The sequence below is a fragment of the Coregonus clupeaformis genome, chromosome 37, assembly GCF_020615455.1.
Source record: "Coregonus clupeaformis isolate EN_2021a chromosome 37, ASM2061545v1, whole genome shotgun sequence".
Lineage (NCBI taxonomy): Eukaryota > Metazoa > Chordata > Actinopteri > Salmoniformes > Salmonidae > Coregonus > Coregonus clupeaformis.
The window spans coordinates 10,613,040-10,685,128 of record NC_059228.1 but is presented as its reverse complement, the minus strand read 5'-3'; the positions used below and the strand labels follow the sequence as shown (position 1 = coordinate 10,685,128).

General features: G+C 44.5%; 1 protein-coding gene, 2 long non-coding RNA genes and 1 other non-coding gene across 4 annotated transcripts in view; 2 read left to right on the top strand and 2 right to left on the bottom strand.

Moving 5' to 3' along the window:
* Window positions 1–3,106, top strand: part of LOC121553320 (transmembrane protein 229B) — a 4,305-nt gene extending 1,199 nt beyond the window's left edge. Inside the window, exon 2 of the mRNA XM_041866347.2 lies at window positions 2,495–3,106. Within this exon, the coding sequence (XP_041722281.1) occupies window positions 2,495–2,970 (476 nt within the window). The 3' untranslated portion in view covers window positions 2,971–3,106. The remainder of the gene's footprint in view (window positions 1–2,494) is intronic.
* Window positions 3,107–12,973: 9,867 nt separating this feature from the next.
* trnai-uau lies at window positions 12,974–13,067 on the top strand. The gene is made up of 2 exons: window positions 12,974–13,011; window positions 13,032–13,067. It is a non-coding gene; the product is annotated as a tRNA-Ile (tRNA).
* Window positions 13,068–33,090: 20,023 nt separating this feature from the next.
* On the bottom strand, window positions 33,091–34,674 carry LOC121553390. Its single transcript, XR_005997527.2, has 4 exons — window positions 34,534–34,674; window positions 34,342–34,431; window positions 33,644–33,775; window positions 33,091–33,535 (listed from the first exon to the last, which is right to left on the bottom strand). It is a non-coding gene; the product is annotated as an uncharacterized LOC121553390 (long non-coding RNA).
* A 35-nt stretch (window positions 34,675–34,709) lies between these two features.
* Window positions 34,710–39,787, bottom strand: LOC121553391. Its single transcript, XR_005997528.1, has 3 exons — window positions 39,514–39,787; window positions 37,637–37,705; window positions 34,710–34,751 (listed from the first exon to the last, which is right to left on the bottom strand). It is a non-coding gene; the product is annotated as an uncharacterized LOC121553391 (long non-coding RNA).
* Between the last annotated feature and the right edge of the window lie 32,302 nt (window positions 39,788–72,089).

The window sequence follows — 72,089 nt, the reverse complement described above, 5'->3', positions numbered from 1 at the left end:
AATTAGCCTAATCAGATTAAAACATTGTGACTGTTTGTGTTTATGCCACACATAAAAGGTAATACATTAAAAAAGTTAAATGACAAATATAGGCTATATTGAAGCGTAAGTTTGTAGGTGCGCGAGGAATAGCCGCTCGGATCGGAGAGGAGGCAGAGCGCGTTAAGTTTTCCTGAATAACTGGGCCTGCTGGGAGCACGTGGCCACATTATTATAGGACGACTTGGGAGAATGATGATCTGCAACAGACAGCGCATTCAGTATCAGAAGTACAAATACAGCCAGACTGGCCTGCTACTCTGCCTTTCTAGACCTTATAAGCTGTCAAGAGTAGACCCACAACTGATCTAAATGGAATGCAATATTCAAATCACAGGGCTTTTGCGCCATTATTCAAATTATATCTTCACTTCTGTTTACAGCCTTGGTGCAGCTTTGAATGATGTTACATGTGGTATGGTTCGAATCCATATGGTCTCCTGGTTCGAATCCAGGCTCTGTCGTAGCCGGACGCGACCGGGAGACCCATGGGGCGGCGCACAATTGGCCCAGCATCGTCCAGGGTAGGGGAGGGAATGGCCGGCAGGGATGTAGCTCAGTTGGTAGAGCATGGCATTTGCAACGCCAGGGTTGTGGGTTCGATTCCCACGGAAAGGTATGAAAAAAATAAAATAATAATAATGTATGCACTCACTAACTGTAAGTCGCTCTGGATAAGAGCGTCTGCTAAATGACTAAAAATGTAAAAAATGTAAATGTATGATGCTAGTTAGCCTATTGGACAAACGATCCACCTACCACTATTGTCACTATGAATGGTGGATAGAGGGCAGGATAGGTAGACTATATTGACCTGTGGTATAGTTAGCGCCCGGAATAGCGTAGTGCATAAGGGAAGTACCAAAACATCTTGATATAGGGGAGGCGCATGCAAGCAGATGAGGAAATTTGCCTAAGATGGAATAAATGATATAGGAAAACCTGCAAATGGGCAAATGCAAACCAGGGAAAAAACATTCTATTCAACATTCACACTCATCATCTTCAGAGGTGGTTTTCTTCCTCTTTAGCTGATGGTACAATGAGGAAGTCTACCAAGTGAGAAAGATATTTAAAATAACTTCCCTTATCTCAGTAGCCCGCCACATGGCTGGGTTTGCAGGGTCATGGATGGGGCTACAAATACAGTAGTAAGCATATAACTATTATGTATAACTATGGTGCCTTTGGAAAGTATTCAGACCACTTGACTTTACACATTTTGTTACGTTACAGCCTTATTCTAAAATTGACTCAATTGTATTTTTTTTTTTTCTGACAAAGACCCTTCTCCCCCAATTGCTCAGTTTGGCCGGACGGCCAGCTCTAGGAAGAGTCTTGGTGGTTCCAAACTTCTTCCATTTAAGAATGATGGAGGCACTGTGTTCTTGGGGACCTTCAATGCTACAGACATTTTTTGGTACTCTTCCCCAGAGCTCTACGGACAGTTCCTTCGACCTCATGGCTTGGTTTTTGCTCTGACAGTCACTGTCAATTGTGGGACCTTATATGGACAGGTGTGTGCCTTTCCAAATCATGTCCAATCAATTGAATTTACCACAGGTGGACTCCAATCAAGTTATAGAAACATTTCAAGGATGATCAATGGAAACAGGATGCACCTGAGCTCAATTTCGAGTCTTATAGCAAAGGGTCTGAATACTTATGTAAATAAGGTATTTCTGTTTTTTATTTTTAATACATTTGCAAAAATTCTAAAAACCTGTTTTCACTTTGTCATTATGGGGTATTGTGTGTAGATTGAGGAGTATTATTATTTTTTTGAATACGGCTGTAACGTAACAAAATGTAGAAAAAGTCAAGGGGTCTGAATACTTTCCGAAGGCACTGTATATAATTTTACTCGTAGAATATTTATTGAGTGTATTCTTACAAGCATTTAGTAAAGAGCAAACTTTACTGGGTGTAAGGGTCACACTGGGTGTAAGGGTTAAACACAAGTTGATGCTGTAACTAGTGGAAATGATTGTCCTTCTCGATCTGACAACTGAGTTTTTTTGCCTTGTGAACCTGCTCTCAAAATGAAATTTGTAGTATTGCATAACTAAATAGTTATCATACTTTAGGTATCACAGAGCTGCAACTGAAAATGAAGACAATCATAGTGAACCATCTCAAACCATCCCATTTGGACATGATAATAAATCATGAAGACAACAGAGGATAAAGAAACATAAATGTGACAGAGATTAATAGAGTTGTCTCCTGATATGCACTGGCATGGGTCTATGACTATGCACATTAAGCCAGAGCATGCAGATATACAGTATGGAGCAAGTATTTTGTGAGACTGATTAACTGCTCTGTGTTGCATAATACTGTAACTGTATGTGTGACGCTGTGCACTCATCACTCATCATCGACTGTACTGTCTGGACAGTTGAGAAATACTTTATGGCATGCGACAAGTGTTGATCTTCTCTTTCTGTGACAGAGGCTGGTGATGACGAGGAGGCCTCACCAGAGCGGGTGACCCATCGTCCCCTGTCCCCTCTGGCCCGCCTCTATGTCTACGCCCTGCACGGCTGCCTGTGTGAGGTGGGCTTCACTGCTATATGGGACTGGTGGGAGACCAAGGACAGGAGGCTGGCAGGACACACCAGCCTTTGGGCCCTCCCGATGTACGCCTTGGCCATCTTCCTCATAGAGGGCCTGCGTGGCAGGCTGTTGGCCCAGCACTGCCCCCTGATGCTGCGGATGCTGGTCTACACCCTGTTCATCTACATGTGGGAGTTTAGCTGGGGCGTGGTGCTGAGGTTGCTAGGAGCCTGTCCATGGGACTACTCTGGGTTTAGCTATAACCTGGCAGGGCTGGTGACTCTGGAGTACGCCCTGCCCTGGGCCTTGGCCTCACTTATAGCAGAGCAACATGTCATCAGAAATACTCTGAGAGTACGACTGACTAACTGACGCTCTGTAGAGGATGACCAAGTCATACAGTCTCACATACATCCTATTATATACACAGCATACTTAAGCAATAAGGACTGCCTGGACACAGCCCTTAGCCGTGGTATATTGGCCATATACCACAAACCCCCAAGGTGCCTTATTGCTATTATAAACTGGTTACCGACGTAATTAGAGCAGTAAAAATAAATGTTTTGTCATACCGGTGGTATACGGTCTGATATACCACGGCTGTCAGTTAATCAGCATTCAGGACAAGAACCACCTAGTTTATAAATAGAAACACACCATGTCACATTGACAGTGTCCTCACATACCCTTAATATACTGTCAACATGGTAATACCGGCAAGCATTTTTACTGAGGGCAACATCTGTGGGGGTTTTAGCAGTCTTGGTGTTGAAACAATTTTGAAAACAATTTCACATGTCCCAAAATTGCACAACATTGGGGTTTCTTTGAAATGTACTCTAGGATACTTAAGAGTGCGGTTAGTCCATTGCCATGGCAGCAAATAACAATTGCACTATCAAGCGTTAAATGAGGCAAGCTGGAACATTTACGTCATTTAGCAGACGCTCTTATCCAGAGCGACTTACAGTTAGTGAGTGCATAAATTTTTTCATACTGGCCCCCCGTGGGAAACGAACCCACAACCCTGGCGTTGCAAGCGCCATGCTCTACCAACTGAGCTACAGGGGACTTAATGTATCACTCATCTGCTCTGTGGGCAGTACACTATTCTGGGAAGAGAACCTACCGTAGGGCCACTGTTATGTCACAAACCTACACATAGCATTCAGTTGAACAACCTAAGTACTGTTCAAACATCCTAAGGATCAAAGGCCTCATTATAAAAAATATAATAAAATTGTAGGTCCATCAAATATCTAGACTAACGTTTAGTGACTTGCTGATTTCTATTTTATTCTGCTATCTTACATACATCAGGTTTGGACTACAGATAAATAATAGGAGTTCTTCTGAACTCTGGGGTTAACTTGGTGTTGTTAAATTAATCTAATGCAGTGTTGCATCAATGGAAGATAAAAGTCATGCTCCAGTGTGTAGTTTACATGAAGGGAAGTATTACAGTCCCCTGTAGCTCAGTTGGTAGAGCATGGCGCTTGCAACGCCAGGGTTGTGGGTTCGTTTCCCACGGGGGGCCAGTATGAAAATGTATGCTCTCACTAACTGTAAGTCGCTCTGGATAAGAGCGTCTGCTAAATGATATAAATGTATTACAGGAAGTATGTGTGAACTTCCTCAAAACCGCCCTGACTGCTGGGAAGTGCTAACTAGACCATTTCAAATTAAATGTATTGGAAACATGCAGATGTTATTGCGAAGTGCTTCTAGTTCTGACAGTGCAGCAATATCTAGCAAGTCATATCTAACAGTTCCACAACAAAAACCTAATACACACAAATTTAAGTAAAGGAATGGAATAAGAATATATAAATATATGGATGAGCAATGTCATTATCAAAGTGGCATAGGCTGAGATGCAATAGATAGTATAGAATACAGTATATACATATGAGACGGGTAATGCAAGATATGTAAACATTATTAAGATAGAATAGAATACAGTTAATACATATGAGATGGGTAATGCAAGATATGTAAACATTATTAAAGTGGCATTATTAAAGTGACTAGTGTTCCCTTTATTAAAGTGGCCAGTGATTTTCAATTCTGTATGTAGGCAGCATCCTCTCTGTGCTAGTGATGGCTGTTTAACAGTCTGATGGCCTTGAGATAGAAGCTGTTTTTCAGTTTCTCGGTCCCAGCTTTGATGCACCTGTACTGTCCTCGCACGCTTACACTCTGGGTTTTGAGTGACAAACAGGGAAATGCTACCCTGCACTGGTACCTTCAGCATAGGAATTAGACAAACACAAAGTTAAACCGATTCCTCTACCAAACCACAAAATAATAGCATCTACTGCAGGGTTCTTCAATTCCGGTCCTGGAGGGCCGAAACACTTCTGTTTTTTATTTCTACCTGGTAGTTACTTGCACTCACCTGGTGTCCCAGGTCTGAATTAGCCCCTGATTAGAAGGAGAGGATGAAAAACATAGGTGTTTAGGCCCTCCAGGACCGGAATTGAAGAACCCTGATCTACTGACAGACAGTCTAACCTCTTTCTTCTTGTGTTACTTGAATTCAACATTCTTTCTCTAAAGCCATTTTGTATTGGGGCCATTCACAAACATGCACATATCCCCTCTATCTTCTGTTTCCTTTTCTTATTACCACACTCATAATCCCACTCACTAGCTATGTCCAGGAATGAGTAGACTGTCTCCTGTGGACAGAGGGAACTCTTGGCCATCCAGAGTCACATGGGGGGGGGATCCCTCCTGAGAGAGGAAGAGAGGTTGAGAGAGAAAGTGCAAATAGACAGAAGGAAGCAGAGAGAGGGAAAGGAAAAGAGAGAAATACCACAAATGTAAATAAATACTGAAGGCATGATGACGTGACAGAAATGCAAATTCTCTAATAGATTAGTAATAGGAGACATACTGTACCTGCTGCCATATCCAGACATCAGTTTCTCGTTTACAAACCTCTGATTGCCTGGGTCCATACAGCATGGTCTGTCACAGAGTAGTAGGAGTAACATCATCATCACCACCATCACCACAATCATCATCATCACTATCACCACCACCATCATCATCCTCATCATCTATACACTCACTAGTCTGATAAACAGACCTATAGCTCACTTCCCTCCTACTACACTAATGAGCAACATAATCCAGAGCAATTTACTGTATATTAAACTTTCAATATTAGCAAGTCATGAGTTTGAATCAGGGGGAGCTCAGTCTAGACTGGTCGTTGATCGCTTGAAAGGTTTCAATCAACGTAAAAGGTCAACAAATAGCTAAGTCATCATTGGGATATTCCAGGGTCACCTCTGTCTCAAACTGGGCCCTGAACATGTCGATGGGGTGTCCGCTGGCCAGGGAGGGCCGCTGTTTTTCCACTCAGTCTCTGAAGTGGAAGGGGGTCATCACATGCAAGGTGTTTATGTGGAAGGGAGGCTGTCTGAAGACCTCATCTAGACAGTCAGAGACAGGAATAGCACACAGTGTGATACGATAGCACATAAAAGATAGCACATAGGCCAACAGGGCTCTTGTGTAGTGGGATACACTCACACAGATAAATATCCACAAACCCGATTTAAAACCACACAAAAATAAAAGGTGGGCAGATCCGGACATATGATACATAATGCATTTTCATTCAGTAGAGTGCAAAACCTATTGAAGCCCACCTTTTCCATTGTCACTTTGTGAGAGGGGGAGTCGCCTGGGTTTGGCTTGCCTGTTTCGTGCTTCTCCGACGCAATAAACCTGAGAACCACAGCATCAGCTGAGTATTCACTGCTGAGCACTAATGTTCACTAAAGAAAGTATTCTGTTTAATGCCAGACTAAAATCAATGATATACGTCTCACTCTTGAATCACTGGCACCAGCTGGGTCCTCAGGTTTTCACAGTAAGACCGTCTCTCAAAAAGGATGTCTGTAGTGTCATCCATATAGTACCCGAAACCACGAAGAGCCATGATTTACTACACACTCTCTCTTTCTCTCTCTCCACTCTCTCCCTCCTTGCTATCTCTTGTAAGGGTGTCAATGAGAAGGGGCTGTGAGATGTGAAGATGGATGAGTTGTGTGTAAGAGGAGTGAGATATAGGTAAAGGAGAAGAAGAAATGGTGGATGGTGGTACCTTAAAACAGTCTGTCTCTGAATGAAGCCTCCTTCTCTCCACCACCAGCCCCACAGTGTTATCCAGTCTCTGGGGGGAGAGGGGGATCTGAGCTGGTAGCAGAAACATCTGAGGACCAGAGATGGACACAGGTGGACATGGGGTGTGTGTGACACAAACACAAACCTAAGAAATCTGCATAGTTTGTTATGGTACTAATACTTATGTTAAACAGTCGGCTTGGCAAGATAAGCTTGGAATAAATGTAGTTTCTCTCACCAGTGCCTCGTGGATATGCACATCCTTATGTTTACCATTCTCTACCACCTTCAGACACATGTCCCCTTTCACCTAGTAGAGCTGCACAAAACAAGACAGGGAGAGGACATGACAGTGAAAAGCAATGACTACGGACTAGAGAAAACAGATACATCATATGGAGGATATCTTCAGCTTCACATCACATTCAAGTGCTCACTAAGATATGAATGTGCTTATGCTGACCTCCAGTGGCTAGATTATGTTATTGAAAATGCAAGTACAATCCTCTGTTTTGTAAATACACTGAGTGCACAAAACATTTTCCATGACATAGACTGACCAGGTGAATCCTGATCCCTTATTGATATTACCTGTTAAATCCACTTCAATCAGTGTAGATGAAGGGGAGGAGACAGGTTAAAGAAGGATTTTTAAGCCTTGAGACAGTTGAGACATGGATTGTGTATGTGTGCCATACAGAGGGTGAATGGACAAGACAAAATATTTTAAGTGCCTTTGTTGAACGGGGTATGGTAGTAGCTGCCAGGCGCACCAGTTTGAGTGTGTCAAGTACAGCAACGCTGCTGGGTTTTTCAAACTCAACAGTTTCCCGTGTGTATCAAGAATGGTTCACCACCCAAAGGACATCCAGCCAACTTCAACTTGACACAACTATGGGAAGCATTGGGGTCAACAGCCAGCATCCTTGTGGAACACTTTCGACACCCCTACGAATTGAGGCTATGCTAAGAGCAAAAGGGGGTGCAACTCAATATTAGGAAGGTGTTCCTAATGTTTAGTACACTCAGTGTATAGTCTTTAAATAGCCTAAATAAGTCTTATAAGTCTTATATCGCATACATAATATCTCTTAGTCATTTGAATACCCATTTTCTGCAAGTGCTTGCGATATCATTCCTATGCAATATCCCTATCTGAAAGTAAGCAACTGATGCAAGGACACTACCATGCTAGTTAGTTAGCAATCAGTCAGCCACAATATAATCTTTCCTGACCCATGTGCCTAACCTTCCCACATAAACTCAGTCAGTAGCTTAGCCAATGGTCACACAACAATCAAGAACATCATTCAATCATTTGCCACAGTATTTGGCCAATGTCATAGGTGAATGGTGGCATTTTATCTTAACTCCTCCCCTTCCTCTATGTTGTAGTCATTTCTGGAGTAGGGACCTCCAACAAACATGATGTTCAGCTGATGAAAATGCCTAGCGGAGAAAGAAAATATGAAAGCATGCACTTTGCTCACATTCATTACCTTTGTCAATCTTTGCCAACATAGTGTGAATCATTACTATTTGACTACTAAAGATAGTCAGGGGGTAAACAGTACTTTTTTACAGCTCAACATGATAATAACATGGTCCCATTTTAAAATAACAACAAATGCTTCATAGAAGCTTATAGAAGATTTGTGAAGCATCTATGCTGTGCTTGTGAATACTTTATATTAAGCCTTTATAAGTTAGTTCGTTTAGTGAATAACACAGTTATTACAAATCTAACGACACCAGAGTGTGCAACTAAAACTGAAACTGTCTATAAATGAAATTAGCCCAGACTGCTACTCACTGGTGGTAGAAAGGCCTTTTCATTCTCTGCAATCCATTTGTCCACGTTCACAAGAAGTGGTTTCTCACTCATTATTGCAAAGTGATGTGAAAATTGTAACTGAAAAAAATTACACTTTGTGTATTGAATCACATAGTTCTGTGTGTTTTTTCGGTTTCAGAGAGCCTGAAAGTCCAAAATACAGAAGTGGGATAACTCGGAGAGGAGTCCAGTGTGATCGGTGAAAGGTTGCTTACATTCCCACAATAAGTAAATTAGTGTGGGCGGTCATATAAAACCAAACAAACTTGTCAGTAAAGTGATGGAGAGAAGTAATGAGGGGACGAGGGGTGCACATGTTAATGAGTAGGAGGGAAGCAGGAATCATGTTAAAATTAGCACTGCAGTTTCTGCATTATAAAAGGTACAATTAAATTAGTTGTATGTTGTTTTTTTATGTTTTAAAAAACATTTTTTCTTGACTGTACATGTACTGTATGTTCGAACCAATAGCCTACTGTTTTATTGGCTGAGGTCATCACCTTAAAAAAACCTTATTTTACCACTTACCACTTATCACAACATCAGCAGGACAAAGGAGCTGATCGTGGACTACAGGAAACAGAGGGCCGAGCAAGCCCCCATCCACATCGACTGGGCTGTAGTGGAGTGGGTCGAGAGCTTCAAGTTCCTCGGTGTCCACATCACTAAGGAATTAACATGGTCCACACACACCAAAACAGTCAGATCCTCAAAAAGTTATACAGCTGCACAGTTGAGAGCATCTTGACTGGCTGCATCACCGCCTGGTATGGCAACTGCTTGGCATCCGAGCGTAAGGCGCTACAGAGGGTAGTGCATACAGCCCAGTACATCACTGGGGCCCAGCTTCCTGCCATCCAGGACCTCTATACCAGGCGGTGTCAGAGGAAGGCCCTAATAATTGTCAAAGACTCCAGCCACCCATAGACTGTTCTCTCTGCTACTGCACGACAAGCGGTACTGATGCACCAAGTCTGGAACCAACAGGACCCTGAACAGCTTCTACCGCCAAGCCATAAGACTGCAAAATAGTTAAGCAGATAGGGCACCCGGACTATCTGCATTGACCCCCTTTTGTACTAACTCGTCTGACTCATCACATACGCTGCTGCTACTCCTCATTATCTATCCTGTTGCCTAGTCGCTTTACCCTTACCCATATGTACATATCTACCTCAATTACCTTGTACCCCTGCACATGGACTAGGTACTGGTACGCTGTGTATATAGCCAAGTTATAGTTACTCATTGTGTATTTATTCCTCAAGTTATTATTTATCTTTTTTTCTCTCTGCATTGTAAGCATTTCACTGTTACTCTACACCTGTTGTTTTTGAAGCATGTGACAAATAAAATTGTATTTGATTTTGATTAGATCTAAAAGGTGCATAAGGACATACTTTCCTACTATCAGCTCTTACTGTCTGGGTCCAGAGTGATGACACACAACCATGGTGATGACATCAGAGGCCAGGGCTCTGTAAGATGAATAGGGCAACCCCCTCAGCCCACCTCCACTGGTAACTAAGAAATAAACAATATACTTTATGATTTCTCTTTTACTTTCTCATACACTAGCTAATTCCTGTATTCTATAGCAAACTCACTCACTGGCTGTGACCAGGAATGATCAAACTATCCTGTAGACAGAGGGACTCTTGAGTTATAGGAAGACCTCTCCTGAGGGAGGAGGAAAGGGTGAGAGGTAGAAAGAGAGAGAGAGAAATGTGAGAAAAGTAGGCATAACAGCCCTAGTAGTTGAGAAATGTTGATAGGGTCATACATGCGTGGGGAAGACACATACCAGCTGCATATCCACATATCAGTTTCTCTTCTCATCCCCTCAGTCTCTCGTGGCCCATAGAGAAGGGTCTGTCATAGGAAGAGCAGGGCAATATGGCATCATCATCTTCACACTCTCTTCAATAATAAACGTCCTGTTTCTCACAGATTTTACGGTAGAGTAGTGTACAGTATCTAATCAAGCCCCAGGTGGACTAAAGAGCAGTTTCTCACAGTTTCCTTTCCCATCAATTTGTTAATGAGCTCCATCTCTCCAGACTACATTCCCTCTCTGTCGATATCCTGGAGCTTGGCAGGAGCCACAGTCTGCTGGGAGCTCAGTCGAGACATGTATTTGTGAAATCAGGTTAGTTCTTACTAATCTGCCTCCTTGGAGAGGAAGGTCATGTGACAGATTTATCTCCTAAGCATATGTTAAAGATGGCTGCTACCTATGTTAAAGATCCATCCCTCCCTCCCTCTCTCCCTGCATCTATCCATCCATGATTCATCCATCCATTCAATCCATCCAGATACAAGACAGATGATTGATAAAGTTAGTGGATAGATGATAATGATCTCAATTCATGTTGTCAAGTATGGTTGTTGACATGTTGAATTGTGATCCTCCAATAAACTAGCCCTATCATACATGTCTAGACTAGCAGTGTTTTTCATTCAGTTTACAATGTTAACATAACCATACTACAATAAAACAATGGGTTCTTTTTCGATAATAGATTATTATACACAGGCAAAAATGCATCATGTTAAAGAGGGTAGACAGAATAAAAGGTACATGGTTGGTCAACATAGAGGGGGGAAGTAGTTTGGGGGTGGTGGTGCTGCAGGACTAATATAGGACTAGTAAAGGCCCAGTGCACTAAACTACATGTATTTGTATTTGAGTGTTTACCAGCATTTGTAACTTGAGTCTGATAATTATCTGTACAAAACAGTTAATCTGATAATACTTATGGAATATAAAAACACTTGATATATGTTTTCCAGTTTCTTGAAATACTTTGCAAATGCAACGTATTACTATGTGAAGACTATTCATTTGTTTTAGTAGACAGTCTTATCCAAAGCAACTTACAGTAGTGAGTGCTTACATTTCATACTTCTCTGTATTGGTCCTACTGGGAATTGAACACACAACCCTAGTGTTGGAACCATCATGCTCTACCAACTGAGCCACATCATCACATCACAGCATCACAAACCACATGATGTCTCAATGTACTCAATCAATTACTGTATTGTGTATTGTTTTTCTTTATGGTACAAATCTAAATAACCAGCCTATGTACAATACAGTAATATACATTTACATTAAGTGGTTTGTAAGGACGGTAAATTAATACTGCACAAAAAGTGGTTGTTTTCCATGTTATTTGATCAAGAAAAACATTTAATTTGATGTGGATGTTTTGGGTCTTTGTCCATAACTTTGCACCTTTTTATGTAAATGTTTGAGGACAGGGTTTGGTTCTTTCTGGATTCCATTAGAATGACGATCACAGAGAAAGTGACAGGGCAACAACTCTTAAAATTCCAACTATTGAATCCTGCAAGATACTGTTCTTAATTATACAACTACCTTTTTTGCCAAAGCAGCTATGCTAACATTTTTTTGTTGTTGGCTCAGCTACAGATTTCTATATCGGTCCGTTAATACAGGACTAGTAAAGGCCCAGTGCACTACCTTTGTGGAAAAAATATTATTTTCGAAAATACATATTTGTATTAATATATATTTTTTAATTCTGCTTTTTCAGGGAGTGCTGCAGCACCCTCGGCAACCTTACTTCCCGCTGCTATGTTATTCAATTAAGAATGTGATGGTTTATACAAGGAGGATATTGGTTTAATATTGGTTTATGCAGAGACTTCAAAACCATCTGCAAAAGTTAATTGTTAACAACGTCGAGGCTCGGGTTGTTACTAGTTACCACAGCCACAACGTCAAAATGAAAATACAAATTCATGAAAACAAAAATAATATTTTTGGTCTTGATTTAAGGTTAGGGTTAGGCTTAATGTTTGCAGTGTTGTTAAGGTTAGGGTGACGGTTAGGTTTAAAATCAGATTTTAAGAACAGAAATTGTAGAACTAGGCGGGGTTTAGCCATAACATTGTGGCTGTGGTAACTAGTGACGACCCTGTAGCAGCCAGGATTTCACAGATAGCATTAGCAACTTGTTATGAAATGAATACTCATACTACAAGCACACAGTATAATATCACTTTCCAGATTAGCTGTCAAATACACACGGCCAATGTGGGAAAATACAATTTAGACACAATAGACTCGACAACAGACAGCTCTCTATCCATCCTCAGTGAGCAGTTCAGGCGAGCTAACGTTAGCAAGCTAGCTAGCTATGTTCAAACAACGCAAACGACTGATTCGGCAAATCAGTTATTTATTAGAGCTTAGTCAGGTCTTGGTCAGTTTCTATGAATGCTGCTTTATGGTTTTGATTGTGTTGTAACACATAACAGACAATATAATTACCGCTAAGTAAATCATGAGAAGAAGATAAAAAAAAAGAGGCGCTAGCATCAGGTTCAGAGTGTTCATAAGCTCTATTGCTGAGCCGGAGGAATGGAGCTCCAGTGGCGCAATCGGTTAGCGCGCGGTACTTATATGACAGTACATTGTTGAGCGATGCCGAGGTTGTGAGTTCGAGCCTCACCTGGAGCATAATTTTTACTGCTGTTAGAGAGTGATAGGTATTAGCCGTTGAACTTGTGATAACATGGAATACATTAAGTAGCTACCTAAACTGACAATTCAGCAATGTAGGCAAAGAAGATATCAGGTAGGGACTTTCTTCTCTAACATATTTTTTGCCTAAACCTAGTACAGATATTACAATTTAGATAGAGTAGCCTATATCAAGATTTGTCATCTCATACTATTTCTTAGCTACATGGTATCATTAAACATATATTCCTGCTGTTTTATGTTGTGCTGATCCATGCACGTGCACAGGGGTCTTTGGGTACCTGATGATCACATTCACATCCATGCGTGCTTCGAAATGAAGTCATACAACAAAATAGCTATTATCCACACTCCCATTACCAGTTATTTTGCAGCACACCTCAATGTGTAGGCCTACTTACCTTGCCCTTTACCTCATATCAATACGCTAACTTCTATCTAATCATATCTCGATCTTTTCGGGGTAGCAATTTTCTAGTTATTCTCTTTTTGTGACATGATTTGGTGGGAGGACTTTGCTAAGGCCTATATAAAGTGCAAGTATATTATTCGTTTTTAGCTGTAAATGTAAGAAGTGTATGTTTCTTTCCAACTCGCACAGTATTTCATCAACTGAGCTGAAGTAGTTCCATCTTATTATCTATAGGAGGCAGCATGACTGCATTTCTACACAAATCCATTGGGCTGTAATAAGACTTGCAGTTTAACTTCACTAGAGGGGATAGTCTGATAATTAACTGCATTTGTTCTTGACAAGGTGAGAGTGACTGTAGTTGAGGTAATTTACCAGTATTACATTAGAATGGTGTACTTAGTATACTTCTCTGGCCAGCCTGTAATGTCCTGTACAAGTTCCACTGGGGGGCGCTGTTGTCGATGCTATGAGTTGGGTGTACCATCTCTAGTTACGTACATCAATTAGGCTTGGCGGCTGGTAGTGAGTGGCTACGCCTTTAGACACATTTGATTGATACAGTTTCTTTTAAATGTTAGAATGTTCTCCTATACTGATTAAATGTTGAATACATCCTATACATTACACTATAGAGAACATGGTGAAATGTAAATGTTGCTGGGAAGAACGTGTAGAATAAATAAACATTAGGGGAATGTAAAAAAGCTGATAAGAAAACTCTCTAGGAATAGGCTTTAAGCTGTTATGTAGGTAGCACCTAATTAATTTAGACAAGTGTGTGTGAGTTGGTGGATCCATTTTGAAGATGAGCAACACATGATAGAGGAGAGAGATTTTACTGTAGAGAAAACTGAGCAGAGAGAGCTTTGGCAGCTGGCTTCCCCTCCACTCCCCTCAACTCCCCTCCCCTCTCCCCTCCTCCTCTTCCCGACCCCAATAAACACACTCAGGATTTGACATCATCCCAAATTAAATGACTCTAAGTTTCATATAATTGACTCTTACACAGAAAGAACACAGCTGATTTAAAAAAAAACATTCAGTGTCCAGGGATTTAACCTTCGTCCATTTAGTGCCCTCCCTGGAACTCTTGAACACTAGATGCAACTATATAATTGACTGCCAATGTCTCACATAAACCCCTCTAGCTCAGCCCCGGTTTATCACACAGACTAATGGTTGGTACCCACGGGTGCAGAAGAAATTGACAAATTCAATGGTACAACCCAAAAGTAGGTAGCTCAAATGTTTAAAAGGGGTTAGAAGTCCAAAATGCGCCAGCGATACAGTGGGACTCAAGGAGTTTAATATATTAGCCTATACAATATATGCTGACAATAGCACACATCACACATGGTGGAGGGACCTACAATTTTTGGGGGGCGAATGACTGTGAGATGGTCAGTTCTGGTGACATGTGGGAGAAGTCAGAGCTCAGGGATGATAGACGAGTTTCCTAATTACCAGTTGGCGGGTGTTGAAGTGGATTTCTCCAAGTCATATGTAGTAAATACTACTTTCCCACTTGGTTATGAATGCAGGGTAACCCCATTAAGACATGTTCTTGTACTGCACTCTGGGAGTCGTAGGCCTATCTGCTGCTCTCTGCCCATGTAGGCCTTCTCCTAAGACACACGCACGCACACACACACACACACACGCACGCACGCACACACACACACACACACACACACACACACACACACACACACACACACACACACACACACACACACACACAGTGCAATGTAGTCCCTCATCACCATATCCTGTCTACATTTGTGGAGGCAGTGTATTGTATGAAAGCTTGTCGGTTCAGCATAGACAACTTTTCACCACAATGCACTTGTCTGTCTATCCAAACATTTCCAGGAATGTTTTTTTTTCTTTTCTCAGACGTTTCTTTTTTCTCTCCTCACGCCACATTTATCTTCTCACTCAACTCAAAATGTGCCCTTGGGTAAATTAGGCCTGGTTTCTTCTTTCACATATTTTGTGTGGATTGTGTAGTCCTCTGTAGCTCAATTGGTAGAGCATGGCGCTTGTAACGCCAGGGTAGTGGATTCGATCCCTGGGACCACCCATTTGTAAAAATGTATGCACGCATGACTGTAAGTTGCTTTGGATAAAAGCGTTTGCTAAATAGCTTATTATAAATGATGAACATGTAACGATCCCGGCAGTCTGAGTCGGGTCCTGTCTGTGGACTAGTTTTTCTGCTCGTGATCTCCAGTTTCCCGAGGGTTCTGGAACGCTCCGGGGAGCTCTCTTGATTTCCGCACCTGCATCCCATCAGCAATCTGCACACCTGGTCCTGATCATCACCCTTCTTAGGCTCTGGCCTAACATCCATTCCCTGCCGGATCGTTAGCCATGAACAGTAGGTTTACCAGAGTATCAGTCTTAGAGCGTCTAGCGTTAGTTTTGTTGTTTTGCACCTTGTTGGTTTGTTGTTTACTTACCTCCGTTTTGTTCCATCTGCAGTCACTCGTCCGGAACCTTCATCCAACCTCTGCCTGGTGGTCGGCGGCTGCCGAGCCATGATTGGATCAACCACTGCACCCCCAACAACTAATCAACGCCGCCCGCTCTGTTCCCTGGATTATTCAGCATCACTCTTGACTTTGTAAATAAACACTCACCTTCGTTTCAACTTACCTTGTCCTGGTCTGCTTCTGGGTTCTGGCTTTGTAACTCGTGACAGAACGATCCGGCCAGTAATGAACCCAGCGGACCTGGACTCTGTTCGCCATGCCATTTCCCATCAGGAGAAGATGTTGGGACAACATAGCACGGCACTACAGGAGATAGCGTTGTCAGTTCGGAACCTTTCTACCGGTCTGACGGAGGTCCAGAACCAGCGCCAGTTTCCGGTGGAGGATCCACTACCGGTTTCACCCATCTCGCCTGCCGCGTCTGGAGCTGTGTCCTTCCGTGAGCCCAAGGTTCCGACGCCGGATAAATATGAGGGGGAGCTGGGAAGATGCCGTTCTTTCCTTATGCAGTGTGGGTTAGTGTTCGATCTACAGCCCTACTCTTATGCCACAGACAAGGCTAGGATAGCCTTTGTGATTGAGTTGCTGCGTGGTCGAGCGCTGGAGTGGGCTTCAGCCGTTTGGGAACGACAAGACCCCTGCATGGATTCATACCAGGGGTTCACGGCCGAGATGAGGAAGCTCTTCGACCATTCCGTCCGAGGGAGGGACGCAGCTAGGCGCCTGTTTTCGCTCCACCAAGGAACTGCAGCGTGGCCGACTTCGTGATCGAGTTCAAGACGTTGGCTGTGGAGAGTGGGTGGAATGAGGAGTCTCTGCAAGCGGCCTTTTACCAGGGTCTGTCGGAGCAGCTCAAGGATGAGTTGATCTCCTATCCGGAGCCTAGTGACCTGGACAGCTTGGTAGCCTTGTCTATTCGGGTGGATAATCGAGTCCGAGAGCGAAGGAGGGAGAAGCAATGGGGTCCGTCCAATCGATCAGCTTCTCAGTTCCCAGTCGGGTCGGGTGGTGGACCAGAACACGTCGATCATTCTCCACCACAAAGGATTAGTGGAGAGGTCCTCTCTCCCGATTCTGAACCCATGCAAGTGGGGCGGCACGGGTTAACCAAGGAGGAGCGTCAACATAGACGTAAGACCAACTGCTGCCTCTACTGTGGTAGCTCGGGACATTACATCTCCACTTGTTCCCGGCGGTCGTCAAACTGCCCGGCTCGCTAAAGTTGGGAGGACTTTTAGCGAGCCAGTTTCAACCTCTCAGTACCTCTGTCAGACCCCGTTTCCCGGCTACCCTTGTGAACAGGAATCAGAGCTTAGCGATTAACGCTTTTATCGATTCAGGTGCCGATGGAAGCTTTCTTGATGCCGAGTTGGTGGAACAGCTGGGGCTTTCCAAGGAGCAATTGCCGGAAGCCATTGAAGCGACCACTCTGAACGGCAGTAGTCTGGCACGTATCACGATGAGGACTGAACCGGTTAAGATGCTGTTGTCGGGGAATCATTCGGAGATGATTTCATTCTTCATTCTGCCGTCTTCCCATGTTCCTCTGGTCCTTGGATACCCCTGGCTGAAGGAACACAATCCCACGTTCGATTGGGTGACGGGCAAGGTAACGAGTTGGAGCCTTGATTGTCATGCTAACTGTCTCAAGACTGCCTGTCCCCATTCGGTTCCCAGTCAGGTGATTGAGGCTAAACCCCCAGATTTGTCCCTGGTTCCCGAGACATATCACGATTTGGGGAAGTGTTCAGTAAGCAGAAGGCTCTGTCACTCCCTCCCCACCGACCATATGATTGTGCCATCAACCTGTTCCCTGGAGCTGTCTACCCCAAGGGAAGGTTATACAGTATCTCCCGCCCTGAACGTGAGGCTTTGGAGACCTACATCAAGGAGTCCCTAGCTGCTGGTCTCGTTCGTCCCTCGTCATCACCCCTGGGGGGCAGGATTCTTCTTTGTGGGTAAGAAGGATGGCTCTCTTCGACCGTGTATTGATTATCGGGGGTTGAATGACATCACGGTCAAGAACAAGTATCCCCTGCCTTTGATGAGTTCTGCCTTCGACTCCTTACAGGGTGCTACGGTGTTCACCAAGCTAGACCTACGCAATGCGTATCACATGGTCCCGGATCAGAGAGGGAGACGAGTGGTTGACGGGTTTCAATACACCGATGGGTCACTTCGAGTATCAGGTGATGCCGTTTGGACTGACCAATGCTCCAGCGGTATTCCAGAGTATGGTGAACGACGTCCTGAGAGATATGATCGGTCTCTTTGTGTTTGTTTACTTGGATGACATTCTGATCTTCTCGAAGGAACCTTCCGACCACGTCCAGCATGTCCGGCAGGTTCTGCAGCGATTGTTGGAGAATCGCCTGTTCGTGAAGGCCGAGAAGTGCGAGTTTCACGCCCACACGACATCCTTTCTCGGGTACATCATCTCCAGGGGAGAGATTAGGATGGACCAGGAGAAGGTTAGAGCGGTTCTGGAATGGGCCCAGCCCGGTACGAGATTGCAGCTCCAGAGATTTTTTGGGGTTTGCGAATTTCTACCGCAGATTCATCCGGGATTACAGCCGTGTGGCCGCTCCGTTAACGGCCTTGACTTCCAGTATCAGGAGCTTCAAGTGGAATCCGGAGGCGGATCGAGCGTTTCTGGATTTGAAGAGGCGATTCACCAACGCACCGATTCTCTCTCAACCGGACACGGCCCGTCAGTTCGTCGTTGAAGTGGACGCGTCTGATGTGGGAGTTGGCGCCATCCTGTCGCAGCGATGCTCCACGGACAGTAAACTCCATCCCTGCGCCTACTACTCTCGTCGCCTTTCGCCTGCGGAGAGGAATTACGATGTGGGTAACCGGGAGCTTCTCGCGGTGAAACTTGCCTTGGAGGAGTGGCGCCACTGGTTGGAGGGGCGGAGCAGCCGTTTATTGTCTGGACTGACCACAAGAATCTTGCTTACGTGCAATCGGCTAGACGTCTCAACTCCCGTCAGGCCAGGTGGTCGTTGTTTTTCGGACGATTCAATTTTTCCCTGACGTTCCGACCTGGATCTAAGAACGGCAAGGCGGACGCCTTGTCTCGGATGTTCTCCAAGACGGAGGAGAGTGGGTCCAAGACCAAGACAATTCTCCCCCGGAACTGCGTCGTGGGAGCTGTTAGGTGGAAGATTGAGGAGGAGGTGATGGCGGCTCTTCGGACGCAGCCCGGTCCCGGTAACGGTCCACCCGGTCGGTTGTTTGTGCCGAGTCGGTTCGTCTCTGCGGTCCTCAAATGGTCCCACGCCAGCAAGATGGCTTGTCACCCTGGCGTGGCTCGGACGATGGCGTTTCTTCGCAGACGCGTTTTGGTGGCCTGCCATGGCCGAGGATACTCGGGGTTATGTTGCTGCCTGTCCAGTGTGTGCGCAGAATAAGAGTACCAATCGGCCCAGCTCTGGACTACTTCACCCCCTTCCTATTCCCCGCGACCATGGTCGCATCTGGCCCTGGACTTTGTCACTGGGTTGCCCGCTTCTGAGGGGAACACGGTCGTTCTGACTATCGTGGACAGATTCAGCAAGTTCGCCCACTTTGTGCCAATTGCCAAGCTTCCCTCTGCCTCGGAGACGTCCGAGATCCTGGTTAGGGAGGTTTTCAGGGTCCACGGGTTGCCCAGTGATATCGTTTCCGACCGTGGCCCTCAGTTTACCTCTGCTGTCTGGAAGTCCTTCTGTTTGGCCATTGGAGCTACAGTCAGTCTCACATCTGGTTTTCACCCCCAATCTAATGGTCAGGCGGAGAGAGCCAACCAGAAGATGGAATCCACGCTACGCTGCCTGGCCTCTTCCAACCCCACCTCCTGGGTCTCTCAGTTGCCTTGGGTTGAGTATGCCCACAATACTCTCCCTACATCTGCCACTGGTATGTCTCCCTTCCAGTGCCTGTATGGCTACCAACCTCCCTTGTTCCCTTCTCAGGAGAAGGAGCTCTCAGTGCCTTCTGTTCAGGCCCATATTCGTCGTTGCCACCGGACCTGGCATCGGGCCAGAAAGGCACTCCTTAGAGTTTCGGACCGGTATCAGCTCCAGGCGAATCGTCGCCGGATCCCCGCTCCCACCTACACCATCGGAGATAGGGTCTGGTTGGCCACACGGGATCTTCCTTTACGGACTGAGTCTAGGAAGTTGTTACCGAAGTTCATTGGTCCGTTTGTGGTGGAGAAGGTGATCAATCCGGTGGCAGTTCGACTCAAACTCCCGAGGACGCTCAGAGTCCATCCCACCTTTCATGTCTCCTGCCTCAAGCCTGTTTTCCTCAGTCCTCTGTTGCCTCCTCCGCCTCCTCCTCCTCCTCCTCGGATGATCGGAGGTGGTCCTGCCTACACGGTGCGACGCATCATGGATTCCAGACGGCGGGGCCGGGGTTTCCAGTATCTCGTGGACTGGGAGGGGTATGGTCCTGAAGAGAGGAGTTGGATTCCGCGGCGACAGATCCTAGATGCTGACCTCATCCGTGACTTCTACCGCCTCCATCCTGGCGCTCCGGGGAGTCCGCCCGGTGGCGTTCGTCGGAGGGGGGTACTGTAACGATCCCGGCAGTCTGAGTCGGGTCCTGTCTGTGGACTAGTTTTTCTGCTCGTGATCTCCAGTTTCCCGAGGGTTCTGGAACGCTCCGGGGAGCTCTCTTGATTTCCGCACCTGCATCCCATCAGCAATCTGCACACCTGGTCCTGATCATCACCCTTCTTAGGCTCTGGCCTAACATCCATTCCCTGCCGGATCGTTAGCCATGAACAGTAGGTTTACCAGAGTATCAGTCTTAGAGCGTCTAGCGTTAGTTTTGTTGTTTTGCACCTTGTTGGTTTGTTGTTTACTTACCTCCGTTTTGTTCCATCTGCAGTCACTCGTCCGGAACCTTCATCCAACCTCTGCCTGGTGGTCGGCGGCTGCCGAGCCATGATTGGATCAACCACTGCACCCCCAACAACTAATCAACGCCGCCCGCTCTGTTCCCTGGATTATTCAGCATCACTCTTGACTTTGTAAATAAACACTCACCTTCGTTTCAACTTACCTTGTCCTGGTCTGCTTCTGGGTTCTGGCTTTGTAACTCGTGACAGAACAGGACTGTAGTGAAGCACATCTTTTTGTGACACGTATGTGTTGCAGCGAAATGGCACACATAGTTTTCCCTTTCCAGAGTTTTCTCATGTTAGAACAGTACTTGTTGGATGGTGTTCTGTCGCATTGATTTCACAAGGTCTCCATATATCAAAGCTAAATTCCTCTCAAAATCACCATCCTCAGTCTGAGGACTAAATGGGGCATGATGTAGGCCTAGCAGCATATGTACGGGTTTGGTTCGTTATCATATCAGTATAGAATTGTATTATATTTTACCAAGTTAGTCTCATTGAGATTTTAAAAATATTTTTTAAGAGAGACCTGGCCAAAATAGCAGCATATAAAGTTTCATACAAAGACACATTTACAACATCAAACAGAAAGCACAGTTTAAAAACAGACATTTACACATTGATCAGGCATGTGTAAACCTGGTGGTCCCTGCACGCACCACCCACGTGGAGTTCCAGGTCGCAGGCAGCCTCTGGAACTGCCGTTCTGCTGCCAACAAAGCTGACTTCATCCCAGCCTATGCCAACCTCCAGTCCCTCGACTTCCTGGCGCTGACGGAAACATGGATCACCACTGAAAACACTGCTACTCCTACTGCTCTCTCCTCGTCTGACCATGTGTTCTCACATACCCCGAGAGCATCTGGTCAGAGGGGTGGTGGTACAGGAATCCTCATCTCTCCCAAGTGGACATTCTCAATTTTTCCCCCTAACCCATCTGTCTATCTCCTCATTTGAATTCCATGCTGTCACAGTCACTAGCCCATTTAAGCTTAATATCCTTGTCATCTATCGCCCTCCAGGTTCCCTTGGAGAGTTCATCAATGAGCTTGACGCCTTGATAAGTTCCTTCCCTGAGGATGGCTCACCCCTCACAGTTTTGGGGGATTTCAACCTCCCTATGTCCACATTTGACTCATTTCTCTCTGCCTCCTTCTTTCCACTCCTCTCCTCTTTTGACCTCACCCTCTCACCGTCCCCCCTACTCACAAGGCAGGCAATACGCTTGACCTCATCTTCACTAGATGCTGCTCCTCTACTAATCTCACTGCAACTCCCCTCCAAGTCTCTGACCACTACTTTGTTTCCTTTTCTCTCTCGCTCTCCTCCCACACTACTCACTCTGCCCCTACACAGATGGTAATGCGCCGCCGCAACCTTCGCTCTCTCTCTCCCACTACTCTCTCCTCTTCCATCCTATCATCTCTTCCCTCTGCTCAATCCTTCTCCCTCCAATCTCCTGATTCTGCCTCCTCAACCCTCCTCTCCTCCCTTTCTGCATCCTTTGACTCTCTGTGTCCCCTATCCTCCCGGCCGGCTCGGCCCTCCCCTCCAGCTCCGTGGCTTGATGACTCATTGCGAGCTCACAGAACAGAGCTCCGGGCAGCGGAGCGGAAATGGAAGAAAACTAAACTCCCTGCCGACCTGGCTTCTTTTCACTCCCTCCTCTCTACATTTTCTTCATCTGTTTCTGCTGCTAAGGCCACCTTCTACCACTCTAAATTCCAAGCATCTGCCTCTAACCCTAGGAAGCTCTTTGCCACATTTTCCTCCCTCCTGAATCCTCCTCCCCCCCCTCCTCTCTCTCTGTGGATGACTTCGTCAACCACTTTGAAAAGAAGGTTGACGACATCCGATCCTCGTTTGTTAAGTCTAATGACACTGTTGGTCCTGCTCACACTGCCCTACCCTATGCTCTGACTTCTTTCTCCCCTCTCTCTCCAGATAAAATCCTGCGACTTGTGACTGCAGGCCGCCCAACAACCTGCCCGCTTGACCCCATCCCCTCCTCTCTTCTCCAGACCATCTCCGGTGACCTTCTCCCCTACCTCACCTCGCTGATCAACTCATCCTTGACCGCTGGTCATGTCCCTTCCGTCTTCAAGAGAGCGAGAGTTGCTCCCCTTCTCAAAAAACCAACACTCGACCCCACTGATGTCAACAACTACAGACCAGTATCCCTTCTTTCTTTTCTTTCCAAAACTATTGAGCGTGCCGTCTTTAGCCAACTCTCTTGCTATCTCTCTCAGAATGACCTTCTTGATCCAAACCAATCAGGTTTCAGGACTGGTCATTCAACTGAGACTGCTCTTCTCTGTGTCACAGAGACTCTCCGCACTGCTAAAGCTAACTCTCTCTCCTCTGCTCTTGTCCTTCTAGACCTGTCTGCTGCCTTTGATACTGTGAACCATCAGATCCTCCTCTCCACCCTCTCCGAGCTGGGCATCTCCGGCGCGGCTCACTCCTGGATTGCGTCCTACCTGACCGGTCGCTCCTACCAAGTGGCGTGGCGAGAAGCTGTCTCCGCACCACGCGCTCTCACCACTGGTGTCCCCCAGGGCTCAGTTCTAGGCCCTCTCCTTTTCTCCCTATACACCAAGTCACTTGGCTCTGTCATATCCTCACATGGCCTTTCATATCATTGCTACGCTGACGATACACAACTAATCTTCTCCTTTCCCCCCTTCTGATAACCAGGTGGCGAATCGCATCTCTGCATGTCTGGCAGACATATCAGTATGGATGACGGATCACCACCTCAAGCTGAACCCTGGCAAGACGGAGCTGCTCTTCCTCCCGGGGAAGGACTGCCCGTTCCATGATCTCGCCATCACGGTTGACAACTCCGCTGTGTCCTCCTCCCAGAGTGCGAAGAGCCTAGGCGTGACCCTGGACAACACCCTGTCGTTCTCCGCCAACATCAAGGCGGTGACCCGCTCCTGCAGGTTCATGCTCTACAACATTCGGAGAGTAAGACCCTGCCTTACACAAGAAGCGGCACAGGTCCTAATCCAGGCACTTGTCATCTCCCGTCTGGACTACTGCAACTCGCTGTTGGCTGGCCTCCCTGCCTGTGCCATTAAACCCCTACAACTCATCCAGAATGCCGCAGCCCGTCTGGTGTTCAACCTTCCCAAGTTCTCTCACGTCACCCCCCTCCTCCGCACACTCCACTGGCTTCCAGTTGAAGCTCGCATCCGCTACAAGACCATGGTGCTTGCCTATGGAGCAGTGAGGGGAACGGCACCTCTGTACCTTCAGGCTCTGATCAGTCCCTACACCCAAACGAGGGCATTGCGTTCATCCACCTCTGGCCTGCTGGCTCCCCTTCCTCTGCGGAAGCATAGCTCCCCCTCAGCCCAGTCAAAACTGTTCGCTGCTCTGGCACCCCAATGGTGGAACAAGCTCCCTCACGACGCCAGGACAGCGGAGTCACTCACCACCTTCCGGAGACATTTGAAACCCCACCTCTTTAAGGAATACCTGGGATAGGATAAAGTAATCCTTCTAACCCCCCCCAAATTGTAAAGTGGTTATCCCACTGGCTATAGGGTGAACGTACCAATTTGTGAGTCGCTCTGGCTAAGAGCGTCTGCTAAATGACGTTAATGTGCCCTTGAGCAAGGCACTTGACCCTAATTGCTCCTGTAAGTCGCTCTGGTTAAGAGCGTCTGCTAAATGACTAAAATGTAAATGTAAAATGTAATGATGCTTTGGAGAGGTGTGGTGCATCTAGGGCAGGGGTGTCAAACATACGGCCCGCGGGCCGGATCAGGCCCGCAAACGGGTTTAATCCGGCCCGCGAGATGATTTTGGGAAAGAAAAAAAATATATATTTTTTTTTTTTTTAAGTATAAAAATGCGCTGCAATTTTTCAATAAAATAAACTGCTGTTCCAATTGCGTCCACTGGATGGCGCAATAGCAATTGTGTTAAGCAAGCAAACTGTTTATACCGGGGCAGAGCAAGTAGGTCAAGCACGTGCAGCCAATGAGCTACTTTGTTTTGCCCGCGATATTTATTACGGCTTCTACTTTTAACATTATGTGCTTTGGCACCCTCATTGCCCCAATATGTCTCTGTCAAAAAAGAGAAAAGTGGACGCAGAGTGCAGAGTGTTCCAAGAAAAATGGTCATCCTATTTAATCACGGAATTGAATGGGAAAGCTGTATGTTTGGTGTGTTCAGAGCATGTTGCAGTGCTGAAAGAATATAACCTTTGTCGCCACTATGTGAGTCTTCATGCCGACAGATATGACAACTTTCAAGGACAGCGGAGATGAGATCAGGTGAATGAACTGTTGGCGGGTCTGAAGAAACAGCAGTCTGTGTTTACTCACAGCCGAGACATCAGTGACGCTGCAGTGAAAGCTAGCTACCTCATTGCTAATGAAATCGCAGTGGCTTCAAAACCATTTAGTGAGGGTGAATTTGTAAAAACATGCATTATGAAGGCAGCGGAGATTGTGTGCCCTGAAAAGCGGCAGGCTTTTGCAAATATCAGCCTGACAAGAAACACAGTTGCAGACAGGATTTCCGATCTTTCAGTGGATTTGGACAGCCAGTTGAAGCAAAAAGTAAAGTCATTTATTGCGTTTTTGGGTTGCAATTGATGAAAGCACGGACATTACAGATGTTGCACAACTGGCCATTTTTTCATCCGCGGAGTTGATGACACATTGACCGTCACCGAGGAGTTCGTGGAGTTGGTGCCGATGACAGATACAACGACAGCAGCTGATATTTTTACCGCACTCGTCGGCGCGCTGGACAGGGTCGGAGTGGACTGGTCCCGCGCTGTCAGCCTGGCTACAGATGGTGCGCCCTCAATGATCGGGAAAAAAGCAGGTGTTGTGACAAAGTTCAGAGAGAAAGTGCAATCTGCAAATGGAGGACGTGATTTTTTGACTTTTCACTGTATTTTGCACCAGGAGGTTTTGTGTTGCAAGTCATTAAAGATGGATAACGTCATGAAGGTGGTCATCCAAACTGTTAATTTCATCCGATCCAGAAGCCTGAATCACCGTCAGTTTGACAGCCTTCTCAGAGAGAAAGACCACATCTATGGCCTGCCATACCACACTGAGGTAAGATGGTTAAGCCGAGGTGCTGTGCTGAGGCGTTTCTTTGATTTACGAGAAGAAATTGAACAGTTCATGGAAGAAAAGGGCAAACCAGTGTTAGAATTTCATTCCGCAGAATGGATGCCGGACCTTGCATTTATGGTGGATGTTACAGAGCACCTGAATAACTTGAACAAACAGCTGCAAGGGCGCAACAAAGTTGTCACGCAGTATTATGACAGCATACGTTCTTTCAAGTTGAAGCTGTCATTGTGGGAGACGCAACTTGCCGGTGGTGATGCAGCTCACTTCCCCTGTCTGAAAAATGTGTGCGCGACCCAACATGTGGCAGACATGAAGCGGTTCAAAGATAAAATAACTGGACTGTTACGGGAGTTTGAGCAACGCTTTCAGATTTATGTTTATATGTTTTTATGTTGAGGTGCTATTGTTTTTAATTGATTTTATTTGTATATTTAACCTATTCTTGACTCTGTGGTTCTTGCACTTGTTTGGGGAACAGGATTTCATTATTTTTATCTAAATTTCTGCCTGAGAAATGACACCCTGATATAGTTCTGTGATCTGTGAAACAGTTCTGTTAATCACTGAGGCATTGTGTGTTTGTGTGTTCTTTTTCTTTAGAATTTTCAAATAAACTTGACGTGTTTTATGATTAATAGTGATGTTGTGCTTGTACTATTTTGGCACACTGTCCTCAGGCTCCAGCTTTATGTTGTATGTTGATCGTATTAAAACAAAGAAAACAATCTGAAGTTGTTGTTTTTAAGTTATATATACCATGATTTTTCCGGTCCGGCCCACTTGGGAATAGATTTTCCTCCATGTGGCCCCTGAGCTAAAATGAGTTTGACACCCCTGATCTAGGGGGTCAAACAGAAGCTCTACCATGACCCATTTTGGTGAAAAAATACCTGTGAAAGGGTAAGATAGTGGTGAGACTTGGGAGGGAACAGTACGTGAAGGGTTTTTGAGCGTGGTGGTGGGGCCTGTTCATTTATCTCCTCCTTCATCTGCCCTGGGGTGACCAAACTGTCATTCAGTGGAAAATAAATCACTTTCTCTGCTCTGACTCATCAATGCCAAGAGTGTGCAAAGCTGTCATCAAGGCAAAGGGTGGCTATTTGAAGAATCTCAAATATAAAATATATGTTCATTTGTTTAACACTTTTTTGGTGACTACATGATTCCATATGTGTTATTTCATAGTTTTGATGTCTTCACTATTATTCTACAATGTAAAACATTGTTAAAAAAAAAAAATACAACTTGAATGAGTAGGTGTGTCTAAACATTTGACTGGTAGTGTATGAAAATGAGATATTTATGTATTTCATTTTCAATAAATTTGCAGAAATCTCTAAAAACATATTTTCACTTTGTCATTATGGGGTACTATGTGTAGATGTGTGAGAAAAAGGCTACATTTGTGTAGAAATTGTGCGCGGGTGTTGGCCCTGTGCGCGCCAAAATGCAACTGCTTTTTGGGGGTCACAGGTCAAGAAGTTTGAGAACCACTGAGCTAGCAAACAGATTGCTGATGTGCTGTACAGCTATAGGATCAGTCATGTTACCTCATTAGCTAGCTAGTTAAAGAGCTTCTCTGGTACCTTTATATATTTTTTTGCCAGTAGTTCTGAAAGGAGCGCTCACAAGCCAAAAGTGGTCGCTGAAAATTGCATACGAAGTCACATATGTGCAGATATGTGCACCACATCATTGCTCTCTCTCTCACTCTGCTGAATGTGAATCTTGCTAGCTGTCACTCAAATGGCGAGGGGCTTAAGCTCATTGGCTCAAACTCGAATTGCTAGGGGGGCTGGCCCACATGGGGGAAAATGTAGGTAAAATGGCGCAGCACAGCTTCCAGAGAAAACAGTCGCTTTCAAACTAGGGATTTCGTGGCTAATTGAGGTATGACAGTAATTCTGCTCAAAGATTATGCATGTATGAACTACACATTGACACATCCAGCCCCAAAATACTTACTAGTCGCCAAAGTTCTGTAGCATGTCTCTACCAACCTGGTAACTTTACTAGTATCCTAACATTTTGGGGCACAGAAAGAATGGAAAAGGGATAGCTTCTTCAGGAGATCAATGATCATAGCAATGAATGAATGACCGATTTGCATGTACAATTTTAAATTTTTGTAATGCATCTCAATAGACGGGTTAGCTGACAACGTCACGAAAACGATGCACACGCTTCAATGGGGCAGAAGTCTGTGTGGTGTTGTGATTCTGGATGGCCAGATAGCTAGCAACAATGTCAAGAAGCTGCCATGTGGGGAATTGTAGATGGCTCGTTTCAACTATACTGAACAAAAATATAAACGCAACATGCAACAATTTCAACGATTTTACGGAGTTACAGTTCATATAAGGAAATCAGTAAATTGAAATAAATAAATTAGGCCCTAATCTATGGATTCCACGACTGGGCAGGGGCGCAGCCATGGTTGGGCCTGGGAGGACATAGGCCCACCCACTTGGGAGCTAGGCCCACCCACTTGGGAGCCAATCAGAATGAGTTTTTCTCCACAAAAGGGCTTTATTACAGACAGAAATACTCCTCAATTTCATCAGCTGTCTGGGTGGCTGGTCTCAGACCATCCCGCAGGTGATGAAGCCGGATGTGGAGGTCCTGGGCTGAGTGGTTACACGTGGTCTGCGGTTCATTGTCCCCAGCACAATATGCACCTGTGTAATGTTCATGCTGTTTATTCAGCTTCTTGATATGCCACACCTGTCAGGTGGATGGATTATCTTGGCAAAGGAGAAATGCTCACTAACAGGGATGAAACCAAATTTGTGCACAACATTTGAGAGAAACACGCTTTTGTGCGTATGGAACATTTCTGGGATATTTTATTTCAGCTCATGAAACATGGGACCAACACTCTACATATTGCGTTTATATTTTTGTTCAGTATAGTTTTATCCTGTTTTTGATGCCATGTCTTGTTTTGAGGTGTTTGACTGATGTCACATCTATGCTAATATGGCTCAAATTCGCTAGCTAGCTAACCAACAACTGTAACGATGTATTTGGGAGACAACACGTGCTCATTGTGCAAATGTATTTATGTTTTCAATAAACACTGGAAACAAACTATAATTTACATGTTGTCAACAATCTAAGTCAACCCTGTCTGTTTTGCCCCATAGTTGCACACACGTCAGTTTTGTTGCTAAACAACCAACCAGCCTATTGGAAACACTGCTTTTTACACACTGTAGAAAGCTAATATTCCACAAATGACTTTGTAATTTCAATTACAGGTGTTTGTATCAACATTTTAGCTTTTATAATAAACAAATGTCTTTATAGGGTTACATATTAGTTTCTAGGGCACAACATGTGCTTCAAAAGTAGCTAGAATTCATGTAGGCCCAATAAAGGCTGTATCTCATTCAATAAATAAATAAATTCTGGTGCTCCTAACTTCTTTAGGAAAATGTTAATTTAGAGCCCTGGTCATGGGGAAGTCTGTATGCTGTATGACTGAACAGTCAATGAGTAGTAATGTAGTGAAGCATTGCACAAAGAGGAAATCCTATAAGGATTTAGTTGTAGATAAAGTTGCTGGAAATCCTTTAGTTGTAGTTGTTTACTTTAGTTGTCACGATTAATTTTGATCTGAGCCCACACTGGGCCCACAAAACAGCTATTTTCACCATGTACAGTATGTTTTCCAAGAGCAGTAAACTAACTGTATAAAATGGATGTGGGAAATACATCCCCTCTGGAAAACAGAACCATTATCACATCTTTTACAGTCAAATTAAACAAAACCCTTCGCAATACGTCTGTCAGTTCCCCTAATTGTCGAGAGATGTCCCGCAACTCCATATTTTGAAAGGCCTCCTGCAACTGTACGCCAAAAATCTTTAGATCTCTGTCCCTTCGTGATTAATGACAGAACTATGTGTCATGAGCTATAATTCACGTGTCTTTGGTTAGCGCTGAGTGCTAGGATCTGGGAGCAGTGACAGCTCATAGCCCTGCTGTCATGTACAGTGGCCCGTGGGGCTGTACTCATTATGTGTAAAGGTATAACAATCATTATAATTATTGTGATTTCTTTCCCACAGAGCTTGCACCCCGGTCAGGTTGGTGATGAAGCTTCTGTCAGAGCACCAAGGGGAAGTTATGTAATGTCACTCTTGGTAGACGAACAGCAGACTGGAGGTTAGAGGTGGGGATTGTCAGAACAAGTTTTTCTCTCATTGGTGGAACTTGAGGACAGGGAGGATGAGTGAGTTGTAGTGAGAGAGATTCTGTTTTCTCCTGAAATGTTAACATTCTCGTTGAAATTGCGTGGTTCACTGGTTAGAAGTTCTCAGGTGTGTGCTGCCGTTGTAGATTCAACCTCAGCCTACTTATGTTAGACTTACTTTATTGTGTATTTCATATTTCTTGTTCTCATTTCTCGTGTGCTTTTTTCTAGTAATACATTGTTATTGATTATTACATTGTTGGGTTTTGAGTTTGCAAGATAGGCATTTCACTCTACTTGTGCATGTGACATTAAAACTTGATACTTTAATATAACACTTCATCATGAGCTTTATGGGTTGTGTCTCACTAACACCTTGGTAACGTTTAAGTCCTAAGTACATTGTAAATGTGTTCCTAAATACAGTAAAGCGTTACAGTGAGGGGAAAAAGGTATTTGATCCCCTGCTGATTTTGTACGTTTGCCCACTGACAAAGACATGATCAGTCTATAATTTTAATGGTAGGTTTATTTGAACAGTGAGAGACAGAATCACAACAAATAAATCCAGAAAAACGCATGTCAAAAATGTTATAAATTGATTTGCATTTTAATGAGGGAAATAAGTATTTGACCCCTCTGCAAAACATTACTTAGTACTTGGTGGCAAAACCCTTGTTGGCAATCACAGAGGTCAGACGTTTCTTGTAGTTGGCCACCAGGTTTGCACACATCTCAGGATAGGTTTTTGTCCCACTCCTCTTTGCAGATCTTCTCCAAGTCATTAAGGTTTCGAGGCTGACGTTTGGCAACTCAAACCTTCAGCTCCCTCCACATATTTTCTATGGGATTAAGGTCTGGAGACTGGCTAGGCCACTCCAGGACATTAATGTGCTTCTTCTTGAGCCACTCCTTTGTTGCCTTGGCCGTGTGTTTTGGGTCATTGTCATGCTGGAATACCCATCCACAACCCGTTTTCAATGCCCTGGCTGAGGGAAGGAGGTTCTCACCAAAGATTTGACGGTACATGGCCCCGTCCATCGTCCCTTTGATGCTGTGAAGTTGTCCTGTCCCCTTAGCAGAAAAACACCCCCAAAGCATAATGTTTCCACCTCCATGTTTAACGGTGGGGATGGTGTTCTTGGGGTCATAGGCAAGCATTCCTCCTCCTCCAAACACGGCGATTTTAGTTGATGCCAAAGAGCTCGATCTTGGTCTCATCTGACCACAACACTTTCACCCAGTTCTCCTCTGAATCATTCAGATGTTCATTGGCAAACTTCAGACGGGCCTGTATATGTGCTTTCTTGAGCAGGGGGACCTTGCGGGCGCTGCAGGATTTCAGTCCTTCACGGCGTAGTGTGTTACCAATTGTTTTCTTGGTGACTATGGTCCCAGCTGCCTTGAGATCATTGACAAGATCCTACCGTGTAGTTCTGGGCTGATTCCTCACCGTTCTCATGATCATTGCAACTCCACGAGGTGAGATCTTGCATGGAGCCCCAGGCCGAGGGAGATTGACAGTTTTTTTGTGTTTCTTCCATTTGCAAATAATCGCACCAACTGTTGTCACCTTCTCACCAAGCTGCTTGGCGATGGTCTTGTAGCCCATTCCAGCCTTGTGTAGGTCTACAATCTTGTCCCTGACATCCTTGGAGAGCTCTTTAGTCTTGGCCATGGTGGAGAGTTTGGAATCTGATTGATTGATTGCTTCTGTGGACAGGTGTCTTTTATACAGGTTACAAACTGAGATTAGGAGCACTCCCTTTAAGAGTGTGCTCCTAATCTCAGCTCGTTACTTGTATAAAAGACACTTGGGAGCCAGAAATCTTTCTGATTGAGAGGGGGTCAAATACTTATTTCCCTCATTAAAATGCAAATCAATTTATAACATTTTTGACATGCGTTTTTCTGGATTTTTTTGTTGTTATTCTGTCTCTCACTGTTCAAATAAACCAACCATTAAAATGATAGACTGATCATTTATTTGTCAGTGGGCAAACATACAAAATCAGCAGGGGATCAAATACTTTTTTCCCTCACTGTATATGTTTCAAGCCTGTGTGTGTGTGTGTGTTTTTTGTTTAACTATTCTTGTGGGTACCAGAAGAGCCAGACGTGTATAGCCCTAATGAACATTCGTGTGACCTTATTTGACCTTTTCTGCTGCCTTTGAGACAGGGTTCGATCCCACCTTGGGGCACTACTTGTTGAGTAATTAAAACACTAAACAATCACAACACAGTAACTACTGATCACTTTATTATGAATAATTAATCTAATATGTATTCATTTTATAATTGTGTCAGTTATTAATTATATTAATCATAAACCTTCAGTAAAAAAAAAAAAACTGCAGTCTAGAGTTGTAGGCCTTGATATCTACAATCCTAAAATAAAATGGAGCATTCATAACATAAACAAGTAATTACAATTGATTTACATATTTACAGACTAATGTATGTGTGTGTGTGTGAGAGAGCGAGAAGGAGAGTGTGCATGTTGTGTTTTATTTTTTCCATGTCAGCCACCCATCTCTGCTTCATAAAAAGCTGAGGTCTGAAACTCCCTCCAGGTCATCTCTCTCTCTATTCCTTGGCCTTTTTTGCCTGTTGACCCACCCTGAATTTTGTGGAGAACAAACAGCAGTTTGGCCTGAGTGATGTGGCTGGGTAGCGAGGGAATGGCCTTGGTACATAAAACATACTTTTGCATGATAATAAACATATTTGCCTGCCACTCCTGGGAACTCTGTACATATGTGAGGGCTGTTGGGCCCGTTTCAGCTCCAGATGACAAAACCTACACACACTCAGAGGGTTCCAGATCTGTCAACCTTTTGGTCACTCATTTTAATCAGAGAAATATCCAATAAACCAAAGACGTTGCTTTAACTTTGAATGTACTTTATTGCACACAATCTTCAAATAAAATGGAGCATACATAAAATAAACAAGTTATTATATTTATTTACATTGGGTCTAGTGTGTGTGTGAGAGAGAGAGAGAGGGGGGGGGGGCATTTTTCTAACTCAGGAAAAAAGCAAACAGAATTTCCTCAAACTGTACACATTAAGCAATACTGTATTACAATATTATCAATCACACTTTGATAGATATTTAGAGTAATAGAGTAATCATGTAGACATGTATAATGGATTAGGTAGGCATAGATATCTCCAATCCTAAAACAGATAGAGAGAGAGAGTGTGTGTGCATGTTGTGTTTTATTTTTCCTTGTCAGCCACCCATCTATGCCTTGTCAGTCTTGATAGGCCAGGTGCATGCACTTCTGGGTGAGGCTGTCAGGGGCAGTGGTGGAGTGCATGGCAGATCTGAAAGAGAGATGCATAAAGTCACAATAAGTATACAGCTCAACAACATGTTTTGCATGTGCGCGTCTGTTGGTGTGAGTTAGTGTATGTAATATAATTCTGAATGACCTCTATCCATATGGGAATCCTCAAAAGTTTCTCCCTTCACGGCCAGTGTAGCAGGAACTGGTGCAACCGGTAAATGAAATACCACAGCAGAGGACTGCTGTGACTGCAGCTGAACTGCTGGGGGTCGCAGATCTAAAGGAGAGAGGCACAATTTTCTTAACTGGCAATAATCATCCAACTAAACAGACTAAATGAGTGTAAGGCCTAGATTCAATCAGATCAAGCGTTAACCGGCAACAGCCGACACCCACAATAGCTGATGTTTTGGCGGTGTCAGAGGTGTAACTGCGTTGGAGCTGTTAAATCAGTGAGCAGCTGCTCTTGATCATTGTCACGAAGCCACACCCATCCCACTCGCGTTAGAAGTTCAGAACGAGAAAGTGTAGGCTATATAGAAATAATCACGCTCAAATTCAAAATCATTAAACAAAATAGTCTAATCGAGGTGTAGATTACATCTCACATTCCAGTGTTCAAACTTGTAAACAAGGCTGCATGAGATTTCTGTTAATGCGACTCCGTGCAGCCAATGGCAATGTCCGCTTTAGGTATAATGCCAGGAGCCGCTGCTCTAACGCAGTCCCACCCCCGACACCACCAAAACAATCGCTATGCAGACGTCGGCTAAAGCGGACCTGATTGAATACAGCCCCAAGGAAGGAAGAGTATCCATGAGTATATACGTATGTGATAATTACCTGTATCACCTGTCGCGGCCAATGTAGCAGGTGCGGGGGCAGACAACTGCAGCTATGAGGGCTGTGGTTGAGCTGATTGGGGTGTCAGATCTAAAAGAGAAAGGCACAATTTTCTTAAGTGAAAATAATTATACAACAAAACAGAGTGAGTGATTGAGTGAGTGTTTGTGTATACGTGTGTGTGATAATTACCTGGACCAAATAACACTGCTTCAGGTCCACAAGACTCTGGAAGTTCCAGCATGCCCCTCCAGGCCTCGTCGGTAGCCATGAAGTGCTTTGAAAGGCTGGTCATGGCTCACATCAACAACATCATCCCGGAAAACCTAGACCCACTCCAATTCGCATACCGCCCCAACAGATCCACAGATGACGCAATCTCAATCGCACTCCACACTGCCCTCTCCCACCTGGACAAAAGGAACACCTTTGTGAGAATGCTGTTCATTGACTACAGCTCAGCGTTCAACACCATAGTGCCCACAAAACTAATCACTAAGCTAAGGACCCTGGGACTAAACACCTCCCTCTGCAACTGGATCCTGGACTTCCTGACGGGCCGCCCCCAGGTGGTAAGGGTAGGCAACAACACATCCGCCACGCTGATCCTCAACACTGGGGCCCCTCAAGGGTGCGTGCTCAGTCCCCTCCTGTACTCCCTGTTCACCCACGACTGTGTGGCCAAACATGACTCCAACACCATCATTAAGTGTGCTGACGACACAACAGTGGTAGGCCTGATCACCAACAATGATAAGACAGCCTATAGGGAGGAGCAACTTTAAGCATCAGTTGTCAGAGCACCTTACCGATCACTGCACCTGTACACAGCCCATCTGAAATTAGCCCACCCAACTACCTCATCCCTATATTGTTATTTATTTTTGCTCTTTTGCACCCCAGTATCTCTATTTGCACATAATCTCTTGCACATCTAGCATTCCAGTGTTAATACTATTGTAATTATTTTGCACTATAGCCTATTTATTGCCTTACCTCCATAACTTGCTACATTTGCACACACTGTATATATATTTTCTGTTGTATTTTTGACTTTATGTTTTTTTTACCCCATATGTAACTCTGTGTTGTTTTTATCGCACTGCTTTGCTTTATCTTGGCCAGGTCGCAGTTGTAAATGAGAACTTGTTCTCAACTGGCTTACCTGGTTAAATAAAGGTGAAATAAAAATAAATAAATAAAAAAACGTCAGAGACCTGGCGGTGTGGTGCCAGGACAACAACCTCTCCCTCAATGTGAGCAAGACAATGGAGCTGATCGTGGACTACAGGAAAAGGCGGGCCGAACAGGCCCCCATTAACATCGACGGGTCTGTAGTGGAGCGGGTCGAGAGTTTCAAGTTCATTGGTGTCCACATCACCAACGAACTATCATGGTCCAAACACACCAAGACACTCGTGAAGAGGGCACGACAACACCTTTTCCCCTTCAGGAGACTGAAAAGATTTGGCATGGGTCCCCAGATCCTCAAAAAGTTCTACAGCTGCACCATCGAGAGCATCCTGACCGGTTGCATCACCGCCTGGTATGGCAACTGCTCGGCATCTGACCGTAAGGTGCTACAGTGGGTAGTGCGTACGGCCCAGTACATCACTGGGGCCAAGCTTCCTGCCATCCAGGACCTATATACTAGGCGGTGTCAGAGGAAGGCCCAAAAAATTGTCAAAGACTCCAGTCACCCAAGTCATAGACTGTTCTCTCTGCTACCGCACGGCAAGCGGTACCGGAGTGCCAAGTCTAGAACCAAAAGGCTCCTTAACAGCTTCTACCCCCAAGCCATAAGACTGCTGAACAATTAATAAAATGGCCAACCGGACTATTTACATTGACACCACCCCCTCCCTTTGTTTTTACACTGCTGCTACTTGCTGTTATTATCTATGCAGTCACTTTACCCCTACTTACATGTACAAATTACCTCGACTAACCAGTGACCCCGCACATTGACTCAGTACTGGTACCCCCTGTATATAGCCTCGTAATTGTTATTGTGTTACTTTTTTTTTTTTTTTTTTTTACTTTCGTTTCTTTAGGAAATATTTTCTGAACTCTTTCTTGAACTGCATTGTTGGTTAAGGGCTTGTAGGTAAGCATTTCAAATCAATGTTTTTATTTGTCACATACACGTGTAAGGTATGTATTCGGCGCATGTGACAAATAAAATTGGATTTGATCAGCTCAGTGGAGGCACGGTTACCTGTCACCCAACGACCCTGGTTGGCAGATCTAAAAGATAGGCACAATATTATTTTAATGACAAAGCCTTGACTACTCACTAACCTAAATTAAGTGTGTGTGTCTGTGTGTATCGGGCAACCACGCAGCAGACTTCATTTTCCCAATTACTCATTGTACTTGCCCTTGCAATCTGTGGTGTGTGTGTTTCTGTATTATTATGACTCAGAAGTGTGTCAACCTGAGCACATCCTTGTAGTAGGACATTCAGTGATTAGCTTTGGAAACAATTACTATCAACAGTGTACAGTAAAAAGGATCAAACATTCAGATCTGGATTGTCAAGTAGGCTAAATCATGTGAAGTTACAAAACCTCTTGGGATTAGTCTACACTCAAGTTGAATAAAGGATGCAGGACCTGAGCCCTACGACCATGCTTCAGGACTACCTGGCCTGACAACTCCTGGCTATCCCTGTCCCCTGTCCACCTGGTCATGCTGCTGATCCAGTCTCTGCGGTTTCTGCCTGTGGCTATGGAACCCTGACCTGCTCAGGGCTCACCGGACGTGCTACCTTGTCCCGGACCTGCTGTTTGACCCTCTCTCTCTACCGGACCTGCTGTCTCAACCTCTAAATGCTCGGCTATGAAAAGCCAACTGGCATTTACTCCTGAGGTGCTGAACTATTGCACCCTCTATAACCACTCTGATCATTATTTGACCCTGCTGGTCATCTATGAATGTTTAAAAGTCTTGAAGAACGATCTGGCCTAAATGGCTGTACTCTTTTATAAAATCTCCACCGGCACAGCCAGAAGAGGACTGGCCACCCCTCGAAGCCTGGCTCCTCTCTAGGTTTCTTCCTAGGTTCCTGCCTTTCTAGGGAGTTTTTCCTAGCTACTGTGCTTCTACATTTGCATTGCTTGCTCTATGGGGTTTTAAGCTGGGTATCTGTATAAGCACTTTGTGACAACTGCTGATGTAAAAGGGGCATTAGAAAATAAATGTGATTGATTGCCTGTATATTCTTCTATTCATGTCAGTAACTCTAAATATGACCTTGAGTTATCTTACATTATCTTACAATAGGAAGTTGTACCTTAAGCAAACACTTTTTCCTGCTCTTTCCTGCTGGGGACAGGGGGCATCAGATGTGGGAATGGGGTACCTAGAGAATTTGAATATTAACAATAATTAGTGCCCACATTTATGAATGAAATTCAATTTGGGTTAGCTGTGTAGCTCATCTGATTGAGAATTGCTGATGATATACACTACCGTTCAAAAGTTTGGGGTCACTTAGAAATGTCCTTGTTTTCGAAAGAAAAGCAAATTTTTTGTCCATTAAAATAACATCAAATTGATCAGAAATACAGTGTAGACATTGTTAATGTTGTAAATGGCTATTATAGCTGGAAACGGTTGATTTTTAATGGAATATCTACATAGACGTACAGAGTTGCAAAGAAAACGCCATATCTCAGACTGCCCATCTTTTATTTTTATTGGCCAGTCTGAGATATGGCTTTTTCTTTGCAACTCTGCCTAGAAGGTCAGCATCCCGGAGTCGCCTCTTCACTGTTGACGTTGAGACTGGTGTTTTGCGGGTACTATTTAATGAAGCTGCCAGTTGAGGACCTGTGAGGCGTCTGTTTTTCAAACTAGACACTAATGTATTTGTCCTCTTGCTCAATTGTGCACCGGGGCCTCCCACTCCTCTTTCTATTCTGGTTAGAGACAGTTTGCGCTGTTCTGTGAAGGGGGTAGTACACAGCGTTGTACGAGATCTTCAGTTTCTTGGCAATTTCTTGCATGGAATAGCCTTCATTTCTCAGAACAATAATAGACTGCCGAGTTTCAGTAGAAAGTTATTTGTTTCTGGCCATTTTGAGCGTGTAATCGAACCCACAATTGCTGATGCTCCAGATACTCAACTAGTCTCAAGAAGGCCAGTTTTATTGCTTCTTTAAATCAGCACAACCGTTTTCAGCTGTGCTAACATAATTGCAAAAGGGTTTTCTAATGATCAATTAGCCTTTTAAAATTATAAACTTGGATTAGCAAACACAACGTGCCATTGGAACACAGGACTGATGGTTGCTGATAATGGGCCTCTGTACGCCTATGTAGATATTCAATTTCCACCTACAATAGCCCTTTACAACATGAACAATGTCTACACTGTATTTCTGATCAATTTGATGTTATTTTAATAGACAAAAAAAATGCTTTTCTTGGACAAAAAAATGGCTTTTCTTTCAAAAACAAGGACATTTCTAAGTGACCCCAAACTTTTGAACGTTAGGTGGTGTATATGTTTATTTTCTTTTGAAAATCTGCCACTGAACCACACAATTCTAACATCAGTTTTTCAAGGGAGACCCGGCAAAGAGGGCAGAGCACTCAAGTAAAAGGCAAATCCATAATAATAATAAATAATAATAATTGGTCATTTAGCAGACGCTCTTATCCAGAGCGACTTACAGGAGCAATTAGAGTTAAGTGCCTTGCTCAAGGGCACATCGACAGATGTTTCACCTAGTGGGCTCGGGGATTAGAACCAGCGACCTTTCGGTTACTGGCACAATGCTCTTAACCACTAAGCTACCTGCCGCCCATAACATTAGCTATGGTATGGATAAAGACAATGTGACACCACCACAGCTGCATGAATGTGTGGTCTCTCTATAATGTTGGCTAATTTAACAATTTCCAGACCCAACAAATAACAGAACAGTATGAAGGATACTGTTGCTGTATTGTAGCCTACTCTACTGTTATCATTTAGTAATGTTGTACTGTAGCCTACTGTACACCACATTAACCACCTAGCTAGCTAGTGATAGCGTAGCTAGCTACAAAGGAACAACCAATGACATCAACATGCTTTTTAACTAAACATCTAGCTAGCTAGTATGATTGCATGTAAATCAACTTTAGAGATGACTACAAAGTTCGAAAGCAAAGTTGACTTACCGGTCTGCTGTTCTTGGGAACTACTAGATGGAGGCATCCACATAGGAGGTTAGCTAGCTAGCTAACAGCGCTAACGTTAGCATGTAAGCTATCAAACTATCCAGCAAGAATTTCGAGGTCAAAAACTAAATAAACTATGTTAAGCCATGCTTATTTAGTAAAATAAGTCCAACCGGACTGAAATGATTAACAGGCTGAACGTACATTTATGTGACTCACTTGCTAACTTCAGCTTGCTAGCAAAGTGACTGCTGCTAAGGGAAGAAATATCACCTCTTCCTGTTTACATTGTTCCCTATGGGAAATCAGAATAGCGCCACATAACCAACCAGTGGACATAATTATATTAAAACGGGGTTGGTTTAGAAACACCATTGACAATCCATGGGAAATGGTTTAGGTCTGCGCGGGAGCCAGACCGCGCGGGCGCGGGGTTGCATGTTCGAATCCAGCGATAGAAAGTTGTTTTTGAGATTTTTGTTTTAAACCTATCCCAAACCTTAACCCTTACCTTAACCATTCAGAGTTAATCCCTAACATTACGATTTGGGAGCTAATGCCTAAACTTAACCCTAACCTTGAAAATAAAGAGTTAATACCTAAACTTAACTGGCTGAAACATTTAGAAATTTGACGTTTGCAACAACTTCGAAATTAGAAGTTTGTTTGAGGAACATGGAAGATGACACATGTACCATGTCAGATATAGAGTTGAAATGTATAAAACTTTGAGTTTGCATCCCAATATTACACTTTATATAACAGAAGACTGAAAAATAACAAAACCGTTTGACATAAACACCGGATTTTCTGCGTTTTATTTATATAATTATTTTTATTAATTATGTAATTATGAAAAATATGAATAACATTCCGCCCGTGAGTTCACTCGAGGGCGATTTGGCCATTTGACTGCAGGAAAGGGCTTCAACAAAACAATTACACGCTACTACCATCAAGTATCATCAACAGCTGGTAGAGCACGGCGCTTGTAACGCCAAGGTAGTGGGTTCGATCCCAGCGACCACCATACACACAAAAAAAAAATGTATGCACGCATGACTATAAGTCGCTTTGGATAAAAGCGTCTGCTAAATGGCGTATTATTATCAAGAATTCTCACTGCTTGCTAAAGCATTGTGAACTGCGCTGGATAAGTGGTCTGAGTAGCAATCGTTTTTCTTTTCTTTTTGTGAGCTACGATGAAGGCATACATCGATGTTCTCAGGACCTTTTCAAAGGTCCAAAATCGAAGTCTATTTATAGTGATTAGGCTGAGCTAGATACCTACAATTTTGCTGCGAAACTTCAAGTTCGCTTCCAGTAACCCTCCAATTGCAGCTCCACACATAACTCTCTTTGGCAGTGCTGTTGTTAGGCTTACTACTGGCTTTTAGGGGCCCACATTTCCAGGCCATTTATCAATACAATATTGTTTTGGAATGCTGTCTGGCCAGTGAGTCTGAACTGGACTGCAGACCACATCCTCTGGCCGCCGCTGCCCATCCAGATACATGTCATGAATAATGGGTTGCTCATTGGAAGTAGCTGCTTGTGATTTATGTGCGTGCAGGGTCTCTGGCAGAGGATGTGTGTGTCCTGATGCAGGTCCAAGCCTTTTTCTCCTACTTTCTTGGAGTGTGTTGGTGCTAGCGCCCCTAGACGGACCTGAGCTCACCTGAGCGAGGCCCCTGTTAAATCGTGTTAATACCCGGATGGCAGGGTGACAGTTGGAGCTACCTCACACACACACAGGCACACATACACACACACATAGACATACAGTATACTCATACCACACACACACCCAGATGCGCTTTTATAAACACACACACTCACAGACATGTGCGTGTGCGCATGCACACACACACACACACACACACACACACACACACACACACACACACACACACACACACACACACACACACACACACTTGAGTTTGATTTTGAACATCTGCTTTGACAACATCTGAGTGAGATAAACAGACTCCCCTCTGGTCAGTATGAGTTGTGGGTTTGTGGCTGTACTCTTTGTGTTTGGTGTTTGTAACTTTGTTACTATGACAAACATCATTAGGACTTGTGCAGGTGTATTTCATAAATCTCTCAAATGGTTAAAGGGATAGTGCGAGATTTTGGCAATTAAGTTTGAAGGAAGTTGAAGGTAGCGCTATTGCAATGACTGGAAGTCTACCAGAACAGCTCGCACTATCCCTTTAATATGGTCTCAATTTATCTTAATGTATCCATTGTGTGTCCACAATGAAGTGAACCAGATTGGGATGATCTCATAGAATAGGCTACAGTGGTTGATGGCCTTGGCGATGAATAGGAGAATATACAGTATCCAGTGTGTGTGTGTGTGTGTGTGTGTTGGGGGGGGTCGTAGAAAGCAGATAGATTGGTACAGGTAGAAGGTAGGCAGATCTTTCGGCGCCCAGGCTGTTGCTCCCCATGGGCACCTCAAGGCCGGTATGGCGGCTGGGCCTGGAGCTGCTGACACCGCCGCCCGATTCAAAGAGATCCTCCAGTAAGATCCTGGCAGAGCATGGCCGGCCTAGCACAAGGAACAACGCTTCCCATTCAGAGCTGGGCCTGGGAAAACAGAGGGCTAAAACCCTGCATGGATTCCCCCTGCTCTCTGGGCTCTCAGGCAAGTGGACTTACAGGTGCTGCACACCCATCTGCTCCTCCCCTCTCCTTCCTCCTCTCCTCCTCACCTCCTGAGGGATTCATTCAGAGTTGGCAGGGCCGGTGGCTTAGTGCTGTTGCTTTTTCAATTGACTGCGTCCTGTAATAGCCAGAGCATTTCTGTAACATTGTTATTCCATTGGCTGGTCTAGTGGAACTCTGCTGTGCCCTACTAAAACTGTATTTTTACCCCCGTGGTGTGATGTTCCGTGTTATTAGCGTGAGCTCGCAATTTTGCGGCTGATACTGTTGTCTTTGTTGCCGTGCCACACTGTTCGAGTGCCGGCTGCCGATAACAGACTCATTGTCACCCGACTACCTTTTCCACTTCATTAATTAACTAGACTTCTTTTCATTTCAAAGTTTCAATTATCTAGTCAGAAAAGTCCGTAGGCCTATAGCCTTCTCCTGCTAGAATGAACAATATGCATCTTCTAGTGATTGGACACAAAGTGAGCGATGACAGGGAAACAGTGCTGCTTTGTCAGTCTGCTGTCTGTCCCGCCTCTTGGTACCTGTGTTTTTTTGCAATCGTAATGTAAGTGGTAACTTTGAGATTAAATCCACTTAATTATTATTTTGTAGCACATTCATTTATTTTCTTTGGCGTGTTTCATAGGCCTAATAGCTAGCTACGGAGTCGGGCGCATTGGCTATTTAGGTTACTATGCTTTGATTGACGACCGAACAGCAAGTGTTGACTAGTTTATAAAAGGTGCCAAACTGACTGAATAAAGTAAATCTCCTATATCCCTTTGCTATTCATAAATCATACAACGTAATTATATGTCCATGGTATCGCATCACGAAAAGTGCTTGTATTTTCTTAGGATTCGAAGCCCATGTCTAGACTTGCCAGTGACCACGAAAGTGACTAGTCTGTGTAGCCTAGTGATGGGTTGTTCGCATCTTTTAGGTAAATGGAACCGAATCGCATCGGTGAGAGAGCCGTTCATTTGGCTCCCTAATTTACATACTGGTAGGCTACTGCTGCTTTTTGGCGATTATCTGCAGATAAATTATGAAAACATTCAATGAAGATGTAGAATCCTCACTGCAGGAATAATAGGTCGTGGCGAGAGAGACTATAACAGCTAATGTCATGATAGGCCTACTGATTTGATTAAAGTGTTGACAATAGAGTACTCAACAGCTGCTTTCTGTGTAGCAAAGCCCATGTTTAACACCTGCATCATTCTTCAATCATACCTGATCTATTCACAATCTGGCGAGGGGTCTGACATTTTTTGCATTTTTCAAAGACATTTTCCTGAAATTCAATATTGTTTCTCAACAGGAAATCCATGTTTACTTAACAGGACAAAACCTTTAGGTTTTTGCCACAATAAACACAATGGAAAGAGTATACTATATTTAGTTATTGCCACAATACATTTAGTTGAAGAGTAGACTAGACTAGGTTTTCTGACTAGAGTACTAATCTCCCACCTTCCCTCAAAGTCCCACCCACAGTGATTGATTGACAGGCCAAACTGTTAAAGGGATAGTTCACCTAAATTACAAAATGACACAGCAGAACTCGGCTAGGCTAAGCGAACGTCTGTGCTCGCATACTCCCTGAAGAACTTTGCTTGAAAAACGAGAATAAAGTAACAGTAATATTACTGTTGTTTGTCCCTCTTGAGCCACCGTAGCAACAACATAGCCATAACACTTCCTCATAATAATCCAAATTATTCTAAGATATATCAAGAAATCTGTAATTAATTTTGACGCTTTTGCCGATGAGGTCTTAGTCATGCAATTTTACATCTAACTAAGATGTCTGATGCAGTATTTCTCAAGTGAAAAAAGTTGCATGAAACTAGTAATCTCTCATTGAATGACAACAAACACTTAATTGAAGAATCCCGTCCATAGTACTGTTGACCAATCACCGACGAAGGGGCATAGACTTTGGCTACCGAACTTCGACTTGCCTCAAGAAAAACATTTGTGTGCACAAACAGCAGAATTTTTTTTTTTTGTCATTTAGCAGACGCTCTTATCCAGAGCGACTTACAGTTAGTGAATGCATACATGTTTTTTTTGTTTTTTTCATACTGGACCCCCGTGGGAAACGAACCCACATCCCTGCCGGCCAAACCCTCCCCTACCTTGGACAACGCTGGACCAATTGTGCACCGCCCATGGGTCTCCCGGTCGCGGCCGGCTACGACAGAGCCTGGACTCAAACCAGGATCTCTAGTGGCACAGCTAGTACTGCAGTGCAGTGCCTTAGACCACTGCGCCACTCGGGAGTCTGCCGAAGACCAAAACGAACAAAAACGTCAACATGGTTTGTCATAATATATGCGCGAACTGTTTAGACGGGGAAGCATACAGTAAGCTTAAGTGTCCACAGCAGCATAGCCAATAAAATGCATAATTTGAAGAACAAACATCAATGTGGCAATACAGTGGCTTGCGAAAGTATTCACCCCCTTGGCATTTTCCCTATTTTGTTGCCTTACAAACTGGAATTAAAATTGATTTTGGGGGGGGGGTTGTATCATTTGATTTACACAACATGGCTACCACTTTGAAGATGCAAAATATTTTTGTGTGTGAAACAAACAAGAAAATAAGACAAAATAACAGAAAACCTGAGCGTGCATAACTATTCACCCCCCCAAAGTCAATACTTTGTAGACAAACTTTTTGCAGAAATTACAGCGGCAAGTCTCTTGGGGTATGTCTCTATAAGCTTGGCACATCTAGCCACTGGGATTTTTGCCCATTCTTCAAGGCAAAACTGCTCCAGCTCCTTCAAGTTGGATGGGTTCCACTGGTGTACAGCAATCTTTAAGTCATAACACAGATTCTCAATTGGATTGAGGTCTGGGCTTTGACTAGGCCATTCCAAGACATTTAAATGTTTCCCCTTAAACCACTTGAGTGTTGCTTTAGCAGTATGCTTAGGGTCAATGTCCTGCTGGAAGGTGAACCTCCGTCCCAGTCTCAAATCTCTGGAAGACTGAAACAGGTTTCCCTCAAGAATTTTCCTGTATTTGGCGCCATCCATCATTCCTTCAATTCTGACCAGTTTCCCAGTCCCTGCCGATGAAAAACATCCCCACAGCATGATGCTGCCACCACCATGCTTCACTGTGGGGATGGTGTTCTTGGGGTGATGAGAGGTGTTGGGTTTGCGCCAGACATAGCGTTTTCCTTGATGGCCAAGAAGCTCAATTTTAGTCTCATCTGACCAGAGTACCTTCTTCCATATGTTTGGGGAGTCTCCCACATGCCTTTTAGCGAACACCAAACGTGTTTGCTTATATTTTTCTTTAAGCAATGGCTTTTTTCTGGCCACTCTTCCGTAAAGCCCAGCTCTGTGGCGTGTAAGGCTTAAAGTGGTCCTATGGACAGATACTCCAATCTCCGCTGTGGAGCTTTGCAGCTCCTTCAGGGTTATCTTTGGTCTCTTTGTTGCCTTTCTGATTAATGCCCTCCTTGCCTGGGCCGTAAGTTTTGGTGGGCGGCCCTCTCTTGGCAGGTTTGTTGTGGTGCCATATTCTTTCCATTTTTTTAATAATGGATTTAATGGTGCTCTGTGGGATGTTCAAAGTTTCTGATATTTTTTTATAACCCAACCCTGATCTGTAATTCTCCACAACTTTGTCCCTGACCTGTTTGGAGAGCTCCTTGGTCTTCATGGTGCCGCTTGCTTGGTGGTGCCCCTTGCTTAGTGGTGTTGCAGACCCTGGGGCCTTTCAGAACAGGTGTATATATACTGAGATCATGTGACAGATCATGTGACATTTAGATTGCACACAGGTGGACTTTATTTAACTAATTATGTGACTTCTGAAGGTAATTGGTTGCACCAGATCTTATTTAGGGGCTTCATAGTAAAGGGGGTGAATACATATGCACGCACCACCATTTTTTTAAACAAGTAATTTTTTTTAAATTTCACTTTACCAATTTTGACTATTTTGTGTATGTCCATTACATGAAATCCAAATAAAAATCAATTGAAATTACAGGTTGTAATGCAACAAAATAGGAAACACGGCAAGGGGGATGAATACTTTTGCAAGGCACGGTACATATCTTGCAGTAAAACTGTAAATATGACTTTAATTCCAAGAGAAGATGGTTCTCTTACTTAGAAAATAGTCCTGATCATATATGCCTAGGCCTAGACGATATCCAAAACAACTAACAACACACTGAATTCATACATTTTCTGTAATTTTAATTATAAAGTAATGTCTTTCTACTCAATACGACAAATACTTTTACCAATCTTTGAGGTACAAGTATTCAATAATTTCGCTGTGTATTTCAGATGGAATCAATGCATTAGAATGTACCAGAGGCCACCAAAATAGAGCTTGTTCTGCATTTTTTCCCCAAGGGGAGTATGCACCGCCAGACCCCCCCAGCCTGGAACTCCTTGGCTGGCTACTTTTTCTATTTGGCATGTACTTACGGAAAACACTGCTCATCCAAAATCTTGTGTCTTTTCACAGGATTATTTATCTAACACCTTGCGTACGGCGATTATGACAACACTTGTTACTGGACGTGTATACAGTATGTATTGGCAGCACTGGCAGCACATTCATCCCCTTACTGTTTTATTCATGCTCTTTTATTTTTTTGTCACCAGTCCTACATGAATGGCCTATTCAGCACGTCCACTTGTGCCCAACTCTGTCAGGCCCCAGAGCAAAGTGACGGAAGAGTATGTGTTTTTAGTTTCTGCTAAGGTAGCCCTCTCTCCCCACTGTCAGCGTGCCAGTGTCTGATCTGATCCGCCCTGGCTAGTAGGGGTGTGAAGGGAGAGGGAGAGGGCTGACATGACATCACTCTTTCCACTGCTGTGGGGGTTGTTGTCTCAGCCATACTGGGCCCAGGTGCTGGAGCTAATACAAACATTCTGGGGACTTCACAGGGGCTCTGTCATTATGCCGCCCACAGATGGCAGTCACAAACACACACACACACACACACACACACACACACACACACACACACACACACACACACACACACACACACACAAACACATACACACGTGCATGCGCACACACACACACAAACATACACACACGTGCATGTGCGCACACAAACACACACGTCGTGGCTCCTACATGGACCCCTGCAGACTTTAATTACAGACCACAGGGACCTGTGGCTGACACTGTTGCATTATCACTCCCAGAAGAACTGCCAATTATGGCAGAGGATGAACTGTAAATCTGCTTGTCTTAATAAGCCACTGCTGCTGCTGCTGTGCTGCTGGTGCCAACTGCCTGGGAAAAACATGCATGTATGCGTTCATTAATCACACACACACACAGACACAAGTAGGCACTTGCACACACTGTACCCAGGCACACGTGCAAGGAGAGCCAAAAGCTTTCTAAGCTGTCAGGATGTCATGGATATACTTTCAGGATAACTAAGTGAACCAAGGCCTTGCTCTCCTGGTACAGATTGCGGTCGTCAAATCAGCTAATCATCCACCATGGGTTTTGAATAAAGGTTCAATTTAAGCACTCTACATGAAAGATGAGAGTTAAGATGAGAGATATAGAGTAGGTGCCTGTTTAGCTGAAATAGGAGATCCTGCTATGTCCTGCTATGGAGGGAGACTAACTGTCAAACTGTGTCATGCGAGGCATGCACATCACTCAGTGATGCATGAGAGCTGTTCCACTGTGCTCAGCTCCCCTCTTCTGACCTTGGCCCTCTGTCTCTCTCTCCCTCTGTGTACTCAGCGATCAGGGCGAAGATTACCCTGGCTTATATGGAATGAATCAAACCCCTTCTCACCCCCCATCTCCCCCCCACACACAATCCTTGCCTCTACCCCCTGGGCATCAGAGTGGGCCCCACCAACATATCCCTCAGACCTGTTAAACCAACACGCGCCCAGGCCCATTGTGCTCCGCTACAGGCCAGAGGTTGGCTGTTGGTTTGGTGCCGCCGCTTGGTTATGACAACGTTTGGACAGCGTTTGATCCGACTTAATCCCAGAGAGCGAGAGCCAGGCTGGAGTGCTGTGTCCCCAGGCAGGAGTTCTGGCCCCTGGCCCCTGCGACATGGCCCTACACCTGCACAGCCTCCATCACACAATTCCATTCAGTTCAACAGGTGGTCTAGCCTACATGTTCTCTATAATCTGCCAAAGTCTAATTTCTATGGCCAGGATATGCTATAACCAGGGCCCAAAGTTTTCCTATGGCCAGGATATGCTATAACCAGGGCCCAAAGTTTATTCTGGTAGGTCACGTGTTCAAGAAAACTCCTGGCCCCACTGTACTTCTGAGTGATTGTTCTGTTACATTAGTTTTAATTTACCATTTGGGTGTGTTTGTCTCCCCCTACTGGCGGTTTTCAATAAGCAGTATTCTGTATTTTGTGACCTTGACCTTACCTGTCATGTGACCATAGTAAACAGGAAGTTTGTTTCCCTAATGGAATAAGATCATGTTTGATTCTGTATTCAGTACCTTCGTAATCGCCATCAGTATGCAAGCAGATGCCCTTGATATTATTGTTGGTAATTAACACATTTAACTTCTTACCTGATGTTGTTTTTTGGTTATTTGGTGAGATTGATGGCGTGATTTAAACATGCTAGCTTATCTTGGCTCTATTGGTTTACATGTTTGCTACACATACTTACCTGTTTCCTTATGTCAGACCATGCTTGCTTTGTATGAATACATTGGGCTCCTTTGGTTGTATTAGTCTATATAGCTGCCGTTCTGTTATATATGTTATGCTGTATGTTTTATGTTACTCCAGAACAAGCCTATTGTGAACAAGGCAATGTGAGTGATTATTGTCTTCTTGTCTCAGTTTCACCCTTTTCAAGTCAATAAACCTGAGGACAAATTGATATCCTGTCTCCAGTCTTAATGATGAGATGGTGTTTAGCTACCTGTCAAGTTATACTTACATATAAGGAGGACAGAAAAGTAATTCTGATATAGTCCATCTCTTATGTAGGACATTGCTGGCATGGTTGAGAGGTCTTATGCACAGACGTTTCTTTGATCATGATTCCCCTCAGCCTCAGGCCAGGCCCAGAGCTACAGTACAAGCCAGAGGCCAGAGGTGGAGTCTGGGTGTTCACAGAGGGCCTGCACGCTGTACCACACTGGGGAGTTGGTGGAATGGATGGAGTACTGCATGTGTCATGATATGAGGAGTACTACTGATTTATGTTGTGTTACACTGCGTTGCACACTCCCTCACAACAGTTTTTTTTATTAGCGCAAATACTGTAAAGGTAAGGTATATGAATAAATGATTAATAGATACAGTTGCAGCAACTTACTCATATTATCCACATTACCTATTGATTGAGTTGTGCATTTTCTGATTTGGTGCGTCTCTCTATCTCACACCCCTCTCTCCCTCCTGTCTCACCTTACCTGTACATTTATCTCACTCCTGGCCCAACATGTATAGCTAAGTCCTTACTGTCTATAATCAACATATTCGACTCATTCTCTTCTCACCCTAACCTATACACACCTTTAAAAAGAGGTCTAAGGAAAGAGTTAAGAAGACTGGTCCTAGTAATGCACACTACCCTGTGAATTCTGTTTTAATGGAGGAAAGAGACCCAGAACACTCTGAACAGTTTTGATTTATGAGAGCAGAACCACATTCAATATTCATTTCCGCAGCTGTGGCCAGCTAAAAAAAACAGCCTGCAAATAGACCGGTACCACAATGGAACAGTGTAACTCTGTGTGTGAGTCACTCCTATTTTAGGAATGTTTTGGGCTTTTTCTGTAAATTTACAGCAGATGTTCCTGATTTGACAGATATATATATCTATAATTATTAAAAACACCTTTTGGTGACTCAGTATTGCGAGGCTTGTCTTGTGTAATCGAAGCTGCGGTTTTGAAAAGGGGTGGGATCCAGGACTTTATTGAAAGCTAGAAAAACAGCCCCGCTGACAGTTTCCTGAGGGAGAGGGGCTTAAATAAATATTTCCATCCAGACTGCCTGCTCTCTAGACCTGGAGATAGAGTGAGATCAGGAGGGAGGGAGGTCTAGAAGTATGGAGGGAGAGATGGAGCGATGGAACGGAAGTGATGATACCCAGTCAGATGGAAAGAGATGGAGAGATTTGGTTGCCTTGAGATTGGAGGAAAGCCTTGCATGATTGCTCATTGTCTGTCCCACGTTTGTGTGCTATACTGTGTGTGCGTGCGTGTGTGTGTGTGTGTGTGTGTGTGCACATGTGCACGTGCGTGGCTGTGTAATTTTAAAGATAAAACAATATGGTGTATTATGAACCCATCATGGACAGACTACCAACTCTATTTACTTTTAATCAGCACAAGGAAATCTCATATAGCCTACCCCAATAAGTCCACATAGCTTCATTTCTGTGATGTTGTGTGATGTGTTTGTCATTCTGTACTGTACAGTTATAAAGCTGCACAATTTAAAGTTTCTTCTAGTTGGCCTACTTGATAGAGTTATTGCATTTGTGTATGGATATTCATTTACTTATATAAAGTTTGTGAGTGTATGTGTTTGAGAGAGAGAGAGAGAGAGAGAGAGAGAGAGAGAGAGAGAGAGAGAGAGAGAGAGAGAGAGAGAGAGAGAGAGAGAGAGAGAGAGAGAGAGAGATTGGAGACGGGATGGGGGTTAGCAGACTGGATATGATTACGGGGTGGAATGGCTGGGAGGGTTTGTGGTGAAGCGCTTTCTCAATAGTACATTCCAGTGTCGAAACAAAGCGCAACTGCTCTGCAAGCTGAGGCAGGATCTGCTTTCCCTGGCCTGTGTCAGAGGGATTGTGCAAAAGGCCCACAAAGGGCCATTAAGTCAGAACTGTGCTATAGATGAGTAATTCATACTTGGTTTATGTGACTATGTCCTCTGTGACACTGTTTACAGTTGGTTAAAATATACACTGAATATACAAAACATTAAGAACACCTGCTCTTTCTATGACATAGACTGACCAGGTGAATCCAGGTGAAAGCTATGATCCCTTATTGATGCCACTTGTTAAATCCACTTCAATCAGTGTAGATGAAGGGGAGGACACAGGTTAAAGAAGGATTTTTAAGCCTTGAGACAATTGAGACATGGATTGTGTATGTGTGCCATTCAGAGGGTGAATGGGCAAGACAAAATATTTAAGTGCCTTTGAACAGGGTATGGTAGTAGGTGCCAGGCACATCGGTTTGTGTCAAGAACTGCAACACTGCTGGGTTTTTCACACTCAACAGTTTCCCGTGTGTATCAAGTATGGTCAACCACCCAAAGGACATCCAGCCAACTTGACACAATTGTGGGAAGCATTGGAGTCAACATGGGCCAGCATGGCGCTTCCAACTCCAGGGTTGTGGATTCAATTTCCACGGGGGACCAGAATGACAAAGTATGAAAATGTCTGCTAAATGACTAAAGTGTAAATATGAAATGAACGCTTTTGACACCTTGTAGAGTCCATGCCCAGACAAGGGGGGTACCTTTCCTTCTCATCACTACACTACTGCTGTCTGTCTGTCTGTCTGTCTGTCTGTCTGTCTGTCTGTCTGTCTGTCTGTCTGTCTGTCTGTCTCCTGTTCCTACTTGCTGTCAGTTAACAGCTCGACTGTCTCTCTGTCTCTTCTCAAGTTCAGGCTCTGTCTCTCTGTCTCTTCTCAAGTTCAGGCTCTGTCTCTCTGTCTCTTCAGTCAGTGAACAACATAGAGTTTCCCCAAGCTGAAATCTGATAAGGAGGCCTTCCTCTTCTAGCAGTGCCTTCTTCTGTTTCCCTGCCACTCCTGCTGGTAAATAGCTCTCTGAACTCACAAAAGAAAAATCCCTGTGCTCAACTTTGATTTACTACACCAAAGGAAATAACATTAACGTGTTATTTTTTGGGTCTTTGTTCGCTAGGGTTTGTTTACTATACGCTGTATGGAAAATCCTTCAGGAATGTGGAGGAAGTGGGTGTTTCCTCCTGGTGCTGGCACTTAATGGGGCTGGGTGGGGATAAGGAGGAGAGGGGGTTTTGGGGGAGTGGCTTTGGGGACTGAGCATATTATTTAAGATTCCTTTGGCTGCATCAATTACAGAACCGTGTTTAATAACAGAGTTTAGTGAATGCCCATACATACTCAAGGAAAATCCCTCACGTCTCTTTTCCTTAAGTGGCCGGATCTCTGACTCCTTCCTCTGTACTTCTGACCCCTACCTACCTGTAAAACACACTTTTATGGTGATTTCACACCTGTGGTCACCTGCAGCTCCCTGACATGACCCCTGGTGTGGAGGCCAAAAGGTCATAACCTTTATAACCATGGTCATAGTGCTCTCACACCCACACTGTCTACTCTGCTACAGATGTATGATCTTAATTTGAATTCCTGCAATGCAGGCTAAAAAGGCTTCTACAGTTTGTAATTTCCAATCAGACTTGATTTGTCCTAACACAAAATGTATCAACCCCTACAACATTTTTAAATTAATTATACTCCTCATAATTCACGTTTCCTGTTGCTGCAGGATTATTTTCCTGCTGTAGCAAACTGGTTCAAATTAAGATCCTACATCTGTACCCCATTCTCACCAAGTTTCTCCCCCTCTCTGAGTGGGTCTCTCTCTCTCTCTCTCTCTCTCTCTCTCTCTCTCTCTCTCTCTCTCTCTCTCTCTCTCTCTCTCTCTCTCTCTCTCTCTCTCTCTCTCTCTCTCGCTCAATTCAATTCAAATCAATTTAAGGGCTTTACTGGCATGGGAAACGTATGTTAACATTTCCAAAGCAAGTGAAGTAGATAGTAAACAATAGTGAAATAAACAATAAATATTAACAGTAAACATTACGCTCAGAAGTTCCAAAAGAATAAAGACATTTCAAATGTCATATTATGTATTTATACAGTGTTGTAACAATGTGCAAATAGTTAAAGTACAAATGGGAAAATAAATAAACATAAATATGGGTTGTATTTACAATGGTAGCACTGACGTCTGTAGCCATGAAGTGCTTTGAAAGGCTGGTCATGGCTCACATCAACAGCATTATCCCAGAAACCCTAGACCCACTCCAATTTGCATACCGCCCCAACAGATCCACAGATGATGCAATCTCTATCGCACTCCACACTGCCCTTTCCCACCTGGACAAGAGGAACACCTACGTGAGAATGATATTCATTGACTACAGCTCAGCATTCAACACTATAGTGCCCTCTAAGCTCATCACTAAGCTAAGGATCCTGGGACTAAACACCTCCCTCTGCAACTGGATCCTGGACTTCCTGACGGGCCGCCCCCAGGTGGTAAGGGTAGGTAACAACACATCTGCCACACTGATCCTCAACACGGGGGCCCCTCAGGGGTGCGTGCTCAGTCCCCTCCTGTACTCTCTGTTCACCCATGACTGCATGGCCAGGCACGACTCCAACACCATCATTAAGTTTGCCGACGACACAACAGTGGTAGGCCTGATCACCGACAACGATGAGACAGCCTATAGGGGAGGAGGTCAGAGATCTGGCCGTGTGGTGCCAGGACAACAACCTCTCCCTCAACGTGACCAAGACAAAGGAGATGATTGTGGACTACAGGAAAAAAAATAGGACTGAGCACGCCCCCATTCTCATCGACGGGGCTGTAGTGGAACAGGTTGAGAGCTTCAAGTTCCTTGGTGTCCACATCACCAACGAACTATCATGGTCCAAACACACCAAGACAGTCGTGAAGAGGGCACGACAAAACCTATTCCCCCTCAGGAGACTAAAAATATTTGGCATGGGTCCTCAGATCCTCAAAAAATTCTACAGCTGCACCATCGAGAGCATCCTGACTGGTTGCATCACCGCCTGGTATGGCAACTGCTTGGCCTCCGACCGCAAGGCACTACAGAGGGTAGTGCGTACGGCCCAGTACATCACTGGGGCCAAGCTTCCTGCCATCCAGGACCTCTATACCAGGCGGTGTCAGAGGAAGGCCCTCAAAATTGTCAAAGACTCCAGCCACCCTAGTCATAGACTGTTCTCTCTGCTACTGCACGGCAAAGCGGTACCGGAGTGCCAAGTCTAGGTCCAAAAGACTTCTCAACAGCTTCTACCCCCAAGCCATAAGACTCCTGAACAGCTAATCATGGCTACCCGGACTATTTGCACTGCCCCCCCCCCCCATCCTTTTTACGCTGCTGCTACTCTGTTAAGTATTTATGCATAGTCACTTTAACTCTACCCACATGTACATATTACCTCAACTACCTCAACTAGCCGGTGCCCCCGCACATTGACTCTGCAACGGTACCCCCCTGTATATATAGCCTCCCTACTGTCACTTTATTTTACTTCTGCTCTTTTTTTTTTCTCAACACTTTATTTTTGTTGTTGTTTTATTCTTACTTTTTTTGTTTAAAATAAATGCACTGTTGGTTAAGGGCTGTAAGTAAGCATTTCACTGTAATGTCTGCACCTGTTGTATTCGGCGCATGTGACCAATAACATTTGATTTGATTTGATTTGATTTGATTTGGTGTTTGTTTTTCACTGGTTGCCCTTTTCTTGTGGCAACAGATCACAAATCTTGCTGCTGTGATGGCACAATGTGGTTTTTCACCCTGTAGATAAGGGAGATTATCAAAATTGGGTTTGTTTTCGAATTCTTTGTGGATCTCTGTGATCTGAGGGTCTCTAATATGGTCATACATTTGGCAGGAGGTTAGGAAGTGCAGCTCAGTTTCCACCTCATTTTGTGGGCAGTGTGCACATAGCCTGTCTTCTCTTGAGAGCCAGGTCTCTCTCTCTCTCTCTCTCTCTCTCTCTCTCTCTCTCTCTCTCTCTCTCTCTCTCTCTCTCTCTCTCTCTCTGGGAACGTTGCAAAAACATTCATGTGTCCAGGTTTCTGTGGGTTAGGAGAATATTCCATCAACGTCCCACCAAACATACACAGAACATTGTTGCCATGTTCTCAGAATATAAGATATGAATGTTCTAGACACGGTTCATTGGAACATTGGAAAAACATTGTGTCAACAAAAACAAACCCTTACACATCACATCTTGTTACTGTTGCAGAGCCAATCCCTGATTGGTGAACCACTGATCCATTCACAGCTCTTTTTGTCTGTTGGAAATGTTAGAGATAACCACACACACAGCTTTTAACATACAGTGTTTTCAACTTGCATATTTGACACACTTTGACATACATGATTACATTGTGCATGTTCATTTATGCAGTAATTATTATTCAACATGTCCTCACCTGGGAGTTGAATGTACAACCTCTTGGTTCACGGCATTCAGATCTTCCTGCTATGCCACTATTTCTGTGTCAGTTATCAACCTGGTCTCAGAGCATTTCATATTATTCTGTATGTAAATCCGAGACACTCCATTTAGTATGTTACATTTCGTATGGCATGTATTCATTATTCATTATTCATGTCCATCACCCATTTCGTATGATATGTTACTAATTACAATTCGTATTTTATGTTACAAATTAGCCAAAGTACATATTATGAATTTGAAAAAAGTACAATATTTTACAAATTTGCTAAATGTATCATATGTTACAAATTCTAGCTAGGTGACTAACATTAGCTAGCTCGCTAACATTAGCTAGGCTAGGGGTTAGAGTTAGGGGTTAGGGTTAAGGTTAGGGTTATATTTAGGAGTTAGGTTAAAGGGTTGAGGTTAGGGTTAGGTGAAGGGTTAGCTAAAAGGGTTAAGGTTAGGGTAAGGGAAGGGTTAGCTAAAAAGTAGTAAGTAGTTAAAAAGCTCAAATGCTAAAGTTGTCTATGATGAGATTCGAACTCGCAACCTTTGGGTTGCGTTATACGCCTACTCATCCACCCTGACCAACCACACTACTTTCTTTTTTTTTGCCTTAAGTAACCATCTGTCTTATGTAACCATACGAAACGTAACGTATCATACTAAATGGAGTGTCTCAGATGTAAGTACAGAATGATAGAAAATGCTCTGAGACCAGGTTGCAGTTATCAGTTAATTTGACTATTCTCTCATAATTGATTTGATTTACTTATTTAAACAATTGAAGTGCTTTCTGTATAGTAACAATAAATTGACGTAGATATGTACATATAACTAGGAATAAAGTGACAGATAATAAACCGTAGAAGCAGCGTATGTGATGAGTGTAAAAAGGGTCAATGCAGATAGTCTGGGTAGCTATTTGGTTAACTATTAAACTAATTATTTAGTAGTCTTATGGCTTGGGGGTAGAAGCTGTTTAGAGTTCTGTTGGTTCCAGACTTTCCTGCATCGGTACCGCTTGCCGTGCAGTAGCAGAGAGAACAGTCTCTGACTTGGGTGGCTGGAATCTTTGAACATTTTCCTATCACCGCCTGGTATAGAGGTCCTGAATGGCAGGAAGCTGGGCCACAGTGATGTACTGGGGTGTATGCACTACCCTCTGTAGCGCCTTACTGTTGGATGCCAAGAATTGCCATACCAAGCGGTGATGCAGCCATTCAAGCTGCTCTCAATGGTGCAGCTGTATAACCTTTTGAGGATCAGAGGGCCCATGCCAAATCTTTTCAGCCTCCTGAAGGAGAAGAGGCGTTATTGTGCCCTCTTCACAACTGTGTTGGTGTTTGTGGACTATGATAGATCCTTAGTGATGTGGACACCGAGGAACTTGGAGCTCTCGACCCAAGCCACTACAGTCCCATCGATGTGAATGGAGGTGTGTTCGACCCTCTGTTTCCTGCAGTTCACGATCAGCTCCTTTGTCTTGCTGACATTGAGGGAGAGGTTTTTGTTCTGGCACCACACTGCCAGGTCTCTGAACTCTTCCCTATAGTCTGTCTCATCGTCGTCGGTGATCAGGCCTACCACCGTCGTGTCGTTGACAAACTTAATGATGGTGTTGGAGTCGTGTGCTGCCACGCAGTCGTGGGTACAGGAGGGGACTAAGCACGCACCCCTGAGGGGCCCCCGTGTTGAGGGTTAGCGTGGCAGATTAGTTGTTGCCTCCCCTTACCACCTGGGGGTGCCCCATCAGGAAGTCCAGGGTCCAGTTGCAGAGGGAGGTGTTCAATCCCAGGGTCCTTAGCTTAGTGATGAGCTTGGAGGGCACTATGGTGTTGAACCCTGAGCTGTAGAAAATTAACAGCATTCTCACATAGGTGTTCCTGTTGTCCAGGTGGGAAAGGGCAGTGTGGAGTGCAATAGAGATTGCGTCATCAGTGGATCTGTTGGGACGGTATGCGAATTGGAGTGGGTTCAGTGTGTCTGGGATGATGGTGTTGATGTGAGCCATGACCAGCCTTTCAAAGTATGTCATGGTTACAGATGTGAGTGCTACAGGGCGATAGTCATTTAGACAGGTTACCTTGGCGTTCTTGGTCACAGGGACTATGGTGGTCTGCTTGAAACATGTAGGTATTACAGACTGGGTCAGGGAGAGGTTGAAAATGTCAGTGAAGACACTTGCCAGCTGGTCCTGGTAATCCACCCTGTGGCCTTGTAAATGTTAACCTGTTTAATAATATGCCATTTAGCAGACGCTTTTATCCAAAGCGACTTACGTCATGCGTGCATACATTTTTGTGTATGGGTGGTCCTGGGGATCGAACTCACTACCTTGGCGTTACAAGCGCCGTGCTCTACCAGCTGAGCTACAGAGGACGTTTGATGGAATATTCTCCTAACCCTCAGAAAACTGGACACATTAATGAATGTTCTTGCAACTTCCCATAAAACGCGTCTAGAACATTAATGTTGTATATTCTGAGAACATTGTACATTGTGGGGTTTGGCCTTGTCTCTCACAAGCCAGCTAACAGCAATGTTGACCGTTATCAAATTGCCCAGTAATCTTATCCCACTGTGAAATGCTGAGATGCTGGGGCTTGTGTGTGAAATGTGGGCTGAGAGGGGTGAGGGGAGAGTGTGTGTCTGTGTCAGTGTCTGTATCTATGTCGGTTTTTATGTCTGTGTGCAGCCTTATGAAAGGGGATGAATCATCTGTGCTAAATAATGAGGGCCTGAGATTTCCATGCAGCTCTTTCTAACTGCATTTGAGTCTGGAGTGTAACCACTAAATAGCTATAGCCGCCCGCAGAAATGTCTGCGAGGGAAATGCCTGGCTCTTTAGTTCATGTGTAAGGCGGTCCCAGAAGTACACGGTGTACGTCTAGAGCACCAGGCTGCAGCAGCAGCTGACTCCATGGTGGCTCAGTCTAAATCATGTAGCTCTGACTACAGGTCATCAACTTTTATTCCTTGAGGTTTCAGGCTTTATGTGTCTCCCATTTGCACCCTCTTTGGCAGTTCCTACTGTAAGTTGTGTGTGTGTGTGTGTGTGTGTGTGTGTGTATTCATCTGAGGAATCCGGCCCCCACTCTTCCACCTGCCAGTCTCTCAGCACTCATGTAGCAGGAGATGAGAGCCTCCTCTACCCCTGGAGAGTTACAGTCATTTTTTACATTTTTAGTCATTTAGCAGACGCTCTTATCCAGAGCGACTTACAGTTAGTGAGTGCATATATTATTTTTTTCATACTGGCCCCCCGTGGGAATCGAACCCACAACCCTGGTGTTGCAAACGCCATGCTCTACCAACTGAGCTACATCCCTGCCGGCCATTCCCTCCCCTACCCTGGACGATGCTGGGCCAATTGTGCGCCGCCCCATGGGTCTCTCGGTTGCGGCCGGCTATGACAGAGCCAGTCACTGTGCCCAGTCTAATCCTGCTACATGCACCCTAGTGCCCTCTTGCACCTAATGGCAGTACCTGCCAAATTGATGCCAATGTTAGCTCTCCCCCCTGGACCACGACTTCCTACCACTGCTAAAACAGAGACGCTTTAGAAATACATGAATACATATAAACATCTACAAGCTATGTCCAATCTTTATGGGGAGGAGGCCAATGGGTTTGGCAGTTACCATTTTCTCATTGAACTCAGATGTATTTTCTAGAAACTGGTCATACAGCCATGTTGGGTCCAGTAGATGCTGGAGATAACAATTAACGGTGAGATCAGGTTTCTTCTATTTTTACTGTTATCTGTAACTCAATCGGGAGAAAAACAGCCTGCATGTCATAGTTGAACATTATGACCTAATGTATGATTGCGTTAAAACACAGAGACCACATGTACAGTTGAAGTCGGAAGTTTACATACACCTTAGCCAAATACATTTAAACTATGTTTTTCACAATTCCTGACATTTAATCCTAGTAAAAATTCAGTCTTGGGTCAGTTAGCATCACCACTTTACTTTAAGAATGTGAAATGTCAGAATAATAGTAGAGATAATGATTTATTTCAGCTTTTTATTTCTTTCATCACATTCCCAGTGGGTAAGAAGTTTACATATTATATTTGGTAGCATTGCCTTTAAATTGTTTAACTTGGGTCAAACGTTTCGGGTAGCCTTCCACAAGCTTCCCACAATAAGTTGGGTGAATTTTGGCCCATTCCTCCTGACAGAGCTGGTGTAACTGAATCAGGTTTGTAGGCCTCCTTGCTCGCACACGATTTTTCAGTTCTGCCAACAATTTTTCTATAGGATTGAGGTCAGGGCTTTGTGATGACCACTCCAATACCTTGACTTTGTTGTCCTTAAGCCATTTTGCCACAACTTTGGAACTATGCTTGGGGTCATTGTTCATGTGGAACAATGACCCCAAGCTTTTTTATGGCGGTTTTGGAGCAGTGGCTTCTTCCTTGCTGAGAGGCCTTTCAGGTTATGTCGATATAGGACTCGTTTTACTGTGGATATAGATACTTTTGTACCTGTTTCCTCCAGCATCTTCACAAGGTCCTTTGCTGTTGTTCTGGGATTGATTTGCACTTTTCACACCAAAGTACGTTAATCTCTAGGAGACAGAACATGTCTCCTTCCTGAGCGGTATGATGGCTGCATGGTCCCATGGTGTTTATACTTGCGTACTATTGTTTGTACAGATGAACGTGGTACCTTCAGGCGTTTGGAAATTGCTCCCAAGGATGAACCAGATTTGTGGAGGTCTACAATTATTTTTCTGAGGTCTTGGCTGATTTCCTTTGATTTTCCCATGATGTCAAGCAAAGAGGCACTGAGTTTGAAGGTAGGCCTTGAACTACATCCACAGGTACACCTCCAATTGACTCAAATGATATCAATTAGCCTATCAGAAGCTTCTAAAGCCATGAAATCATTTTCTGGAATTTTCCAAGCTGTTTAAAGGCACAGTCAACTTAGTGTATGTAAACTTCTGACCCACTGGAATTGTGATACAGTGAATTATAAGTTAAATCATCTGTCTGTAAACAATTGTTGGAAAAATTACTTGTGTCATGCACAAAGTAGATGTCCTAACCGACTTGCCAAAACTATAGTTTGTTAACAAGAAATGTGTGGAGTGGTTGAAAAAAATAGTTTTAATGACTCTAACCTAAGTGTATAAACTTCAGACTTCAACTATATGTTAGCAAAATGAATTTAGTGAAGGAGAAAACAAAACAACCTGTAATCCATTTTAGATCTAAAACACAACAGGTCACCCCCACGAGGTGGGGGACACATGCTGAAAGCTGATTGGTTCATGGGAAGGAGGACACATTGAGATCAGATGTCATAGCCCCCCAGTGCAGGGTTGTATGTCTGTGTATGTGTGGGTGTGTGTCTGTGTGTGTGTGTGCGTGCGTGCGCATGTCTCTGTGTCTGTGTGCATTTGTCTTTGCATGTGTGCACATGTTTGTGTGTGTGTCTGTGTATGTGTGTGTCTATGTGTGTGTGTTCACATGCGCGTGTGTGTGGTGTGTGTGTGTGTGTCTGTATGTGTGTGTGCGTCTGCGCATGTGCACGTGTGTGTGTGTCTGTGTGTGTGTGTGTGTGTGTGTACACGTGTGTGTGTGTGTGTGTGTGTCTCTGTGTATGTGTGGTATGTTTTGTGTGTGCGTGTGTGTGTGTGTGTGAATGTGTGTGTGTAGTGGTTAATTGGTACCTTGTCCTGAGCCCCTAAGGTGAACAGATCATAGTTGCTCTTAAGCGACTTGGTAGGTGGCTGTAGGTCTGTAGGGCATGCAGGAAGGGCCTGATGGAGTTTTCCATGCTACGGCCCCAACCTCAATGCTCTCAATGCAATCATTAAATCATTAACCTGCCCACCAAAGTCCCCTTAGCCTACAGCTCCAGGTGTAAAATGGTTGGCTAATTGAATGGTTGTAAGTAACCTGCTGGTCTCAGAGCCTGCAGGTTCAAAATGGACACCCTCCCTCTCCTTTCATCTAGGATGGGCTTAAAGGGATGATTCACTTAAAATCTAATGGATTTTCCACTTTGGGGTGTTGTTGATTGAGCCAGACATTATTGAAAGGGTAGCTCAATTAAGTTACTTATAGATGATTTGGACATGGAGCGCAATTTTTTCAATACCTTTCAATACCTCACCTTGAGAGGATAAGGACACTGAGCCTTTTCAAAAATGTTTTATGAGTTGGAAAACACATTCTCATTTTTTTTTGCATGCAATAATCTCAGTTTTTGTATTATTTATTTTACACACACACACACACACACACACACACACACACACACACACACACACACACACACACACACACACACACACACACACACACACACACACACACACACACACACACACTCACTGACACACACTATCCTTCACTTGCAGTCAGCCCTCCCCAGAGACTTAGAAGTCGCTGCCGAAAGCAGCAAATACCTAGCGATTTGGGTTTTCACCCACAGAACCGACCAATCACAGTTGACTATCTAAAGGTCAACATGTTCCAACAGATTGTCTTGCTGCACCTAGGATCACCTCATTTGTGCGGTGTAGGAGCAGGAGTGTTTAAATCCTGAGTTATGACATGAGAATTCCACCATGTCGCTCTGCTGATTGATGGGCGAGGAGGGTGAGCTCCTCAGGATGCCACGCAGGCCTAGAGGCATCCCTCTGACCTACCAGCCCCCCTCAGACTCCCCTGCCTAATTTACTGCCCTAGGGCCGGGGTCATGAGTTACCCTAAGACGTACCCACTCACCCAGAAAACTACAGGCAGACAGGCAGGCCTGCTGGGCAGGCAGGCCCTTGAAGAGGCTGGCAAAAGGACACAGATTTCACTGAGGAAGAGAGTTTATGACAGCACTCACTTTATCAGGGCTCCCCATGGAGTTCACTGACTTCAGGCAGAGAGGCAGGCGTGCACACACACACAAACACACACACGCACGCACACACACACACACACACACACACAAACATACACACACACTTTCACACTTCAGTGTGAAGGCCCACCTTTTGTGCACTAGTTACATGACCTACAGCACGGTCAAGCAAGTTCATGTTTACGAGATTTTCGGACTACTAAACAACTATTGATTTAGAAACACGGAGAGTTACCGCAAGTGGCAAAGAAAACAGGAGCTGCTATCCACTATTCCAGCACCATTTCAACGTTAAAACCCATAAGAGTATAAGCCCTTTCTAAGCCGGGGGAGGAGGGGGGGTATTACTAAGCTATATGGAATTGTTTTAAGAAGGTCATACCAAGGATCATTTAACTATTTGATTTTGAATTTTAAGACCCCTTGAAGAATAAATAAATGTAAAAAAACAATTGTTTGATGAAAAAGTATTTTTGACCATAGTGCTATTAGCCCCATAGGGTGGCGCACAATTGGCCCAGCGTCTTCCGGGTTTGGCCGGTGTAGGCCATCATTGTAAATAAGAATTTGTTCTTAACTGACTTGCCTAGTTAAATAAAGGTAAAATTTAATTAAAATTAAAAGCCAATACAAACACATTGAATAACAGATTCACTACATGGAACAACAGATAGTCCCCCCAAAAAAATCACAAGGAAGTTTGTTCTGAAGTGTCTGTCCTACAGTGGGGGAAAAAAGTATTTAGTCAGCCAACAATTGTGCAAGTTCTCCCACTTAAAAAGATGAGAGAGGCCTGTAAGATTATTGTAGGATTTTTAATGAATTTACTTGCAAATTATGGTGGAAAATAAGTATTTGGTCACCTACAAACAAGCAAGATTTCTGGCTCTCACAGACCTGTAACTTCTTCTTTTAGAGGCTCCTCTGTCCTCCACTCGTTACCTGTATTAATGGCACCTGTTTGAACTTGTTATCAGTATAAAAGACACCTGTCCACAACCTCAAACAGTCACACTCCAAACTCCACTATGGCCAAGACCAAAGAGCTGTCAAAGGACACCAGAAACAAAATTGTAGACCTGCACCAGGCTGGGAAGACTGAATCTGCAATAGGTAAGCAGCTTGGTTTGAAGAAATCAACTGTGGGAGCAATTATTAGGAAATGGAAGACATACAAGACCACTGATAATCTCCCTCGATCTGGGGCTCCACGCAAGATCTCACCCTGTGGGGTCAAAATGATCACAAGAACGGTGAGAAAAAACCCAGAACCACATGGGGGGACCTAGTGAATGACCTGCAGAGAGCTGGGACCAAAGTAATAAAGCCTACCATCAGTAACACACTACGCCGCCAGGGACTCAAATCCTGCAGTGCCAGACGTGTCCCCCCTGCTTAAGCCAGTACATGTCCAGGCCCGTCTGAAGTTTGCTAGAGTGCATTTGGATGATCCAGAAGAGGATTGGGAGAATGTCATATGGTCAGATGAAACCAAAATATAACTTTTTGGTAAAAACTCAACTCGTCGTGTTTGGAGGACAAAGAATGCTGAGTTGCATCCAAATAACACCATACCTACTGTGAAGCATGGGGGTGGAAACATCATGCTTTGGGGCTGTTTTTCTGCTAAGGGACCAGGACGACTGATCCATGTAAAGGAAAGAATGAATGGGGCCATGTATCGTGAGATTTTTAGTGAAAACCTCCTCCTTCCATCAGCAAGGGCATTGAAGATGAAACGTGGCTGGGTCTTTCAGCATGACAATGATCCCAAACACGCCACCCGGGCAACGACGGAGTGGCTTCGTAAGAAGCATTTCAAGGTCCTGGAGTGGCCTAGCCAGTCTCCAGATCTCAACCCCATAGAAAATCTTTGGAGGGAGTTGAAAGTCTGTGTTGCCCAGCGACAGCCCCAAAACATCACTGCGAGGAGATTTGCATGGAGGAATGGGCCAAAATACCAGCAACAGTGTGTGAAAACCTTGTGAAGACTTACAGAAAACGTTTGACCTGTGTCATTGCCAACAAAGGGTATATAACAAAGTATTGAGAAACTTTTGTTATTGACCAATGTAAACTTCTGACCCACTGGAATTGTGATACAGTGAATTATAAGTGAAATAATCTGTCAGTAAACAATTATTGGAAAAATTACTTGTGTCATGCACAAAGTAGATGTCCTAACCGACTTGCCAACACTATAGTTTGTTAACAAGAAATATGTGGAGTGGTTGAAAAACGAGTTTTAATGACTCCAACCTAAGTGTATGTAAACTTCCGACTTCAACTGTATGTCATAATACTGTCCTGACCCATGTACACTGCTCAAAAAAATAAAGGGAACACTTAAACAACACAATGTAACTCCAAGTCAATCACACTTCTGTGAAATCAAACTGTCCACTTAGGAAGCAACACTGATTGACAATACATTTCACATGCTGTTGTGCAAATGGAATAGACAACAGGTGGAAATTATAGGCAATTAGCAAGACACCCCCAATAAAGGACTGATTTTGCAGGTGGTGACCACAGACCACTTCTCAGTTCCTATGCTTCCTGGCTGATGTTTTGGTCACTTTTGAATGCTGGCGGTGCTTTCACTCTAGTGGTAGCATGAGACGGAGTCTACAACCCACACAAGTGGCTCAGGTAGTGCAGCTCATCCAGGATGGCACATCAATGCGAGCTGTGGCAAGAAGGTTTGCTGTGTCTGTCAGCTTAGTGTCCAGAGCATGGAGGCGCTACCACGAGACAGGCCAGTACATCAGGAGACGTGGAGGAGGCCGTAGGAGGGCAACAACCCAGCAGCAGGACTGCTACCTCCGCCTTTGTGCAAGGAGGAGCAGGAGGAGCACTGCCAGAGCCCTGCAAAATGACCTCCAGCAGGCCACAAATGTGCGTGTGTCTGCTCAAAGCGGTCAGAAACAGACTCCATGAGGGTGGTATGAGGGCCCGACGTCCACAGGTGGGGGGTTGTGCTTACAGCCCAACACCGTGCAGGGACGTTGGCATTTGCCAGAGAACACCAAGATTGGCAAATTCGCCACTGGCGCCCTGTGCTTTTCACAGATGAAAGCAGGTTCACACTGAGCACGTGACAGACGTGACAGAGTCTGGAGATGCCGTGGAGAACGTTCCGCTGCCTGCAACATCCTCCAGCATGACCGGTTTGGCGGTGGGTCAGTCATGGTGTGGGGTGGCATTTCTTTGGGGGGCCGCACAGCCCTCCATGTGCTTGCCAGAGGTAGCCTGACTGCCATTAGGTACCGAGATGAGATCCTCAGACCCCTTGTGAGACCATATGCTGGTGCGGTTGCCCTGGGTTCCTCCTAATGCAAGACAATGCTAGACCTCATGTGGCTGGAGTGTGTCAGCAGTTCCTGCAAGAGGAAGGCATTGATGCTATGGACTGGCCCGCCCGTTCCCCAGACCTGGATCCAATAAAGCACATCTGGGACATCATGTCTCGCTCCATCCACCAACGCTACGTTGCACCACAGACTGTCCAGGAGTTGGCGGATGCTTTAGTCCAGGTCTGGGAGGAGATCCCTCAGGAGACCATCCGCCACCTCATCAGGAGCATGCCCAGGCGTTGTAGGGAGGTCATACAGGCACGTGGAGGCCACACACACTACTGAGCCTCATTTTGACTTGTTTTAAGGACATTACATCAAAGTTGGATCAGCCTGTAGTGTGGTTTTCCACTTTAATTTTGAGGGTGACTCCAAATCCAGACCTCCATGGGTTGATACATTTGATTTCCATTGATAATTTTTGTGTGATTTTGTTGTCAGCACATTCAACTATGTAAAAAAAAAAGTATTTAATAAGATTATTTCATTCATTCAGATCTAGGATGTGTTATTTTAGTGTTCCCTTTATTTTTTTGAGCAGTGTATTTACACCTGTTGTGACATGTATTGTTTATTTTTTATAGCTGGTTATGACACCTACATAAGAGTGTCAAAACCCACATTTATTCAAATGTTTTTCCCCTGTTAAGAAGTTGACTTTTGTTTGAAAGTTTGTTTCTGAAGTCCTTTGTTGATGTTGAATTCTTTACAGTCATGTTTTTTTTCCATTATATTTTAAATAACTTGTAGAAAATACACTTTATGACACTGTCATAAAGCATTGACCATCCTGTGTCACTTTACTTGGACTAAGAAAATACCCAAGAAGCATTTTGACCATCAGAATCATATAAACCAGATAGGCCTTTGTCTTGTGTTGTAGGTTTTGAGGGTTTTGACACTCTTATGTAGGTGTCATAATCAGCCATAAAATAATGCAATATAAAGTATGTCACAACAGGTCTAAATATATGTGTCATGACATTGTTATGACCATATTATGACAGGTTAAAACATGTTATGTCAGCTCTTATGACATATTATGACATGGTTATGACCGTGCCATAACAGGATCAAATCAAATCAAATCAAATCAAATTTTATTGGTCACATGCGCCGAATACAACAGGTGCAGACATTACAGTGAAATGCTTACTTACAGCCCTTAACCAACAGTGCATTTATTTTTAACAACAAAAGTAAAAATAAAACAACAACAAAAAAAGTGTTAAGAAAAAAAAGAGCAGAAGTAAAATACAATAACAGTAGGGAGGCTATATATACAGGGGGGTACCGTTGCAGAGTCAATGTGCGGGGGCACCGGCTAGTTGAGGTAGTTGAGGTAATAGGTACATGTGGGTAGAGTTAAAGTGACTATGCATAAATAATTAACAGAGTAGCAGCAGCGTAAAAAGGATGGGGTGGGGGGGCAGTGCAAATAGTCCGGGTAGCCATGATTAGCTGTTCAGGAGTCTTATGGCTTGGGGGTAGAAGCTGTTGAGAAGTCTTTTGGACCTAGACTTGGCACTCCGGTACCGCTTGCCGTGCGGTAGCAGAGAGAACAGTCTATGACTAGGGTGGCTGGAGTCTTTGACAATTTTGAGGGCCTTCCTCTGACACCGCCTGGTATAGAGGTCCTGGATGGCAGGAAGCTTTGCCCCAGTGATGTACTGGGCCGTACGCACCACCCTCTGTAGTGCCTTGCGGTCGGAGGCCAAGCAGTTGCCATACCAGGCGGTGATGCAACCAGTCAGGATGCTCTCGATGGTGCAGCTGTATAATTTTTTGAGGATCTGAGGACCCATGCCAAATCTTTTTCAGTCTCCTGAGGGGGAATAGGCTTTGTCGTGCCCTCTTCACGACTGTCTTGGTGTGTTTGGACCATGATAGTTCGTTGGTGATGTGGACACCAAGGAACTTGAAGCTCTCAACCTGTTCCACTACAGCCCCGTCGATGAGAATGGGGGCGTGCTCAGTCCTCTTTTTTTCCCTGTAGTCCACAATCATCTCCTTTGTATTGGTCACGTTGAGGGAGAGGTTGTTGTCCTGGCACCATACGGCCAGGTCTCTGACCTCCTCCCTATAGGCTGTCTCATCGTTGTCGGTGATCAGGCCTACCACTGTTGTGTCGTCGGCAAACTTAATGATGGTGTTGGAGTCGTGCCTGGCCATGCAGTCATGGGTGAACAGAGAGTACAGGAGGGGACTGAGCACGCACCCCTGAGGGGCCCCCGTGTTGAGGATCACGTGTGGCAGATGTGTTGTTACCTACCCTTACCACTTGGGGGAGGCCCGTCAGGAAGTCCAGGATCCAGTTGCAGAGGGAGGTGTTTAGTCCCAGGATCCTTAGCTTAGTGATGAGCTTAGAGGGCACTATGGTGTTGAATGCTGAGCTGTAGTCAATGAATAGCATTCTCACGTAGGTGTTCCTCTTGTCCAGGTGGGAAAGGGCAGTGTGGAGTGCAATAGAGATTGCATCATCTGTGGATCTGTTGGGGCGGTATGCAAATTGGAGTGGGTCTAGGGTTTCTGGGATAATGCTGTTGATGTGAGCCATGACCAGCCTTTCAAAGCACTTCATGGCTACAGACGTCAGTGCTACGGGTCGGTAGTCATTTAGGCAGGTTATCTTAGAGTCCTTGGGCACGGGGACTATGGTGGTCTGCTTGAAACATGTTGGTATTACAGACTCAGTCAGGGACATGTTGAAAATGTCAGTGAAGACACTTGCCAGTTGGTCAGCACATGCTCGGAGTACACGTCCTGGTAATCCGTCTGGCCCTGCGGCCTTGTGAATGTTGACCTGCTTAAAAGTCTTACTCACATCGGCTACGGAGAGCGTGATCACATAGTCATCCGGAACAGCTGGTGCTCTCATGCATGCTTCAGTGTTGCTTGCCTCGAAGCGAGCATAGAAGTGGTTTAGCTCGTCTGGTAGGCTTGTGTCACTGGGCTGCTCGCGGCTGTGCTTCCCTTTGTAGTCTGTAATAGTTTTCAAGCCCTGCCACATCCGACGAGCGTCAGAGCCAGTGTAGTACGATTCAATCTTAGTCCTGTATTGACTCTTTGCCTGTTTGATGGTTCGTCGGAGGGCATAGGGGATTTCTTATAAGCGTCCGGGTTAGAGTCCCGTTCCTTGAAAGCGGCAGCTCTGCCCTTTAGCTCAGTGCAGATGTTTCCTGTAATCCATGGCTTCTGGTTGGGGTATGTACGTACGGTCACTGTGGGGACGACATCATCGATGCACTTATTGATGAAGCCAGTGACTGATGTGGTGTACTCCTCAATGCTGTCTGAAGAATCCCGGAACATGTTCCAGTCTGTGCTAGCAAAACAGTCCTGTAGCTTAGCATCTGCGTCATCTGACCAGTTTTTTATTAACCGAAGTCACTGGTGCTTCCTGCTTTAGTTTTTGCTTATAAGCAGGAATCAGGAGGATAGAGTTATGGTCAGATTTGCCAAATGGAGGGCGAGGGAGAGCTTTGTATGCGTCTCTGTGTGTGGAGTAAAGGTGGTCTAGAGTTTTTTTCCCTCTGGTTGCACATTTAACATGCTGGTAGAAATTAGGTAGAACGGATTTAAGTTTCCCTGCATTAAAGTCCCCGGCCACTAGGAGCGCTGCATCTGGATAAGCGTTTTCCTGTTGATTTATGGCCTTGTACAACTCATTCAGTGCAATCTTAATGCCAGCATTGGTTTGTGGTGGTAAATAGACAGCTATGAAAAATATAGATGAAAACTCTCTTGGTAAATAGTGTGGTCTACAGCTTATCATAAGATACTCTACCTCAGGCGAGCAAAACCTCGAGACTTCCTTAGTATTTGATTTTGTGCACCAGCTGTTGTTTACAAATATACACAGACCGCCACCCCTTGTCTTACCGAAGTCAGCCGTTCTATCCTGCTGATGTAGCGTATAGCCCGCTAGCTGTATGTTATCCATGTCGTCGTTCAGCCACGACTCGGTGAAACATAAGATATTACAGTTTTTAATGTCCCATTGGTAGGATAACCGTAATCTTAGGTCATCCAATTTATTTTCAAATGATTGAACGTTGGCTAATAGGATTGATGGAAGAGGCAGTTTACTCGCTCGCCGTCGGATCCTTACAAGGCACCCCGATCTACGTCCACGATATCTCTGTCTCTTCCTCACGCGAATGACGGGGATTTGGGCCTTGTCGGGTGTCTGTATGATATCCTTCGCGGCCGCCTCGTTGAAGAAAAAATCTTCGTCCAATACGAGGTGAGTAATCGCTGTCCTGATTTCCAGAAGCTCTTTTTGGTTATAAGAGACGATGGCAGAAACATTATGTACAAAATAAAATACAAATAATGCGGAAAAACACACATAATAGTACAATTGGTTAGAGGGCTGTAAAACGGCAGCCATCTTCTCCGGCGCTGTTACAATAGACGTTAGGGTTAGGGTTTACTTCTCACTAATAAAGCTTTGATAAATTTGATGCTGGGTGTGTTACCGCTTCCCTTGGCACCCACGTATACACGCCACTGCAGACAGACAGGTGGTCTATTCTAAGTGAGGGCAGGGGATGAAGGGTATAAGGTTGAGACTAGTGACTCTGCATGTGGAGACACACTTTGCCAATGGTGACAAAGTCAGTCCGTGCTAGCCAAGCCCAGAGGGAGAGGATCAGTCAACGCTAGCTGAGCCCAGAGAGAGATCAGAGATTCAAAGTAGCAGAAACCTTCTTAGGTACTCCAGATCAGACTCAATGTCTCCACTACGACATGCAAAGTAAAGTTTCCAAATAAAAGGCTTCGCTTAGTAGAAGCAAATATCCAACTTTTGGTATTCGTTTGAGATTAATGTTTTCTGGACTAAATGTAGGTATTTGATCAAATTTATCAAAGCTTTATTAGTGAGAAGTAAACCCTAACCCTAACCTTATCCTGTATCCTTATCATAAGCCTAACCTTAACCCTAACCTTAACTGTTTAACATTTTAACTTTAATTGGGTGTGGTCAAAGTTGGACATCCCAAGGATACCACTTTGCATTTACCATGTGTATATAGGGCGGTTCGGAAGGAGCAGCACCCAAAGCTAACCGCTGGCGTGGCTTACGGCCCAGCCGTGAGAAGCATGATGACATCAGAGGACAAAATGTTCTCATAACAATGCACGTTGCCACAGAAACGGGTGGCTTGGCCGGGTCTCCTGCTGTAATACCAATCAACCAATCAGCACCAGTCAGTCCCTGGGGGCATCCAATCAGATCAAGCCACCAACCTCGGCATCTCTCCTGGCAGTTCTATCTCAATTTCTCTCTCTCTCTCTCTCTCTCTCTCTCTCTCTCTCTCTCTCTCTCTCTCTCTCTCTCTCTCTCTCTCTCTCTCTCTCTCTCTCTCTCTCTCTCTCTCTCTCTCTCTCTCTCTCTCTTTCACTCCTGTTAGTGATGCATGACTACATCTAGGACAGGGATTGTGCCGCAGTCTCAGTGCACTTTTTCTCTCTCTCTCTCCATTCCCTCTGTCTATTCTTGGACCATGACTCCATGTACTCAGCTGATTAGGTGTTGTTCTCCCCAAGGCCTCAAACTAATTATGTTCCATTTCCCCGTCACTACATCACTGCATCTGTGTGTGTGTGTGCGCAAGTGTGTGTTAGTGCGTGCATGAGAGTGTGTGCCTGCATGAGAGTGTGTGCAGGTGCCTGTGTGTATGTGTCTATTTGGGCGTGTATCTGTGTGTCTGTGTGTGTCTGGATTGTTCATGTGTCCTGTTCTTTTGATTTAGGAAACCCTGGCACGAGCCCCGCTGTTCCGTGGAGAGAAGCTGGTGTTATGTAATTAGGTCTTCTTTCTGTGCACACTGCACAAATTAACTTTGTGTGGGATGGCTCCAGGGCATCTGGTCTCCATTTGTGTAATGACTGGCAGATAAGACCGAAGACAAACAGACAGACATGCCTGAGTGAAACCCCAGCAGTCCCACGGGGGAACCAGAGACACACGAACCAGAGCCTGAGGGCACCTCACTCCTTTCCTTCCTTCTCCCCCTCTCTCTCTATCTCCCCCTCTCCATCTTTCAGTCACTCCCTTCCTCTGGATCAACTGTAAGCCATGCAGATGCACTCAAACAGTACACACACATACACATACAAACACACACACACACACAGGATGACTTCCAGCTCCTTTGATTCACACTATCCATCCATAGTGCTGGAGGGACACTAGAAGAAGTTAGGCCTATGTGGGATATCGTGAGATTTGTGACATCCTGAGTCTCATGGCACTCGATCCGCCCACTATAAATAAATGGGAACAACAGGTGAAGGTTCTGAGGTGCAAATCCTGCAGAGATAACAGGCCCAGGAACTGGGTCAGCAGCATATTCTCTCTCTCTCTCTCTCTCTTTATTTCTCTCTCTCTCTCTCTCTCTCTCTCTCTCTCTCTCTCT